The 72,089-nt window shown below is 41.4% G+C and overlaps 4 protein-coding genes across 9 annotated transcripts in view; 3 read left to right on the top strand and 1 right to left on the bottom strand.

The window, feature by feature from the left end:
* LOC110504320 (L-threonine 3-dehydrogenase, mitochondrial) overlaps positions 1-8,059 on the bottom strand; it is a 9,046-nt gene extending 987 nt beyond the window's left edge. Inside the window, exons 1-8 of one of the 3 annotated variants that reach the window (XM_036963028.1) lie at positions 7,311-8,059; positions 2,312-2,516; positions 1,743-1,785; positions 1,476-1,546; positions 1,160-1,309; positions 871-1,043; positions 451-541; positions 82-351 (exon numbers count right to left, since the gene is read on the bottom strand). In XM_036963028.1, the coding sequence (XP_036818923.1) occupies positions 82-351; positions 451-541; positions 871-1,043; positions 1,160-1,309; positions 1,476-1,546; positions 1,743-1,785; positions 2,312-2,501 (988 nt within the window). In that variant the 5' untranslated portion in view covers positions 2,502-2,516; positions 7,311-8,059. Of the gene's footprint in view, positions 1-81; positions 352-450; positions 542-870; positions 1,044-1,159; positions 1,310-1,475; positions 1,547-1,742; positions 1,786-2,311; positions 2,517-3,704; positions 4,222-7,310 lie in introns of those variants that run through there. The other 2 variants (XM_036963029.1, XM_021583102.2) reach the window with 2 other exon arrangements.
* A 10,541-nt stretch (positions 8,060-18,600) lies between these two features.
* Positions 18,601-57,924, top strand: LOC100136288 (LCK2). 3 transcript variants are annotated; one of them, XM_036962201.1, is made up of 12 exons: positions 18,601-18,781; positions 43,625-43,734; positions 46,696-46,756; positions 46,867-46,957; positions 47,127-47,228; positions 47,423-47,676; positions 47,897-48,049; positions 49,634-49,813; positions 54,608-54,684; positions 56,536-56,689; positions 56,869-57,000; positions 57,204-57,921. In XM_036962201.1, exons 2-12 carry the CDS (start codon positions 43,630-43,632, stop codon positions 57,404-57,406), a joined length of 1,512 nt encoding a protein of 503 aa, XP_036818096.1. In that variant the 5' UTR covers positions 18,601-18,781; positions 43,625-43,629; the 3' UTR covers positions 57,407-57,921.
* On the top strand, positions 20,645-24,509 carry LOC110505432 (protein FAM167A). Its single transcript, XM_021584636.2, has 2 exons — positions 20,645-22,355; positions 22,914-24,509. The coding sequence occupies exons 1-2, from the start codon at positions 21,987-21,989 to the stop codon at positions 23,175-23,177; spliced, it is 633 nt and encodes a 210-aa protein (XP_021440311.1). The 5' UTR covers positions 20,645-21,986; the 3' UTR covers positions 23,178-24,509.
* Positions 57,925-58,002: 78 nt separating the features above from the next.
* On the top strand, positions 58,003-69,464 carry LOC110505430 (histone deacetylase 1). Of its 2 annotated transcripts, none has more exons than XM_021584634.2 (13): positions 58,003-58,157; positions 58,848-58,960; positions 59,087-59,204; positions 59,367-59,441; positions 62,096-62,234; positions 62,385-62,526; positions 65,134-65,226; positions 65,350-65,599; positions 65,772-65,880; positions 67,016-67,146; positions 68,131-68,319; positions 68,409-68,463; positions 68,568-69,464. In XM_021584634.2, exons 1-13 carry the CDS (start codon positions 58,106-58,108, stop codon positions 68,593-68,595), a joined length of 1,494 nt encoding a protein of 497 aa, XP_021440309.1. In that variant the 5' UTR covers positions 58,003-58,105; the 3' UTR covers positions 68,596-69,464. The 2 variants fall into 2 exon arrangements, with proteins under 2 accessions (XP_021440309.1, XP_036818249.1); XM_036962354.1 differs by having other exon boundaries at positions 68,544-69,464.
* Positions 69,465-72,089: the final 2,625 nt, after the last annotated feature.

The raw sequence follows: 72,089 nt of genomic DNA, 5'->3' as shown, positions 1-72,089 counted from the left end.
ACACATCTTGAGGTTCAATAACAATTAAAAACACTCCACAGACAGTCAGACACACACCAATAAGGTGAACAATGAACATACCAATGGTCTGGCGGACAGAGTCAGGGTTATAGGTGACCTTGAGGTGGGGCAGGTGCTTGCGTATTTCCGTGGAAACTTCCTCGGGGGTGAAGCTCATGGCAGCGATGTTGTACGTGCGCAGCGACAGTTGGCATTCCGGGGCATGCATGAACTCCACAGTCGCACGGTGGCAGTCACCAATGTGCATCATGGGCAGACGTGTGTCAGCGCGTAAATAGCACTCGTGGTGACCTGTGCTGAGTGCATCGTGAAAAATCTGGACAGCATAGTCTATAGGAAACGAGAGCAAAAAAGTACACAGAATGTATTGGAATATATCCCTATGGCATTAATACCTTAATAAATGATTATATGATAAATATGGGTTACCTGTTGTTCCTCCCCCAGGCTGTGTGTTAGCTGAGATGATGCCAGGATAGCGTAGGCAGCGGAAGTCCAGTCCATACTTGTGATGAAGATACTAACATTGAGAGATTTAACACAATCAAAGCAAATAACCAGCAAAAGCATATTCCACTTAATCTGCACTATGTTAATTAATTGACTTACTTTCTCTGAAAAATCTACATGTGAAAACTCTCTCGCTTTAAGAGAGGACCGGCAGGTTGTGTGCTCTCGCTTTAAGAGAGGACCGGCAGGTTGTGTGCTCTCGCTTTAAGAGAGGACCGCCAGGTTGTGTGTGTGCAAGAGTGTGCATTTGACAGCAATGTGGTCGCATTATGACTGCATCTATGACTGTTTGTGTGTTGATGTGTGTATATTTGTATGTATGAACATAACAGGTCACACCTCCCCCATCAGTTCGGCGTGCACTTTGGACACCCCATAAATGGTGTGAGGCCTCTGGACACACAGGTCAGGTGCGGGGTCACGGGGAGAAGAAGGGCCAAAAGCTCCGATGGTGCTAGGGACAAAGAGACGTAAGCAGCTCTCCAGAGCCAGGTCCAGCACATTATGAAGGCCTAGAAAGAACAGCAAGGAGTGAAGCTTTAGACAAAAACATACAAACCTTGCAAAAAGGGATACAGTGATACTGCCCTGGATACTGCTGTAGCGTGTGTGTGAATTTGGAGCTGACCTGTGATATTAATCTTGCGTGCCAGGGCCACATTGGCCTCTCCTACAACACTGAGTAGAGCGCTGTAATGCACCAGCCAGGTGATGCGGTTATTCACCACCAACTCTCTGAGGTTCTTATAGTCCAACACGTCAGCATACACAAACGGGCCTGAGGGAGAGGAGAAGAGATTGACAAACTACGAATTGCCCCTTCAAGGCAGGGAACATGTTATTTTCTGCAGAAAAGAAGAGGATTTGAGAAGCGCAGTATGGAGATGTGCAGGGACATTGAGATCAATAGAGAATTGCTGATCGTGCCAAATAAGAAAACTTACCACTTCTGTACACTTCTGGTGGAGCCTTTTTAATATCCGATAGGATAACGTTTTCTGTTCCGTACTGTTTCCTACACATTGATATTCAATTAATGTATGACATTTCAGTTAATTCCTGGAATTTACGGAATTGAATTGGATAGGAGCCCAACCCCAGAAGGTAAACTAGATGTTAAGTGAGAATTCGACAACCTGGGGAATATTCAGGCTATCAACATCGAAGAAATCAGCATTGAAGAAAAGATTGCTCTTTAGTTTTTTTCTTACCTCAGGATTTCTGCAAGCCCCACACCTAACTGGCCAAGGCCTCCTTAACCACAAAGAGAAAAATAATGCACAATACAATGTAGAATTCATAAGCATTCATGAAACAACACCATCTCAATTGTTCTTGTTCATTTGTATTTGCTAAAAGGTCTCAGAGAATATATGGTGAAAATGTGTTTCTTATGTACAATTTCAGAAAAAAGTAGGGCTGGATGTTTTGTCATATTCTGCTTCAACCAGGCTGCAACCTTTTTTGTTTTCACCAAAGCTTTATGTACAGACAAAAACTGGCCTCAGGCCATTATTCTGCCCATGGTCACTTGCTGGGGCCTTTTTGTCCCCAGTCTACTCACAGCCTATTGTACTAAGGAAAAGAGGATGGCCACTTACTGAACAGTGAAAACAACTCGAAATGACAAAGAGAATGACAGCATGCCTATGCGTGTATAAAAAAAATGTGAACAGATTTGACTCAATTTCATAAACACATATACATCCTATAGGGCCTATCTATAGACTATGGGCCATAAAGTGTTATTTGCTACTTGAGATAATAAAAAATAGTTAACCTGTGATGAGAATTCGTGGGTTCTCTGCAGTAGATTGAATTGAATCCTGACTGTTCCGCCGGCTGTTCTGTCGAGGCGACCAACTACAGCCCCGGAATGACAAACTACGCGCCCGGCTGCGACAGCCATGGCACAACGATCCGAATAGAGCTGCCGCGGAGGGCATACAGAACCGCATACCCGGTAGCATGTGGAGCTGTTGACCCTGTGGAAAAAGATGGATCAAAGACAACAGGCTATGTTATCTATTTCATCCGGAAAATCAATCTCACTCAGTAGGAATGACACCATTTAGGCCACAGGCACGGTTCATTCTATGGATTAATTCAAAAATTACAATTTGAACAGTGCAATGGAAAAATCCAATCAAATTTTATTGGTCGAATACACATATGTAACGTTAGCAGATGTTATTGCGGTTTTAGCGAAATGCTTGTGTTCCTTGCTCCAACAGTGCAGTACTATCTAACAATACACAACAATACACATGAATCTAAAAGTAAAAGAATGGAATTAAGAAATATAGAAATATTAGGACGAGCAATGTAGGAGTCCAGAGTGTGTATAAATATCAAATCAAACTGTATTTGTCACATGTGCCAAATACAACACGTGTAGACTTTACTGTGAATTGCTTAACCCAACAGTGCAGTTTAAGAAGAGTTAAGAAAATATTTACCAAGTAGACAAAAATAAAACGTAATGATAAAAAGTAATAGTAAAATGTAACACATTAATAATAACAATAACAAGGTTATATACATGGGGAACAGGTACCGAGTCAGTGTGTGGGGGTACATATTATTTGAGCTAATTTGTACATGTAGGTGAAGTCACTATGCAGATATAATATACAGCGAGTAGCATATATGTATGTATACATGTATATATATGTGTGTGTCTGTGTTTGTGTGTGATGGGCTGTAATATACATTATGGACCGTGTGTGGATAGAATATGTAGTATATCTGAAGAATACGTGGATAGAATAGTAAATGTACAGCATTAGTTGAATAGGATGGCCTTGACTAGAGTACAGTATATACATTTGAAAATGGTTAAACCGTATGTAAACATTATTAAAATGACGAGTTTTCCATGTCTATGTACATATGGCAGCAGCCTCGAAAGTGCAGGGGTGAGTAACCGGGTGGTACCCTGCCTGTAAATTCAGGGCAGGGTACTGGATGGAGGCCAGCTAGTGATGCCTATTTAACAGTCAGCCTTGAGATAGAAGCTGTTTTTCAGTTACACATCCGTACAACAATGAGTAGGTTAGTTATGTAACATTGTTGTTTAGCCCATTTAAAACATCAATTTTATACAGTTCATATTGACTGAAACACCACGCGTTATCTTTCAGAAGTAGAATGGATACAAAACAACATGTTACCTGTGTGCTGACAAAAACCTGCAATCAGTCTCTGTTCGTGCCAACCACTTGTTGCCCAAACTGAAGACTTTACAGATCGCACAATCGCGTTTCACGATATGTTACAAAACGAATTTATGAAAATTGCGCTGGTAAAACGGGTTTCATGGTAGTTAACTCTTGGAATTAAAAGATTACCCTCCGATTGGTCACGGATTAAGCGCACCAAGCATCCATTGGGTAAAACTAGATAAACGGCTGATGAAAGTCATGCTGGGATATGTGGTTTTCCTTGTTGTGATGTAAGAGCGCAAGAGGGCGTGACTCAATTGTAAAGGACTACAATATCCAGCCTGCAAGGCAATACATGTGGGCAAACATGCTGACTAGCTGCTCACAGTGGATTTGTATTGTGTAGAAATGTTTAGCTGAGTTTGGCTTGAGCAGGACTGGAGCGTAGAAGCTTACTCCAGTCAGAGAAGGGATCAAAAATATATTTGACAAGTGACAACAAGCATTATGCTACTTACTACAGTTTAGTGTAATGTATGTCACCTCAGGTGTAGTGTGTTGTCTATGAGTCAAATGCTGTGAAGAGGACTTCTGATTCCTGTCTTTAAAACCCAACAGAAACACACATCAACCAACCAAATCAGAATACAGAAACAATTTATTAACAAAAACAATATGATACAATACCTGTCAAATGTTTTAGAAAAACTACTCATTATTTTGACTATTTTCTACATTGTAGAATAATAGTGAAGACATCAAAACTATGAAATAACACATATGGAATCATGTAGTAACCAGAAAAGTGTTAAACAAATCCAAATATATTTTACATTTGAGATTCTTCAAAGTAGCCACCCTTTGCCTTGATGACAGCTTTGCACACTCTTGGCATTCTCTCAACCAGCTTCATGAGGGAGTCACCTGGAATGCATTTCAATTAACATGTGTGCCTTCTTAAAAGTTAATTTGTGGAATTTCTTTCCTTCTTAATGCGTTTGAGCCAATCAGTTGTGTTGTGACAAAGTAAGGGGGTTGTGCAGAAGATCGCCCTATTTGGTAAAATACCATATTATGGCAAGAACAGCTCAAAAAAGCAAAGAGAAATGACAGTCCATCATTACTTTAAGACATGAAGGTCGGTCTATACAGAACATTTCAAGAACTTTGATAGTTTCTTCAAGTGCAGTCGCAAAAACCATCAAGCGCTATGATGAAACTGGCTCTCACGAGGACCGCCACAGGAATGGCAGACCCAGAGTTACCTCTGCTGCAGAGGATAAGTTCATTACAGTTACCAGCCTAAGAAATTGCAGCCCAAATAAATGCTTCACAGAGTTCAAGTAACAGACACATCTCAACATCAACTGTTCAGAGGAGACTGTGTGAATCAGGCTTTCATGGTCGAATTGCTGCAAAGAAACCATTGCGATAACAACACCCACCCGTAGCACGCGCTCCAGCAGGTATATCTCACTGGTCATCCCCAAAGCCAACACCTTTTTGTCCGCCTTTCCTTCCAGTTCTCTGCTGCCAATGACTGGAACGAATTGCAAAAATCGCTGAAGCTGGAGACTTATATTTCCCTCAATAACTTTAAACATCAGCTATCCGAGCAGCTAACCGATCGCTGCAGCTTTACATAGCCCATCTGTAAATAGCCCACCCAATCTACCTACCTCATCCCCATATTGTTTTTATTTACTGTTCTGCTCTTTTGCACACCAGTATTTCTACTTGCACATCGCCATCTGGTCATCTATAACTCCAGTGTTAATTTTTTAAATTTTAATTAATTTGCTACTATGGCCTATTTATTGCCTTACCTCATGCCATTTGCACACACTGTATATAGACTTTCTTTTTTTTCTATTGTGTTATTGACTGTACGCTTGTGTACCTCTGTGTTGTTGTTTGTGTCTCACTGCTTTGCTTTATCTTGGCCAGGTCGCAGTTGCAAATGAGAACTTGTTCTTAACTGGCCTACCTGGTTAAATAAAGGTGAAATACATCTTTAAAAATACTAAAGGACACCATAAGAGGAAGAGACTTGCTTGGGCCAAGAAACACGAGCAATGGACATTAGACCGGTGGAAAAGTATCCTTTGGTCTGGAGTCCAAATGGGAGATGTTTGGTTCCAACCACCGTGTCTTTGTGAGACGCAGTGTGGATGAACTGATGATCTCCGCATGTGTATTTCCCACCAAAAAGCATGGAGGAGGAGGTGTTATGGTGTGGGGGTGCTTTGCTGGTGACAATGTCTGTGATTTATTTAGAATACAAGGCACACTTAACCAGCATGGCTACCAGAACATTCTGCAGCGATACGCCATCCCATCTGGTTTGGGCTAAGTGGGACTATCGTTTGTTTTTCAACAGGACAAATGACCCAACACACCTCCAGGTTGTGTAAGGGATATTTTACCAAGAAGGAGAGTGATGGAGTTCTGCATCAGATCACCTGGCCTCCACAATCCCCCTACCACAACCAAATCGAGATGGTTTGGGATGAGTTGTACCACAGAGTGAAGGAAAGCAGCCAACAAGTGCTAAGCATATGTGGGAGCTCCTTCAAGACTGTTGAAAAGCATTCCAGGTGAAGCTGGTTGAGAGAATGCCAAGCGTGTGCAAGCTGTCCTCAAGGCAAAGAGTGGCTATTTGAAGAATCTCAAATATAAGATTTGTTTAAAACTTTTTTTAACACTTTTTGGTTACTACATAATTCCATGTGTTATTTCATAGTTTGATGTCTTCACTATTATTCTACAATGTAGAAAATAGTCAAAATAAATAAAAAACCCTTGAATGAGTAGGTGTGTCCACACATTTGACTGGTACTGTATGTGTTGTAGGTAGCCTGATACTGTAAGCAACATGACTAGGTGTTCCAAAACTTTTGAACGGTTGTGTACATGTGTTTTGTCCTGAAATGCATCATAGTACTAGGCTAAGGTTAAAAGGACATCACATTCGTCCTGCACGAAATAAGCTATGAAATCGTTTGAATTCATCTTGTGAAATGTTTGATTGTCAACAATAATATACATTACATTTTCCCTGATCTCTTAATTCTAGAAAACAAAATCTGGACTTGCAGTGAAAACAGTGTTAAAATGGTAGTTTGAGTAGATATGTGTCATAGAGAAACATTTTTAACAATGAGGAACTTTCACAGTATGCGATGCAATTTGATGTCCATAGGAGCAGCAATCTCTTGCAATAAAAGTAGATTTGTTCTCTCCCTCAACAGTCAATCAACCAGGATGAGCCTCCAGTGTCTCTGTGTGTCACTGTATTGTTGTCCTCTCTTCATCAATGTTTTCAACTTTCCTCACGGCACTCAATGACAAGGTTCCGTATCTCCCCCTGTGTTCCCTCAGGTGAAGAGCATGTTGGGTCCCCCGCAGGAGCAGATCTTATACACATCCAGAAAAAGACATGTTCTTCGGAAATAATGCAATATTTTTCGGTGCGTATTACTCAGCGATTAACTGTTTTAGTAAATACTCTTCATGTAATAGCTATTTCGATTCACCCATCCAACATTCAGCGTATGTCAGAGGGCTGCTGAAGGGGAGAGCAGCCCCAGATCTGCCTGTAGTACTGTAACTCACCTCTCCAGAGCTGCAGGGACTGTGGCTGGACGGAGGGCCAGATTACCAGCTCAGTAGGCTCAAACAGGGGGTAGAGTAGTGCTCCTCTCACAGGGCCTCAGGAGGGACTGGAACAGACAGTGCGTACTCTCCTTTGCCCCTGCAGCACACCTAACAATAGAGAGAGACAGATGAAGAGCAAGTGGAAAGGTACAGACAGATGCGGATTTAGTGTGGATAGACTATATTCTTGGACAAGGACTGTGGATATAAGGAGTCTGGACAACGGATTAATCCAGGTGTCACACGTCTCAACTCTCCTGATCGCTGTTGCAGAGGAAGGTGCCATAGTCTGAAGCGTAGACCTCATTGGCCAGCCGCAGCAGCAGAGGCTCAGAGAACTGCCGGGCCAGCTGCAACACACAGTCCAGCAGCATCATCAACATATGAGCTCCATCACTTGATCTAAAGAAATGATGAATTACCAGACACTGACAATGATTTACTGATGATGAGAAGCACATTTCTTTATTGATAATAATGTGGGGTAGAGATGTCCTCTTGATTGTTGCTGATCACCTGCAAACGAGAGTAGACATGAGAGTTTATGGTCGCACGCTGTCAATAGGTTTGTGCGCTCAAAACCCATTGTTGTGCATTGCTCAGTGTCACGTTCTGACCCTAGTTATTGTGTTCATTGTTTGTTTTAGTTGGTCAGGACGTGAGTTGGGTGGGCATTCTATGTTTTGTGTTTCTAGGTTGTTTTTCTGTGTCCGGCCTAGTTTGGTTCTCAATCAGAGGCAGGTGTCGTTAGTTGTCTCTGATTGAGAATCATACTTAGGTAGCCTGGATTTCACTGTTGTTTTGTGGGTGATTGTTTCCGTGTCTGTTTCACCACACAGGATTGTTTCGGTTTTCACATTTATTGTTTTGTAATTTGAAGTGTTCAGTTTGGATTTATATATTAAATAAGATGAACACTCACCACGCTGCGCTTTGGTCCTCTCCTTCCCAGGAAGAAAGCCGTTACACCCAGTATGTAACTCATGTATTTATGATCAGGAAGTACAACTGATGTATTCATGTTTGACTATTAAATCATGAGGGTTAAGCTTAAGAAATGGAGCTGCTTACCTTGTTTTCCTCATTAATTGAAGAGGGTTATCTGTTAATTTCCTGGTCTGAGAATTGACGGAGAAATGGGGCGTGTTTGAGCGCATAGTTTCTTACGTACAGTACATGTTTATATCCCTGGTTGTATTTATGCTTAAAGCATTGTGTAAAATCTTTATTGAACTGTGTGCACTATGGAAATACATTTTATGTTTATAATATGAACAGGTGTATATTGTAATGGTTGCCCTTGATTCTGAGTATGCATCCTGGTAATCTGTCTGGACCTGCGGCCTTGCGAATGTTAACCTGTTTAAAGGTCTTACTCACATCGGCTATAGAGAGTGTGATCACATAGTCGTTCGTAACAGCTGGTGCTCTCATGCATGGTTCAGTGTTTGCCTCGAAGTGAACATATTTGGTATTTAGCTCGACTGGTAGGCTAGCATCACTGGGCAGCTGGCATTGTATTGTGTGACAAAACTGCACATTTTAGTGGCCTTTTATTGTCTCCAGCACAAGGTGCACCTGTGTAATGACCATGCTGTTTAATCACCTTCTTGATGTGACACACCTGTCAGGTGTATGGATTATCTTGGCAAAAAGAGAAATGCTCACTAACAGGAATGTAAACAAATGTGTGCAATTTGTTGTTGAGAAATAATATTTTTGTGCATAGGGAACATTTCTGGGATCTTTTATTTCAGCTCATGAAATATGGCACTGACATTTTTGTTCAGTATAGTTTTCAAGCCCTGCCACGTCTGATGAGTGTCAGAGCCGGTGTAGTAGGATTCGATCTTAATCGTGTATTGACGCTCTGCCTGTTTGCTGGGGCTGAGCTCCCTGCCATACATGACCTCTACACCAGGCGGTGTCAGAGGAAGGCCCTAAAAATTGTCAAAGATTCCAGCCACCAAGTCATAGACTGTTCTCTCTGCTACCGCACGGAAAGCGGTACCAATGCATCAAGTCTGCCCCCAATCCATAAGACTGCTAAATAGTTTGGTTGAATAGTTGTTCACGATGCATGTAACGAATACAATTTGATTTGATTGTTAATTAATCATTGTGTGAAACATATTCCCATTGGCGGATGCATTGTGGGTATAAGAACCCTGCTATTTCATTGTTTGAGAGAGGCAGGGATCAGGTCAGCATGCCTCCAGTTTTAAAGCTATACTTGACACCTGGGTTTTTCTTTGATAGAGTTCCACATATTTTGATTCAGATTGTCTTTGATCATCAACCACTTTTGTTGTAAATACAGTTTTCGCCAGTCTATTTTCTCCATCTACATATAACAAGGCAAGTCAGTTAAGAACAACTTCTTATTTACAATGACGGCCTACGCCAGCCAAACCCTCCCCTAACCCAGACGACGCTGGATCAATTGTGCGCCGCTCCATAGAACTCCCGATCACGGCCGGGTGCGATACAGCCCGGGATCGAACCAGTGACGCCTCTAGCACTGAGATGTAGTGCCTTAGACCGCTGCGCCACTCGGGAGCCCACACATGAACACGCACATAAATGGAGTTGCAGTCACACACAGATACATTCATGTCACTACAATGCCATACTTTTGTCTGTAGATGGCATCTACGGTATCAAATAGCAAAATTGTGTTTCCCAGGTCATCATGTGCAGTAGCCGGACCCTGACGGAAGCCAATAGGAAGCGCTGTAGGGAGGATGCGCTCCTCCTCCAGTCGGTAATTGACAGCTCTGGGCTAGGTTACATCGTTGACATAGGTTCCAAGCAATATGTTCAGCAGACCAGGATGACAGAGGACAGGTTGGAGTCCAGATCTAGCTACAGCTGTTGGAAGAGACTGCACTGCCAACTGGAAAGGTGTCTGTGTGTTTGCCTGTTGTGTGTGAGTTCTTTCATGTGTTTGTGGCTACGTATGTCTAACGTAGTTGCCAGGCTGTTTCTGCTTTAGCCAACCCCTTTTTTTGTCATGCCAAACAATGACACATTTGTTTGGCTGAATAGCTCTATGCCTATTGACTGAATAGTTGTATGTGTGTATCCCCAGGAGAGTCTGATAAAGCTGGTGGAGGCCTGTGGGGATCACTCCCACAGTGTGGACTGCTTACTGAGCAAGCTGGAGAACTCCCAGTTCTTCCATGGCCTGCATACTCACCCATTGAGCATGTTTGGGATCCTCTGAAAACGATGTGTATGACAGCGCGTTCCAGTTCCCACCAATATCCAGCAACTTCCCACAGCCATTGATGAGGAGTTGGACAACATTCCACAGGCCACAATCAACAGCCTGATCAACTCTATGCGAAGGAGATGTGGTGTGATGCATGAGGCAAATGGTGGTCACACCACATACTGACTGGTTTTCTGTATTCCCAGTCATGTGAAATCGATAGATTAGGGCCTGATTAATATATTTCAATTGACTGATTTCCTTACATGAACTGTAACTCAGTAAAATATTTGTAATTGTTGTGTTTATATTTTTGTTCAGTGTATGTTATGTAATACCTCTATGGTGCTCTGTGGCTGTGTCCAGGGATGGCCACACTGTTCTAGTCCATGGTTCAAAGGTCACAGACACCACCCTTCTGGTGAGCTCTTTGGCCCAACTCATCCTGGACCCAAATACACGCACACTGGCCGGCTTCCTGTGTGTGTATGTGTGTAAAGTTGGCCATGCCGTTGGATTATAACAGTGAGGAGGCAACAGCAGATATTGACTTCTCTTTCCCAGAGTGAGCCTTTTTAAATAAAGGTTAAGACACACAGTGTAGTCTCTGTTCACATGACTCAGTCTCTACCTATCCTGCTGCAGGGGGAGATGAAAGTTGGAAGACACAACAACACAGATACATATACAGTGCCTTGCGAAAGTATTCGGCTCCCTTGAACTTTGCGACCTTTTGCCACATTTCAGGCTTCAAACATAAAGATATAAAACTGTATTTTTTTGTGAAGAATCAACAACAAGTGGGACACAATCATGAAGTGGAACGACATTTATTGGATATTTCAAACTTTTTTAACAAATCAAAAACTGAAAAATTGGGCGTGCAAAATTATTCAGCCCCCTTAAGTTAATACTTTGTAGCGCCACCTTTTGCTGCGATTACAGCTGTAAGTCGCTTGGGGTATGTCTCTATCAGTTTTGCACATCGAGAGACTGACATTTTTTCCCATTCCTCCTTGCAAAACAGCTCGAGCTCAGTGAGGTTGGATGGAGAGCATTTGTGAACAGCAGTTTTCAGTTCTTTCCACAGATTCTCAATTGGATTCAGGTCTGGACTTTGACTTGGCCATTCTAACACCTGGATATGTTTATTTTTGAACCATTCCATTGTAGATTTTGCTTTATGTTTTGGATCACTGTCTTGTTAGAAGACAAATCTCCGTACCAGTCTCAGGTCTTTTGCAGACTCCATCAGGTTTTCTTCCAGAATGGTCCTGTATTTGGCTCTATCCATCTTCCCATCAATTTTAACCATCTTCCCTGTCCCTGCTGAAGAAAAGCAGGCCCAAACCATGATGCTGCCACCACCATGTTTGACAGTGGGGATGGTGTGTTCAGCTGTGTTGCTTTTACGCCAAACATAACGTTTTGCATTGTTGCCAAAAAGTTCAATTTTGGTTTCATCTGACCAGAGCACCTTCTTCCACATGTTTGGTCTGTCTCCCAGGTGGCTTGTGGCAAACTTTAAACAACACTTTTTATGGATATCTTTAAGAAATGGCTTTCTTCTTGCCACTCTTCCATAAAGGCCAGATTTGTGCAATATACGACGATTGTTGTCCTATGGACAGAGTCTCCCACCTCAGCTGTAGATCTCTGCAGTTCATCCAGAGTGATCATGGGCCTCTTGGCTGCATCTCTGATCAGTCTTCTCCTTGTATGAGCTGAAAGTTTAGAGGGACGGCCAGGTCTTGGTAGATTTGCAGTGGTCTGATACTCCTTCCATTTCAATATTATCGCTTGCACAGTGCTTCTTGGGATGTTTAAAGCTTGGGAAATCTTTTTGTATCCAAATCCGGCTTTAAACTTCTTCACAGCAGTATCTCAGACCTGCCTGGTGTGTTCCTTGTTCTTCATGATGCTCTCTGCGCTTTTAACGGACCTCTGAGACTATCACAGTGCAGGTGCATTTATACAGAGACTTGATTACACACAGGTGGATTGTATTTATCATCATTAGTCATTTAGGTCAACATTGGATCATTCAGAGATCCTCCCTGAACTTCTGGAGAGAGTTTGCTGCACTGAAAGTAAAGGGGCTGAATAATTTTGCACGCCCAATTTTTCAGTTTTTGATATGTTAAAAAAGTTTGAAATATCCAATAAATGTCATTCCACTTCATGATTGTGTCCCACTTGTTGTTGATTCTTCACAAAAAAATACAGTTTTATATCTTTATGTTTGAAGCCTGAAATGTGGCAAAAGGTCGCAAAGTTCAAGGGGGCCGAATACTTTCGCAAGGCACTGTAGTTCACTGTTAAACAATGAGGGTGATTTGTGGTTCTATATGTACACAACCTTTTGAGGGCCATATATGGAGCGAGCCATTGAACCCTTTTTGGTTTGAAATAATATGATTTCTTCTAACAGGGCCTACACTGGGTCTATTAGGTTGTCTTGACATAGCGATCCCCAGGTTATCATATATTTTAGAACTACAGTAGCCTAAATGTACCATGTCAAGGGTTTCACAGGAAGCTGACTATATAGCTTAGCAGGGATTCATGTTGTTTCCCACATGTACTGTACACACTACACAGTCATAATGTAGTAAGTGAAACCACATGCAGAGCTGGTATTGTGGGCTCAGCAGGATGAATTGATCTGAATCTTGACCCTTCCATTGTGTCTGCCCAGTGACCCATAGGCATGTTGCTCTGTTCCCAACCCCCTCTGTGGACTTCCTGATCCCAGCGCTCTGTTTTCCTGTCACATGTGAAGACCTGGATTATAGTCTGTGATGATTGTCTCTGATTTTAGATTTAATGCAACAACGACGGGACATCTATGTGTGTGTGTGTGTGGCACTTACTAGCTCCTCCATTTGAGCGTAGGCCTGTGGAGGCGATGAGATACCCCACTGGTCCTGGAGACTGAGTTTAAACGGTCTGTAGAAAAATGGATACATATCGGACACACTTACCAGAGAAGAGAGAGACCACAGAGAGCGAGAGCAAGAGAGGGGGGGGGGGGGGACCAGATTCATCACTGCTGCAAATGAATGCAGAAAGTCCTCAATTCTTTGCAGTTCATGACAAAAAGCATGTGGAGGAAAACAATAAGAATCCTCTATTCCTTTCGCACAGTAATTGTCGTGGCAGAATCAGAATTATTTAGGTAACATTTCTAAATAAAATGTTTTATTTATTTTATTTCATGCTTATGTGAGATACACTGCTCAAAAAAATAAAGGGAACACTTAAACAACACAATGTAACTCCAAGTCAATCACACTTCTGTGAAATCAAACTGTCCACTTAGGAAGCAACACTGGTTGACAATAAATTTCACATGCTGTTGTGCAAATGGAATAGACAACAGGTGGAAATTATAGGCAATTAGCAAGACACCCCAAATAAAGGAGTGGTTCTGCAGGTGGGGACCACAGACCACTTCTCAGTTCCTATGCTTCCTGGCTGATGTTTTGGTCACTTTTGAATGCTGGCGGTGCTTTCACTCTAGTGGTAGCATGAGACGGAGTCTACAACCCACACAAGTGGCTCAGGTAGTGCAGCTCAGCCATGATGGAAAATCAATGCGAGCTGTGGCAAGAAGGTTTGCTGTGTCTGTCAGCGTAGTGTCCAGAGCATGGATGTGCTACCAGGAGACAGGCCAGTACATCAGGAGATGTGGAGGAGGGCAACAACCCAGCAGCAGGACCGCTACCACCGCCTTTGTGCAAGCAGGAGCACTGCCAGAGCCCTGCAAAATAACCTCCAGCAGGCCACAAATGTGCATGTGTCTGCTCAAACGGTCAGAAACAGACTCCATGAGGGTGGTATGAGGGCCCGATGTCCACAGGTGGGGGTTGTGCTTACAGCCCTACACCGTGCAGGACGTTTGGCATTTGCCAGAGAACACCAAGATTGGCAAATTCACCACTGGCGCCCTGTGCTCTTCACAGATGAAAGCAGGTTCACACTGAGCACGTGACAGACGTGACAGAGTTTGGAGACGCCGTGGAGAACGTTCTGCTGCCTGCAACATCCTCCAGCATGACCGGTTTGGTGGTGGGTCAGTCATGGTTTGGGGTGGCATTTCTTTGGGGGGGGGGGGCGCACAGCCCTCCATGTGCTCGCCAGAGGTAGCCTGACTGCCATTAGGTACCGAGATGAGATCCTCAGACCCCTTGTGAGACCATATGCTGGTGCGCTTGGCCCTGTGTTCCTCCTAATGCAAGACAATGCTAGACCTCATGTGGCTGGAGTGTGTCAGCAGTTCCTGCAAGAGGAAGGCATTGATGCTATGGATTGGCCCGCCCGTTCCCCAGACCTGAATCCAATTGAGCACATCTGGGACATCATGCCTCGCTCCATCCACCAATGCCACGTTGCACCACAGACTGTCCAGGAGTTGGCAAATGCTTTAGTCCAGGTCTGGAAGGAGATCCCTCAGGAGACCATCCGCCACCTCATCAGGAGCATGCCCAGGTGTTGTAGGGAAGTCATACAGGCACGTGGAGGCCACACACACTACGGAGCCTCATTTTGACTTGTTTTAAGGACATTACATCAAAGTTGGATCAGCCTGTAGTGTGGTTTTCCACTTTAATTTTGAGTGTGACTCCAAATCCAGACCTCCATGGGTTGATAAATTTGATTTCCATTGATAATATTTGTGTGATTTTGTCAGCACAATCAACTATGTAAAGAAAAAAGTATTTAATAAGAATATTTCATTCATTCAAATCTAGGATGTGTTATTTTAGTGTTCCCTTTCTTTTTTTGAGCAGTGTATGTCATTAGAATGTCTATTCTTGGATAATACTGTTGGCCGGTTGCAGTTATCTGTTCTCTGTCAGGGTTCAGTTACTTGGGCCGCAGAGAGGGGAGAGGTCAAGCTTGTCTTCATGTGTAAACATATCTTTTAAACCATGTGAATGGATCGATTGAGGGGGAACCAATTATCTCTTGGCTTCACAATGTCTGTGTGCCAGTCACTGTGTCTCCGTGAGCTTGTCCAGAATGGGAGTGTCTAAAACGACAATTGATATATATCCTAATGTCCTGTTGTACCAAGAACGAGAAGTAGAACCTCGTTTTAGGAGAGCAAACTGAACGATAATTTATAGCTAATGCTGTCTGGCTATGGGATACTCCTCTCTCAAGTAAAGTCTTCCTTTGTAATGTTCCTAAGATCTGTGATTCGTCATGTGAGTTGAGAGGGGTGTGTCTTGGCTATAAATGATACTAAGAACTGTTTTGTAAGGACTCTCAGAGAATTCATTTATAGACACTGAATTGATCTGAGAGTCAAAGGGTTGTGATGGAGCTCATATAATTAAAGATAGACTTTATGATAACTCTGACTCTGTGTGTGGTTTGCTCTCATGATTTGGTAAATACAGGAAATTTCCACTACATACTACGGACATGGAAAGCAGCATAGTGCAAAACACAAAAAACACATCCAGACTCACACACAAGGTATCTCACAATTATGTAAATCCTTTGTCTCTGGCCTGTACTAGAGAAGAGGCCAATAGGTTTTCCATAATCGGCAGGGAGGGAGAGAGAGTTAGGAGGGGGCTTTGGTTAGTGAGACATCCTTATCAACAGCAAACTTAATAATAATAATAATAACAACAACAGTAATAATAATATATTCCGTTTAGCAGACGCTTTTATCCAAAGCGACTTACAGTCATGCATGCATAACCAGAAACCCTGACCCAACATTCACTGAGTGATTGTAGGCAGGGCCAGATTACAGAACAGACAGGCAGGGCACGTTCCCTGGAGCCCCCAACCTCCAGGGGGCCGCCAACCCCCTCCAATTTATTTATTTTTTATAAATATGAAGAATTGCGGGAAATTAGGTTGGAAACTGCTAAATGTTCTCTCAGCCTAATGGCAAAATGTGTCGAATTGCAGGACATTTGCTTTAAAACTGCAACATTTTATCTAAGCCTCATGAAAGAATGTGTAGAAATAGCATTATATAACTGCATATATTTCTCTCTGCACCATGGCAAAAACTTTTTTCCCAAAAAAATATTGTTTTCTTCTATTTTTTTTTATAGAATGGCCCCGGAGTCAGTGCCCCAGGGCCCCAAATGTGGTAATCCGGCCCTGTGTATAGGATGGGAAAATGTTAACAGGTTAAACTTTATTAGTAACTATTAGTAGACCTATGCGCAATATGTAAATTGGCTGTCAACACGTTGAAATATGGGGTTTAAGCAATATGGCAGCAGTTCTGTATTCTAGGCTATATGGTCCATCAATCCGACTTTGAATGTTAGTGACATTGGTAGGCTATACTCAGTGGTGTAAAGTACTTAAGTAAAAACTACTACTTCAGTAGTTTTTGCGGGTATCTGTACTTTACTAGTCATATGTTTGACAACTTTTACTTTTACTACGCTACATTCCTAAAGAAAATAATGTACTTTTTCCTCCATACATTTTCCCTGGACACCTAGAACATTTTGACAGGAAAATGGTCCAGTTCAAGAGAACATCCCTGGTCATCCCTACTGCCTCTGATCTGGCGGACTCACTCAACACAAATGCTTTGTTTGTAAATTATGTCTGAGTGTTGGAATGTGCCCCTGGCTATCCGTCAATAAAAAATAAAATAAATAAAACAAATCTGTCTTTCTGCCCCTGAACAAGGCAGTTAACCCACTGTTCCTAGGCCGTCATTGAAAATAAGAATTTGTTCTTAACTGACTTGCCTAGTTAAATAAAGGTTAAAAAAATTATAAAAAAATAAACATGTGTGTTATTTCATAGTGTTGATGTCTTCACTATTATTCTACAATGTAGAAAATAGTAAAAATAAAGAAAAACCCTTGAATGACTAGGTGTGTCCAAACTTTTAACTGGTACTGTATATTTACTAAAACCTCCTGTGTTGTGTGCTTGTTCATTTACCAGGTACTGTATGAATGTCTACCAATGGCATGCCTGGTGTGTGACTGGTGAGAAATTGAACCAGTAACTCAAAACATTTATAAACTATTTAAAAAGTATAAATAGTACTCACTTTAGATTAAGGACTGCAAAACGACTTCACTAATGATTTGTCATAGAACGATGCCGGGACTAGTTTATGTGGGTGAGGATAGATTTCCAGCGTTGTGCTTCATTTGACAGTGCAGTGCGCAAAGGTTATGTGTAACCTTCTGCCAAGAAGTGACAAGCCTTTCAGCGAGTGAAATAAGCAGGAGATAGGTGGGACTTTCCACCCTTCAGTGGCTGTAGCAATGTAATGTAATCCGACACCACAGTCACTCATTACTACAGCATATAAACACAATTCCTGGGCTGAAGAGACGGATTTAGAAGCTTCTAAATATTTATAAAACAATTCAAATACACAGACAGTCCCCGAATTGACCTTTACTGTAATCAAATAAAATAAAATGTTATTTGTCACATGCACCAAATATCAACAGGTTTAGTAGACCTTAACATGAAATGCTTATTTACAAGCCCTTAACCAACAATGCAGTTAAGAAAAATATGTTTATATAGCACTGTATAAATGTCTATTAGACGGCTATTGCCTTATTGTTATAAAAGCCAATTTAGCGACTTGTTAGGCTAAATTGCAAGTAGTAGCCTATTGTATAAATGTTCTCCCAAATCCCCCATTTCCCTAATTAGCCTATAGTAGGTATGAAATATATTTCATACAATACACAGCTAAAATATGAGGCCTAGCTGGCAGCAGTAGGCTACATGATCTGTGTCAGTGTGCATGAGTGTGTCTTCTCTGTTTTCTTCCTATACCTCGACTGCACCACAGCAGCTGATCTGTCATTTCTGCACCACAGCAGCTGATCTGCCGTTTCTGCACCACAGCAGCTGATCTGCCGTTTCTGCACCACAGCAGCTGATCTGCCGTTTCTGCACCACAGCAGCTGATCTGCCGTTTCTGCACCACAGCAGCTGATCTGCCGTTTCTGCACCACAGCAGCTGATCTGCCGTTTCTGCACCACAGCAGCTGATCTGCCGTTTCTGCACCACAGCAGCTGATCTGCCGTTTCTGCACCACAGCAGCTGATCTGCCATTTCTGCACCACAGTAGCTGATCTGTCATTTCTGCGCCACAGCAGCTGATCTGCCATTTCTGCACCACAGTAGCTGATCTGTCATTTCTCACAGACACAGCATTAGGACCTGCTGAACCAGAACTTTCAGCAAGTAAGTCGGTTCATTTCACAAATGTAGCAGCTTCGGCCTCAAAAGCCCTTTTTTCGTCTAACTTTTTCGGTACTATACCTTTCTGTTTTTCTGTTCTGACTTAGTGACTGACGGAGAGTCAGAGCAGGTCTCGCTCTCTTTGATTATGTGTTCTTTACTTTGAATGTTAATTCGCACCACCTCAGCTCAGCTAATCAGAAAACTGGGCTGACCCATCTTCGTAGGTGCCCAGCCTTTGCCCACTGGTCAGCCAAATGCTTAATATAAATTATTATGGAAATCTGAAGACATAACAACTAGGATAGGTTGCTAATAAGACTAGGATTATGCCTTTGGCTTCTGGACAAAGAAAAAAAGTTGATATGAAACCAATAGAACAGGAGAGAAATGACATGAGGAAGTGTTTAGGCCTATAAAGTAAGTCCCTAAATGTTTCTATGGTCAGATTTTGGCTAGGCTACTTTGAAGCAAGGTAAGAGTACCAATTATACCGTGACATTTGGGGGACTCTTTTTCACAGGGCCAATTTTTATAAAGACATGTACAGTGCCTTGCGAAAGTATTCACCCCCCTTGGCATTTTTCCTATTTTGTTGCCTTACAACCTGGTATTAAAATATTTTTTTGTGTGTTTTTTTATCATTTAATGTACACAACACGCCTACCACTTTAAAGATTCAGAATATTTTTTATTGCGAAACAAACAAGAAATAAGACAAAAAAAAACAGAAAACTTGAGCGTGCATAACTATTCACCCACTACTTTGTAGAGGCACCTTTTGCAGCAATTACAGCTGCAAGTCTCTTGGGATATGTCTCTATAAGCTTGGCCCATCTAGCCACTGGGATTTGTTGCCTATTCTTCAAGGCAAAACTACTCCAGCTCCTTCAAGTTGGATGGGTTCCTGCTGGTGTACAGCAATATATAAGTCATACCACAGATTCTCAATTGGATTGAGGTCTGGGTTTCGACTAGGCCATTCCAAGACTTTTAAATGTTTCCTCTTAAACCACTCGAGTGTTGCTTTAGCAGTATGCTTAGGGTCATTGTCCTGCTGGAAGGTGAACCTCTGTCCCAGTCTAAAATATCTGGGATGGTATTCTCAGGGGGGTGAGAGGTGTTGGGTTTGTGCCAACGTTTTCCTTGATGGCCAAAAATGCTACATTTTTGTATCATCTGAGCATAATACCTTCTTCCATATGTTTGGGAAGTCTCCCACATGCCTTTTGGCAAACACGTTTGCTTATTCTTTTCTTTAAGCAATGACTTTTTTTCTGGCCACTCTTCAGCAAAGCCCAGCTCTGTGGAGTGTACGGCTTAAAGGGGTACTATGGATAGATACTCCAATCTCCGCTGTTGAGCTTTGCTGCTCCTTCAGGCTAATTCCTTGGTCACTTTGATGCCTCTCTGATTAATGCCCTCTTTCCTGGTACGTGAGTTTTGGTGGGCGGACCTCTCTTGTCAGGTTTGTTGTGGTGCCATATTCTTTAAATTTTTTAATAATGGATTTAATGGTGCTCTGTGGGATGTTCAAAGTTTCGGATATTTTTGTATAACCCAACCATGATCTGTACTTCTCCACAACTTTGTCCTTAACCTGTTTGGATAGCTCCTTGGTCTTCATGGTGACGCTTGCTTGGTGGTGCCCCTTGCTTAGTGGTGTTGCAGACTCTCGGGCCTTTCAGAAAAGGTGTATATACAGTTGAAGTCGGAAGTTTACATACACTTAGGTTGGAGTCATTAAAACTTGTTTTTTTAACCACTCCACAAATGTCTTGTTAACAAACTATAGTTTTGGCAAGTCGGTTAGGACATCTACTTCTACTTCAACTGTATCTCCCAGGCATATTACATAATTTATGCAGCAGCATACAATACATTTTTGTACTCACCTTGGTGTGCTCACTTGAATAGGAAGGTGGCGCAGCGGTCCTTCGTGGGCCAATTTTGTCATCAAAGTCAGGCATTATCTGGATTAATGGTGCTTTCAACACAACTGCAAACTCTGAAAAAAACAAGGTTGAATCATGACGTCAGTGATCTTCAAGTTGTTGCTCTAGAAAGAGCTGTGCCTAAGAACAGCTCTTAGCCCTGGTATATTGGCCATGTACCACACCCCCTTGGGCCTTATTGCTTAATTCGATCATTGGAGTTGAGTATGTATAAAAATCATATTAGAATTTATGAGTGAAATCTGCTGTCTCTTTCAAGCTGTTGTTGAACCATCCCAGACTAGTTAGTTTACATTACTCATCTAGTAACTTCAGGTCACCAATCCAAAGCAAGCCACTGTATTGGTCAACATTTGTGAATACCATTCTCATTCCCAGTGTCTGAAGGTCTGAAGGTCAAACAGTAGGTGGCAGAGAGTAGAAACTCACATATAGTGTAAAACGTGCAGCACGCTGCTTGCTAGCCCATCCATATTTCCATCCGATAATTGAGCAAGTCGAATTGATTCCCCGTGTGTTAGACCATCACCACTAGATGGAGGCATTGCCCTAAATGAAAACATTCCAATCCTATTTCTGAGGAGTTAACGTTTGCATTTAGCAGACACTTATCCAGAGCGACACACAAGCGAGGTAAGACAACCACATATCACAGTACGTGAAACCTTCTTTCAGTTTGTCAGCTGTTCCAGTACTGTTCCATCATGCACTGATACATAATTTGTATGAATAGCTACTGTACCTGTCCTAATAAAAATGAATTGGTAACACCAAAATAATTCACATTTTAATTACAAACATTGCATATAAATACAAAATATATCTAGGTGTCATCTTAACTTCACAAGTTTCAGAGATATGGATAAATCAATGTCACTTTTATCCCATTGCCATTTTCGAGTAGGATTTGTTAAAGCCTTTGATCCATTGACATGTCAAATCAAATCCTTGCGTTCCAATGTTAAAAGTTGCACCTGAGTGCTGCCATAAGTAGACACCGCTAACTCTTTATTTCACCAACGTGTGGTCACATGAATACTTGAGGGAGGCTGCACACTTGCATGGCCTACACCTCTTCTCCCTCGCAGCCTCGCTCAATAAGGGGCGGTAACTTTTGTTTATCCTTATCACTCTATAAATAAAGTAAGGAACACCAGTGCACTCCAATCCAGAACTGGCAAGCCCACTGACTGAACACTCAAGGGACATATCCTGCGCTGTGAATAACTCATTCAAAAGTTTTTGCAGCCTCTATGATGACTTTTTACGCAGATCCATTTAAAACGTCTAGTGCACTTGCAATGGACTTCAAGGAGCTGGGAGGCGAGGACAACTGCGAAGGAGATACAGAGGGAAACGCTGAGGATTTGAACAATGTGAAAGTCCTTACCGAAAAACTAAAGTTACAAACCCGCAGACCATCCTACTTTGAATGGCAGGAGCGCTTGCAGAGCCGACCGTGGAAGGACAACCCAAATGGTTTAGATAATAGTCAAGAGACTGCAGAGAAATATGTGTTTTTGCCTGAAATTATGCGGGATGAGAACTCAGATCTAACCATCCGCAACATCTGTGGCTTCGATACCATTGATGACGCGTTGGATTTCCTTAGAAAAGAGCTGGTGAGTGCACTTATTTTAATGCAGATATTGTCTCTTTTTCTCCAACTCAGACTCAGTTATGTTTACTTGGACATGTTAGAAATTAATAAGGCTGCAATATTTCTGCATAACGTCCTTTAGAATCAAATATACAATGAAAACACTCAAGTCGATTTAAATAGGACACAATGAGACTATTTGGCAAACATAATTACCAGGTAGGTAGTTTCATTGGTTTGGTTTGCCTGGTTTGTGCATCCTCATGATGCAAGTGTGCCATAGTGCAGAGTCTATGTGCCAGCTACCAGTGTCATGTGATGGAGACATCTATGGAAAATAAACCTGTTTTCAGGTTGAGCTCTGAGCACAAAGTCATGCTGTAATATCTTTCCATCCAAAACAATGCAAACACACTAAAACCACAGGGACCTTGTTAATTTCAGAGCTGAAAAATCCTAAAATAGAAATGCACTTTTTTTTTGTTGCACAGATCATGTGTTGGTGTCTTTACACACAGCGCTTGAATTGATATTTGATTGCTAATCTCTTCCCTCTCTCTTTCCCTTCCTTGTCATACAGAGGGAGATGCGGTTCCAGGATAACCGTCTGGCGCGCCAGCTGATCCGTCTGCGTGTGGAGATCCACCGGCTGAAGGTGGAGCAGGTGTGTCACCGCCACAAGGAGATGCTGGACGACGCCACCTACGAGCTGGAGGAGTGTGGCGAGGAGTCCGACCTGCTCTGTGATATCCCCATGAAGGCTGCCTTTGCTCTGTCCACCCCCCTCAAACACCTTGGCCTCACCAAGATGAACATCAACTCCCGACGCTTCTCCCTCTGTTGAAACATATACCACCCTGCGAGGCTTGATTTACTGTATTAAAGCCTCTATCTAATCTATGCAGGGTAATCAGGGGTTTTCCACTGCACAGGTTTCTGTTATGACATGAGAGGGAAGAAGAATGGCTGGCAGAGCGTGCAGACTGTAATTAGCCAAGTGGGAGGAAATGGAAATGACTCCTCTGATCCGTGCCCTAGTCCTGACGTGAGAGAGACACAGGCCTCCATAGTAGAGCCCTGTAGGCGCACGGCATACACCCATAGCAAAGCAGCACCTTTCCAATGAACCTCAGGGAAGGTGCAGACTGATAGGTCAGAGTAGATGGACAGGGAAGCTAGTGATGAGGTGTGGCTCTGGAATGGATATGGTTTGAGTTTGGATTGCCATGGTGTCAGATCAATTGCACTGTATTCAGATAATTAGTTATGATGACCCCCTGACATACAGAATAGGCCTGACTGCCATGGTGGTACTGTAACTAGAGATGTCTCTTGAGCGTTGCACAGGGGAATTGTCTTTCTTCAGACAAAGAAAAAATGGTCACAGCAATAACACTCATTAACACGAGTCCCGTACTTTAATCACAACCCAGGAGGAAGTATGTATCTCTTCATACAGACACCTTAACACTAGTCACACCCCCAGGGACATTTGACAGCCCAATGGGAAGCATTTCTCTCCCCTCTGCATTGGCAGAGTCCCAGTCCACACTCCCCAGGAAGCTGTAGGTCACATTCCAGCATTCTGTCACCTCTTCTTCTGAGACCAAAAATAGCAAGGACCTCCATGGGGTCATGGCTTCCGTGATAGGACATTATTGGAGGCGATGCCTTATGGAGTAGTACTCCATGCGTTTTATTGTCCTTTAGATGATCCAGATGTTGTAGACAGCCCACAGCCCAATGTGCTGCCATTGTGTTTTACAGTAGATTAAAGGCTTGGCCTACTGCAATGTTGTCCAAGTAAAAAACTGTATCAAAGTTTTATATGTATTTAAAGATATTGTTCTCAGGAAGAGAGAGGAGAAACTGAAAGTATTTTGGGGGGAAATTTGAGGGAGTGAATGTTGAACAGGATTTAGTGGGTGTTAATCAATGTTACAAAATGTTTGCTGAATATACACAAAGCAAAATGTAGATTTGTAAGTGCTTTTTAATGATTACGTACTGAGTTCTACTCTGCTAATGCAGGAATATCTCAAGGCCATCCATTTAATGTATGAGGGAAATGACTAGAGGCAGACTAGAGCGGTTTTCAAGATGTTTGTTTTTCAATGTATTTGTTTAAATGCACAAAAAATTGCAACAAACTTGAAAATACACTTGAGAAAGAAAATTGTTGTCTTGTCTGTCCATTAAGGTAGGCCGTCGTTGTAAATAAGAATTTGTTCTTAACTGACTTACCTAGTTAAAGGTTAAAGTTAGAACAGGTTAAATGACCGGAGTCATTACGCAAGACCTCAATGAGTGCTCAGTCAGCTATAACCTTTCACATCCTGAAATACCTTCAATGCACAGTTTCCTCTTTCAACTACATCAGGCGTTTGTCTCTTAAACATTCCGTGGTGTAAGCTGATACTATCAGAACAACTCCTAAGGCAGAATTCCCCAACTGGTTGTTTTATTTGCGCCCCCAAGTTTTCTGAGCCATTAAAAAAAAATACTTTTTTTTCCCATTGCACATAAACTGTAAAAAAAAAACAGGAAATCAGCTCCAAGTGATTTTAATTTGGGAAATCTGTTCCCAAGTATTTCCACCCATAATAGACAGACACGTGATCATATGCAAAGGTTTGAAATTATTACGTTTTAGTCAAATATTATATCTGTTTGTGCTTCTTGCGTTCAATTTGCAGGCTACAAATTATTTGTAATTATATTCCGGCCCCCCTACCTTCCTCTCAAGAAAATATCTGCTCGCGGTTGAATCTAGTTGATGATCCCTGCCCTAAGGGGTACAGCATAAATGGATGAACTCGTCAAGATGTCATCAATTATTCTACAAAATGGGTAGACATGACATACTAGTTTACACTGAGATTACCTCATGAATGACGTGAGAGCGAGAGATAACTAATAACTAGGCCAAATGGAACCATTGTAATTAATTATAGGATATACAGTGCATTTGGAAAGTATTCAGACCCCTTCCCTTTTACACATTTTTGTTACATTACAGCCTTTATTCTAAAATGGATTCAATAAAATAAAAAATCGTCATCAATCTACACACAATACCCATAATGACAAAGCAAAAAGAGGTTTTTAGAAATGTTTGCAAAGGTATTCAAAATTTAAAAAACAGATACCTAATTTACACAGGTATTCAGGTGCATCCTGTTTCCATTGATCATCATTGAGGTATTTCAAGAACTTGATTGGAGTCCACCTGTGCTAAATTCAATTGATTGGACATTATTTGGAAAGGCACAAACCTGTCTATATAATGTCACACAGTTGAAGGTGCTTGTCAGGGCAAAAACCAAGCCACGAGGTCGAAGAAATTGTCCGTAGAGCTCAGAGACAGGATTGTGTCGAGGCACAGATCTGGGGAAGTTTAGCAAAACTTTTCTGAAGTATTGAAGGTCCCCAAGACCACAGTGGCTTCCATTCTTAAATGGAAGAAGTTTGGAACCACCAAGACTCTTCCCAGAGCTGACTGCCAGCAAAATTGAGCAATCGGGGGAGAAGGGCCTTGATCGTGGAGGTGACCAAGAACCCAATGATCACTCTGACAGAGCTCCAGTTCCTCTGTGGAGATGGGAGAACCTTCCAGTAAGACAATCATTTTTGCAGCACTCCACCAATCAGGCCTTTATGATAGAGTGGCCAGACAGAAGCCACTCAGTAAAAGCACTTGACAGCCCGCTTGGAGTTATCCACTCTCAGACAATGAGAAACAAGATTCTCTGGTCTGATGAAATCAAGATGGAACTCTTTGGCCTGAATTCCAAGTGTAACATCTGGAGAAAACCTGGCTATATGATCACACCGGTAATAGATCTGTTGTTGTATTACTTGTGAAGCACAGCTGAGTAAGCATACAAATAATTCCCTTTTTATTTTTATTTAGCACGGAGTGGAAATAGGAAGAACGCACATTTTATGGCTTATACAAATGTTGAATACAAAGTGTTGACAGTACTGAGTAAGAACTTTAAACATGAACTAACTCATAAAAACAGCATCTCTTTGTTATATTCAATGACAGTCTCTCTTGTCATGGTTTTAAACTAGGGCTGTCAAAGTTAACGCATTAATAACGTGTTTAATGCTTACATTTTTAATGTCATAAAAAAAAAAAATCACACCATCAGCGCATTTTCGTAGTTTGACCCCGTGAACCATCCATACAGTGGCAATTTTAGCATGCAAATCTTTGTGGGGCAAACTGCAAAACATGGTTTTAGATGCTTTCCAGCAAAGCCACAGCACAACACTAAACAATACATGAATTGCACTATAACGGTGACAAACGGTGCTCACAAAGTGTTAGGGCCTTCTTTTCAGCCACTGCTACACCTGGCTTTCACCAAAACAGTTCATTTACTGCAGTTTAAAAAAGAACATAACTGATATGGCTGACTTGGTTAAACAAATGTGGTTTCTACTGACAATTGAGATGTACAAACTATGGAATAAGGGGAGGACGAGCGGATAAGAGGAAACCAGTCAGTTTGATTAAGACATTAATGAGCGAGTTAGGACGGACGTAGTCAATATAACTATTTGCTCAGAGCTTTTGAAATGTACAGCGACAGAATTCAGAACGTGGGCCGTTCTTTCGGTATTCTCCCCGTACAACAACTCTGAACCGTAGGATAAATAAAGGGGGCATATAAGCAGACAATGTTCGATGATGACATTTCTCTAAAACAGCCTATAGGCTACATGTGCACCAGCAAGTCAGAACAGTAGGCGAAGTTAGGAGTGTGAAAGGGACCATATTATTAGGGTGAGGCACATCTGGCTACGAACAGCTTACTACACAACATGCACTTAGTATTAATTTCTTAGCCACAGTATACATATCTCCCTAGCATATTACATAATTTATGCAGCAGCATACAAGACATTTTTGGACTCACCTTGTTGTGCTGTACTCACTTGAACAGGAAGTTGGTGCGGCGGTCCTTCATGGGCAAATTTTGTCATCAAACTTTGTCATTAAAGTCTGGCATTCTCTGGATTTATGGTGCTTTCAAGACAACTGGGAACTCTGGGGGGAAAAACCAGGGTTGAATCATGAAAACAGTGATCTTCAGGATCGGAGCTCGAGTTCCCGACTTGGAATTCCGAGTTGGATGACCATTCAAAACGGATTTTCCCAGTTGGAGCCAGTTTTTTTTTTTTTTTGTTCCCAGTTGTCTTGAACTCATTGTCTAATAAGTCTAGTATTTCCCAGTTCCGAGGTTCCAGTTGTTTTGAACAAGCAAATGTATTCAACCTTTTCTGGCCCATCATGCTGAATGTTTAACAAATCAAATCAAATCAAATGTATTTATATAGCCCTTCGTACATCAGCTGATATCTCAAAGTGCTGTACAGAAACCCAGCCTAAAACCCCAAACAGCAAGCAATGCAGGTGTAGAAGCACGGTGGCTAGGAAAAACGGTGGAAAGGCCAAAACCTAGGAAGAAACCTAGAGAGGAACCAGGCTATGTGGGGTGGCCAGTCCTCTTCTGGCTGTGCCGGGTGGAGATTATAACAGAACATGGCCAAGATGTTCAAATGTTCATAAATGACCAGCATGGTCAAATAATAATAAGGCAGAACAGTTGAAACTGGAGCAGCAGCACGGTCAGGTGGACTGGGGACAGCAAGGAGTCATCATGTCAGGTAGTCCTGGGGCATGGTCCTAGGTCTCAGGTCAGTTGAAACTGGAGCAGCAGCACGGCCAGGTGGACTGAGGACAGCAAGGAGTCATCATGTCAGGTAGTCCTGGGGCATGGTCCTAGGGCTCAGGTCCTCCGAGAGAGAGAAAGAAAGAGAGAAGGAGAGAATTAGAGAACGCACACTTCGATTCACACAGGACACCGAATAGGACAGGAGAAGTACTCCAGATATAACAAACTGACCCTAGCCCCCCGACACATAAACTACTGCAGCATAAATACTGGAGGCTGAGACAGGAGGGGTCAGGAGACACTGTGGCCCCATCCGAGGACACCCCCGGACAGGGCCAAACAGGAAGGATATAACCCCACCCACTTTGCCAAAGCACAGCCCCCACACCACTTATCCTTTAAGTCTGGAAAAGAGACCCTTAAACCCCTACTTGGACCACACACCCACTCTACTGAATAGCAGTCTAGTGATTGCTTTACAATGCTTGCAGTTTTTATTTATTTTATTTTTTATTTCACCTTCATTTTTCCAGGTAGGCTAGTTGAGAATAAGTTCTCATTTACAACTGCAACCTGGCCAAGATAAAGCAAAGCAGCACGGCACAACACACAGTTACACATGGGATAAACAAAACATACAGTCAATAACACAATAGGAAGACAAAAAAGTATATATACAGTGTGTGCAAATGAGGTAATAAAGGCAATAAATAGGCCATAGTGGCAAAATAATGACAATTTAGCAATAAAGTTAGTGAGGGAGATATGAGTCTCCAGCTTCAGTGATTTTTGCAATTCGTTCCAGTCATTGGCAGCAGAGAACTGGAAGGAAATGCGGCCAAAGCAGGAATTGGCTTTGGGGGTGACCAGTGAAATATACCTGCTGCAACGCGTGTTACGGGTGGGTGCTGCTATCGTGACCAGTGAGCTGAGATAAGGCGGGGCTTTACCTAGCAAAGACTTATAGATGACTTGGAGCCAGTGGGTTTGGCGACGAATATGAAGCAAGAGCCAACCAACGAGAGCATACAGGTCGTAGTGGTGGGTAGTATAAGGGGCTTTGGTGACAAAACGGATGGCACTGTGATAGACTGCATCCAATTTGCTGAGTAGAGTGTTGGAGGCTATTTTGTAAATGACATCGCCGAAGTCAAGGATCGGTAGGATAGTCAGTTTTACAAGGGTATGTTTGGCTGCATGAGTGAAGGATGCTTTGTTGCAAAATAGGAAGCCGATTCTAGATTTAATTTTGGATTGGAGATGCTTAAAGTGAGTCTGGAAGGAGAGTTTACAGTCTAACCAGACACCTAGGTATTAGTAGATGTCCACATATTCTAAGTCAGAACCGTCCAGAGTAGTGATGCTGGATGGGCGGGCAGATGCTGGTAGCGATCGGTTGAAGAGCATGCATTTAGTTTTACTTGCATTTAAGAGCAGTAGGAGGCCATGGAAGGAGTGTTGTATAGCACTGTAGCTCGTTTGGAGGTTTGTTAACACAGTGTCCAAAGAAAGGCCAGAAGTATACAGAATGGTATCGTCTGCGTAGAGGTGGATCAGAGAATCACCAGCAGCAAGAGCGACATCATTGATGTATACAGAGAAAAGAGTCGACCTGAGAATTGATCCCTGTGGCACCCTCATAGCGACTGCCAGAGGTCCGGACAACAGGCCCTCCGATTTGACACACTGAACTCTGTCTGAGAAGTAGTTGGTGAACCAGGCGAGGCAGTCATTTGAGAAATGAAGGCTGTTGAGTCTGTCAATAAGAATGTGGTGATTGACAGAGTCGAAAGCTTTGGCCAGGTCTATGAATACAGCTGCACAGTATTGTTTCTTATTGATGGAGGTTATGATATCGTTTAGGACCTTGAGCGTGGCTGAGGTGCACCCATGACCAGCTCGGAAACCAGATTGCATAGTTGAGAAGGTACGTGGGATTCTAAATGGTCGGTGATCTGTTTGTGAACTTGGCTTTCGAAGACCTTAGAAAGGCAGGGTAGGATAGATATAGGTTTGTAGCAGTTTGGGTTTAGAGTGTCTCCCCCTTTGAAGAGGGGGATGACCGCGGCAGCTTTCCAATCTTTGGGAATCTGAGACGATACGAAAGAGAGGTTAGAATGAGAGGGTCCAGATGGTCTAGTCCTGCTGATTTGCAGGGGTCCAGATTTTGCAGCTCTTTCAAAACATCCGCTATCTGGATTTGGGTGAAGGAGAAATGGGGGATGCTTGTGAAAGTTGCTGTGGGGGTGCAGGGCTGTTGACCAGGGTAGGGGTGGCCTGGTGGAAAGCATGGCCAGCCGTAGAAAAATGTTCATTGAAATTCTCAATTATCATTGATTTATCGGTGGTGACAGTGTTTCCTAGCCTCAGTGCAGTGGGCAGCTGGGAGGAGGTGCTCTTACTCTCCATGGACTTTAGTGTCCCAGAACTTTTTGGAGTTTGTGCTGCAGGATGGAAATTTATGTTTGAAAAAGCTAGCCTTTGCTTTTCTAACTGCTTGCAAATATTGGTTCCAGTTAGCCACTGATTCCTTCAAAACCACTCATTGTTGAATTTGCGATTTCCAACATGTTGTGTAATGTTATTGTCCAATGGCCGATGAGCACTGATACGTTTTATCTATAATTTCTCTTCATATGACAAGGATGGAAAAGGATTTGCCAGTAGATTGTCGTCTTGATTCATGATGAAGACCTTAACATTTTGAAAGTATGACGTTGACATGATCAGTTCAATCAAACTCACCAGCAGCTCTTGCTGCTGGTGATTCTCTGATCCACCTCTACGCAGACGATACCATTCTGTATACTTCTGGCCCTTCTTTGGACACTGTGTTAACAAACCTCCAAACGAGCTACAGTGCTATACAACACTCCTTCCATGGCCTCCAACTGCTCTTAAATGCAAGTAAAACTAAATGGTAGATATAACGTGACTTGACGTAATTTTATCTGTGGCCAATGACCTTGAGCCTTCATGGATGGGCACTTCTAATGTAACTCTATGGCAGCACCCAATGGACTACCTGTAGATTTTGCGTTGACGTAGTGTTCCCATGACAGAACACTGAGCCAATCATGGTGCAACTAGAGAACAATACCAACCCCTATTTTCTGCTGGCTGTCCCACTACCACGGAAAGCACTGAGCTAGGCCGAAACACCTGCATTTTGGAGCTGCCTTATTCAAGAAAGCAAAAAAGAGACCATGTTTGTATGTGGCTTTATTAACTCAATGATATATTTTTTAACATTGTTTGCAAACTGATAAGTGCAGGGTTGGGTAGGTTACTTTCTAAATGTAATCTGTTATAGTTCCTAGTTACCTGTCCAAAATTGTAATCAGTAACGTAACTTTTGGATTACCCAAACTCGGTAATGTAATCTGATTACATTCCGTTACTTTTAGATTACTTTCCCCTTAAGAGGCATTAGACAACAACAATTGAACAACATCTATAACATCTACATCTATTACAGGATAAATCAATGTTAAAGTTGACATAGCTGGCCATATATGGATGTTAAATTTTACTTTATGGGTTGGTTATGTCGGCTTCTTCTAACACATTGCTTTTTAATTTTTGTATTTTTTAATTTCACCTTTATTTAACCAGGTAGGCCAGTTGAGAACATTCACAACTGCGACCTGGCCAAGATAAAGCAAAGCCGTGTGACAAAAACCACAACACAGAGTTACACATGGGATAAACAAACGTACAGTCGATAACACAATACAAACATCTATATACAGTGTGTGCAAATGCTTTCTACTACATATAATACGATTAAATGATATCTTTACATTAAAAACCAAAGTCTATCAGAATTCCAGTCATTCCAATAAATGTTATGCACCTTGATCTTCAAGAATAGGACTTAGTATAGATTAGCCACATTTTTTTACCTGAGCACAAACCCAGAACTAAGGCCTTTGATGTCTTGATAACATGCAGCTGTTTAAATGGCAAATCCACAGATGAAACAATAACAAAACGGTTGCCCAGCCTCTGTTTTGGTAAAAAGCTGTGGGCCTGGAGAAATGTAACTACTCTCACATAAATAGACAGAGCTATGAATGCAAGGACTGACCATCCATGATATTAAAATTACAGTTTTAACCATGTTATGAGGCTATACAGTGGTTGTTTACATTTACAATGTTTACAAACATTGGAGAAAAACACACTTATATTTTGGGTTCTCATGGAGTATGACAGTTGAACTAAGCTCATGAGGCATTTATAAGTTATTTTCTTCAAGAATCAATGGATATACAGTACCAGTCAAAGGTTTGGACACACCCACTCATTCAAGGGTTTTTCTTTATTTTTACTATTTTCTACATTGTAGAATAATAGTGAAGACATCAAAACTATGAAATAACACATATGGAATCATGTTGTAAAAAAAAGTGCTAAACAAATCAATTTGAGATGCTTCAAAATAGCAATGACAGCTTTGCACACGCTTGGCATTCTCTCAACCAGCTTCATGAGGTAGTCACCTGGAATGCATTTCAATTAGCAGGAGGTGTGCCTTGTTAAAAGTTAATTTGTGGAATTTCTTTCCTTAATGCTTTTGAGCCAATCAGTTGTGTTGTGACATGGTAGGGGTGGTATGCAGAAGATAGCCCTATTTGGTAAAAGACCAAGTCCATACTAAGCAAACGACAGTCCATCATTACTTTAAGACGCAAAGGTCAGTCAATCTGGAACATTTCAAGAACTTTGAAAGTTTCTTCAAGTGCAGCCGCAAAAAACATAAAGAGCTATGATGAAACTGGCTCTCATGAGGACCACCACAGGAAAGGAAGACCCAGAGTTAGCTCTGCAGAGGATGAGTTCATTAGAGTTTCTAGCCTGCAGTCCAAATAAATGCTTCACAGAGTTCAAGTAACAGACACATCTCAACATCAACTGTTCAGAGGAGACTGCATGAATAAGGCTGGTAATGGTTGAACCGCTGCAAAGAATAATGGTTGAACCGCTGCAATGAAACCACTACTTTGAGAGATGCAGAATTGGTGAACGGATGATCTTTGCATGTGTGGTTCCCACCATGAAGCATGGAGGAGGTGGTGTGATAGTGTGAGGGTGCTTTGCTGGTGACAATGTCAGTGATTTATTTAGAATTCAAGGCACACTTAACCAGCATGGCTACCACAGCATTCTGTAGCGATACGCCATCCCATCTGGTTTGCGCTTAGTGGGACTATCATTTGTTTTTCAACAGGACAATGACCCAACACACCTCCAGGCTGTTTAAGGGTTATTTGACCAAGAAGGAGAGTGTTGGAACGCTGCATCAGATGACCTAGCCTCCCCAATCACCTGACCTCAACCCAATTGAGATGGTTTGGATGAGTTGGACCGCAGAGTGAAGGAAAAGCAGCCAACAAGTGCTCAGCATGTGGGAACTCCTTCAAGACTGTTGGAAAAGCATTGCAGGTCAAGCTGGTTGAGAGAATGCCAAGAGTGTGCAAAGCTGTCATCAATAGAAAGAGTGGCTACTTTAAAGAATCTAAAATAGATTTTAATTTGTTTAATACTTTTTTGGTTACTACATTTTTCCTTATGTGTTATTTCATAGTTGTGATGTCTTCACTATTATTCTACAATGTAGAAAATAGTAAAAAATAAAGAAAAATCATTGAATGAGTAGGTGTGTCCAAACTTTTGACTGGTACTGTATATATAATTTATAAGTCCACAAATGGATGTAGCAACTACAGAGTTCCCCTTTAAGTCTATCAAAAGTGTGCAAGTTTGAGTATGTGTCCATTAGGCCTATGGATTGTTCTTGTATCAGTATAAATTAGATTGAGCAATAAAAGCCCCACTTTTATTCCATAGGCTTGGAACCGCACCGTGCAGCTTTTGCAAGAGCACATTTTTCGCTGGCTGTCCACTGGTTTCAAAAACAATGATGGGTAGGCAGCTTAAACTTCTTGAATTCAACCATTATTGTGTTCAAATACACATTTAGATTTGTGAACAGCCATCCACAACAACCACAATCCGTAAAGCGCAAATAGCTAAATGAGAGAGCAGCAGTGTGATTCACATCAATGCGCTATGTAAATATCAATAATAAGTTATATCCGCATCGCTGTATGTTACACCAGTGCTGTCATCCTTACCTACAAGCGTTTATTCAAGTCAGATAATCTTTGGATGCCGACAGCAGTCGCACCATTGGAAGACATTGCTTGGACTGTAGCCTACAAAAGCCTATTCCTGCTCTTTTCATGCGATCCATCAAACACATTTGTGGTCACTCACTCAGGTTGGAACACATTTAAATGTGCGCCTCTTTTCAATGCTGAGTTGAATGTCATTGAGAAAACAGAGAAGTGTCAAAGATTTGTTTTCACAAACATCCTTTTAAAAGTAATCCTCAAAGTAATCATCGAGTTTTTCGAAAGTATCTGTAATCTGCTGACAATATTTTTTCTGGTAATGTAACGGATTACAGTTACCGGTTTTTGGTTATCCCTTACATGTAACAGATTGCATGTCATCCGTTACTCCCCAACCCTGGATATGTGACAGGTATTTATGCCAAAATAACATGCAAAAAGAGCCCTACCTGCTCTGAATGACGGGTCGCCACTGCATCATCCATAGTTCAAATTCAAGCCCTGGCAGCCAACGGGCTAGTTTGACAATCACTTTACTAGCTAACGTTGGCTAATTATATGCATTAATGATGGAGAATGCTAGTAAATGGCTAATTACATTTCAAATCCGTCCCAGATGGCTCTCTGGATAAAACCAAAGTAATTTGCGTCTACTGCAGGCTGAATTGATTTATCACAAAGTACATTGAGTCTTTGTTAACATTTACAAGCGAAACATACTGTTGACGCCAGCAATACAAGTAACGTTACAAGTAGCAATGGAGGAATATTGGCAGGTTAAGCTAGAAGAGTGTGCGCGCGAGAGGCCTATGGACAAGTCAATGAGTAGCAAGCTAACACAAGCGATAGCTTCGTCTTGCTGGTCAGTTCACATTGTGGGGAACGAATGCTTGGGGGATATCATTCGGATAGCATCAAACGACTCAACGTATGAGTTGCCCTCGAGAGCCACCGTCGTTACAAGAATACACCAGCTGTATGAAAGCGGAGGAGTTGAAACATGCAACAGCTGTTGCTCTCATGGGAGAGCACTGGACTTCGGCCAGTAACCACAACAACCTTGGGGTTCTGTGCACCACATTGATGAAAACTGGAAACTGCATTCACATGCTCTGGCCGTAATGAAGACAAGAGAGGCACTATGCTGAAACGTGCACCGGGCATTTCATGGATCTAGCAAAGCAGTGGAACATTGAAAACAAAGTTACCACCGTTTGCACAGACAGTGAACACAGAGATGCTCTGGCCCAGCAGAATACTAACATCACCATGCCAACTACGGCTGAATTGGAGAAACTGTAGAGGTTGGAGGCACTGCAGGTAATATTTTACCTCTCTTAGTGTTACAATACAATTTGTTGTGTGAAAAAGTGTGTGTGTGTGAGAGAGAGGGAGCGAGGGAGTCTGTGTATAACAAGTTTCTCACAATTAACTGAAGTGATTTTGAATGATCTTTCACTGCAGGTACTTGCCTGAACTTCTGGGAGGAGAGAAGTAAATTTCCTGCTCTGTGGTGTTGCCTGCTTTCTGCCATCTCCTTCAGGTGATGGAGAGCTCCGATGATGACCTTGTCTAAATGGTAAGATTCAAGCTGACATTCACAACAGACCTGGAGAAACGCAACACCAACCTCACATGGCTGAAGAACGCCACAGCACTCGACCCAAGGTTTAAGGACCTGAAGTGCCTTCCCAGACCTGAGAGGGGTGAGGTGTGGGCTTTGGTCAGCAACTTGCTGAAGGAAGAGAGGCCTGCACAGCAACCTGATGAAGCAACAGAGACAGAGCAACTAAAGAAGCAAGCTGCCAAAAAGCTACAGAATATGTTTAGTGTTTCAGTCCTTACATTCCTATAACTCAATAAACTGCTTTTTTAAAATGGAAATATCTTAATTTAGCACCAAATTTGAGCAAAAAAAAGTGTGATTAATCGCAATTAACTACAGAATTTAATGCGATTAATTATTTGAATCATTTGACAGCCCTATATTAAATGTTTTGAAATCTCACAGTATCAACTTCGCTGTAGCTTTCTTTTATGCCTGCTACAGTACATTACTGCAGACACGGTCCTCTGAGCCACCCGATTGGCCAGCGGTAGGCCTATAGTCTACAGTGCACTTGATTTGCTCTCTGGACCGGCCGGGAAGGCAGAGTTTGTGCCTTCAGACAAATCAAATGGTTCAAAATTGCAACAGTTGACTACCCGGCGAGCAGGGCAGCTGAATCAGGTGCAACTACCCCCAACAGCCCTATAAAATGAAATAAAAATGGGAACATAAGGCTTTATTGTTGTTTTTTTTACAGAAATGTTTGGCGATCAACTAGGAATGCCTTGGGAGATCAGTGAACACTGCTCTTGAAAGTTGAGTGAAGTTCAATCTCTGTTGGCTGATATTTCTGCTTCTCGGGGCTACTGCACACATGTTACTTGTCTCCACATAAACCTGATTAAACATGTTTACACTGAATCAATGACTCCTACTCTTCTGAAAACTGCTACTCATAACTGAAAATGTACATGATGTGTCTGTATGAGGGTCTTTCTAAACGAGGGTACCAGTGAGGATTTCCTACACTGGACAACTTGTTCCAGCTGCTGATAAGTCATTGATAATAATCTGGCTATTTTTTTTCATGTCATTACATATTGGGGGGGGGGGGGGGGGGGGGGTCGGATCATAGCTATATTAAATCTTGTTCACGAGTTGATTTAAAACCTATATGTTTAACCCTTTATCATGTCTTGAAGGATTTGTCAAAAAAAGCATGTGACATAACCCATTACTTGTCTGTCCTTGCAATTAATGGCAGTGTAAATTGTCATTTATATAATATATTAAGCAGTAATCAGTTAAATTACATTGAACTTGAACCCTGTAAGAATCCTGGATCTAGCTGTTGAAGTTTTTTGTATAGAGATCTCAGAAATGTTTTGGCCTGGCTACAGGTCCTGCTTATACACGACTAGTAAAGGCCCAGTGCACTACTTTTGTGATTATTTTATTAAATATATATATAGAGAGATTTTTTAAATATTCTAATTTTTCAGGGGGTGCTGCAGCACCCTCAGCACCCCTACTTCCCGTGGCTAGGTATGCTTAATACCTTTTGAATGCGCATTTGGTATCCATCTGATTAGTTAAGGTGTGATATTTTCACACATCATCTGATTGAGGATGGAATTTTCCAAATGACAGTGAAGTGATGAACAAGCTGTAAAGTGCTGTAAAAAATATGTTCACGAGGAAATGTCAAGGACATTTTGGTGTCTCACTCATTACACTGGTGAAGACAGTTGTGCCTGGATCCAGGTTGGATCTAATATCCCCAGCAAATTGATGTTGATCATATGTTGTTGTCTGCTTGATTTAGAACAGGGCCTCATTAGATTTAACAGAGAAAGCATTATTAAGGAAATCAGTTCATGTTTCTGTGCCTAGGACTGGACACCGAGTCTAGTGTGCACAATCGTGTAGGATAGACTGTTGCGCAACACCCAATTCTATTCCTATGAATTATTCTAGATATGACAACAACACATTAGGCTACTGGATTAGGCATATCTTGAAAATCAAATCCTCAATTTGGTGCTCGAGAAGTCCTTGTAATTATTGTAGACAATTTACAGTGGGGCAAAAAAGTATTTAGTCAGCCACCAATTGTGCAAGTTCTCCCACTTAAAAAGATGAGAGGCCTGTAATTTTCATCATAGGTACACTTCAACTATGACAGACAAAATGAGAAAAAAAATCCAGAAAATCACATTGTAGGATTTTTTATGAATTTATTTGCAAATTATGGTGGAAAATAAGTATTTGGTCAATAACAAAAGTTGATCTCTATACTTTGTTAAATACCCTTTGTTTGCAACGACAGAGATCAAATCTTCACAAGGTTTTCACACACTGTTGCTGGTATTTTGGCCCATTCCTCCATGCAGATCTCCTCTAGAGCAGTAATGTTTTGGGGCTGTTGCTGGGCAACACAGACTTTCAACTCCCTCCAAAGATTTTCTATGGGGCTGAGATCTGGAGACTGGCTAGGCCACTCCAGGACCTTGAAATGCTTCTTACGAAGCCACTCCTTCGTTGCCCGGGCGGTGTGTTTGGGATCATTGTCATGCTGAAAGACCCAGCCACGTTTCATCTTCAATGCTCTTGCTGATGGAAGGAGTTTTTCACTCAAAATCTCACGATACATGGCCCCATTCATTCTATCCTTTACACGGATCAGTCGTCCTGGTCCCTTTGCAGAAAAACAGCCCCAAAGCATGATGTTTCCACCCCCATGCTTCACAGTAGGTATGGTGTTCTTTGGATGCAACTCAGCATTCTTTGTCCACCAAACACGACGAGTTGAGTTTTTACCAAAAAGTTATATTTTGGTTTCATCTGACCATATGACATTCTCCCAATCTTCTTCTGGATCATCCAAATGCTCTCTAGCAAACTTCAGACGGGCCTGGACATGTACTGGCTTAAGCAGGGGGACACGTCTGGCACTGTAGGATTTGAGTCCGAGGCGGCGTAGTGTGTTACTGATGGTAGGCTTTGTTACTTTGGTCCCAGCTCTCTGCAGGTCATTCACTAGGTCCCCCCGTGTGGTTCTGGGATTTTTGCTCCCCGTTCTTGTGATAATTTTGACCCCACGGGGTGAGATCTTGCATGGAGCCCCAGATCGAAGGAGATTATCAGTGGTCTTGTATTGTCTTCCATTTCCTAATAATTGCTCCCACAGTTGATTATTTCAAACCAAACTGCTTACCTATTGCAGATTCAGTCTTCCCAGCCTGGTGCAGGTCTACAATTTTGTTTCTGGTGTCCTTGACAGCTCTTTGGTCTTGGCCATAGTGGAGTTTGGAGTGTGACTGTTTGAGGTTGTGGACAGGTGTCTTTTATACTGATAACAAGTTCAAACAGGTGCCATTAATACAGGTAACGAGTGGAGGACAGAGGAGCCTCTTAAAGAAGAAGTTACAGGTCTGTGAGAGCCAGAAATCTTGCTTGTTTGTAGGTGACCAAATACTTATTTTCCACCATAATTTGCAAATAAATTCATAAAAAATCCTACAATGTGATTTTCTGGATGTTCTTTTTCTCATTTTGTCTGTCGTAGTTGTAGTGTACCTATGATGATAACTACAGGCCTCTCTCATCTTTTTAAGTGGGAGAACTTGCACAATTGGTGGCTGACTAAATACTTTTTTGCCCCACTGTATACGTCTCCTACTCCCTTATAATTAACCGTGATTTAATTTGTGATATGTTTTTGTGAGAGATGGTGATACTTTGGTTTGTTTCCCACTGCTTCAGTTGAAGGGTATTGCGCTACTCTGTTGCGGTAAAATTATGTGTGGTTATTATGAGGAAGAAGACAGCATCTGTTGGCTTCAACATGGCGTTACATACAAACACTTCCATTAAAAATATTACCTGTTTTTTGATCACTTTCTCATTATAAAAACAGCGATGGTGAGATGAATGCTAATGTGTCCCTGCGTCAGCCACATAGGCAACAGGAAAATCGGCATGTATGCATCCAATATATTTAGTCAGGCAATGTCCACATTATTCTCACATATATTAGAATGTACTAATAATTTGAATATCAATATATTGACAAGGCCTACATTAAAAAAAATATTCTTATTGTGTTAAAGGCCTACTTTCTTGAAACTTTTTGCATGCTTCTTTGGGGGGGGGTTCTATATTAGGCCCTATGTGTACAATTATATAAATAATACAATTGTATTACATTGAGATCCTTGAAAATTACAATGAAGTGCTTTATAAAGTTCCTGAAAGTCCTTGAATTTGACTTGCCAATGTCTTAAAGAACCCTGCTTAAAGGATGTATAGTCCTAGTACTATGTTGTTGTCTAGGTGGAGGTATGTTCCAATCTGCATACATTCACTTTTATTCCTCTGAGCACAAATGTGGAGCTGCATGAAAATCATTTTATTTTTTGTTTCAAACCATTTTGAAATGTTGATCCCAATGTCGCACATCTTTATAGAAAGCCCTATGAGCACAAATCTGCTTCTCTCTTTGATAACCTGGCACACAGAGAAGACGCCAGCCACATAGGTCACCTTAGAACTTGAAAGTAAAACTACAAAACGATGTTTCCTTAATTTGAGTGGTTTAATGTGTGTATTAATCTCTCCTGTAGCAGTCACACTTGCACCTACTTCAGTGCACTTCCTGCACATGTATGGGCTGACTTCCTGTCAGTACATGCTATAGAGTCTAGAGCTGCAGCCTGCCACATCAACAAAGATCTATGTGGTCCGCAACACTCCCTACAAGAGAGGGGGATGTGACTGGAGCTTCATATTCATCACATGCTTCTACACCTTTGTCATTTGACAGTGGAACAGGGCCGTGCTGTGGTCACAGACGTGCACATCACAGAGATGGTGTGTAAATAATTATTTATGGGAGATCATCTGAGGGTTTGTGTAGGTGTGTGGATGTTTGTAAGCATACCAACCAAGAAATGAATGGTGAAAATCAAAGCCGTTTTCAGATTGTTTTGTGACCAAGTAAACTAATCAAAACTGACTGTCTGTGGATCAGTGATAAACCACACCATTGACCAAAATAACTTGAAATAACATCTGTCATCCCAGACCAGAGCACAGAAAATATGATGTGACTAGAAAATAAACAAAATGACCTTGAGTGTGAGTCATTGTTGATTTCCTAAGACTAAACAAACCAAACAATTAATGGGTTTAATAACTCCCAGGGAATCACTCTCCATTTGAAAATGAACATGACAGCACTTTTCTGCATAGTCAATTGGGGGGGGGGGGGGATGACTAATTTGGTAATTACAACTTAATGTTGATGACACAGATTTCCCCGTAATCAGTCTCATTGCGATACACAGACTCAAAGATCTGAATCAAAATGGAGTCTTATCAGCTGCCTGAGACTACATCACCAATACTACCCAATTGTGACTGATGGAACATTCACACGTATTCACGAACTAGGAGAGAGGTACTGTCCTGACCCATTTACAGAGGAGGCCAACGTTCCCTGTGAAACACACAGCTGCATGGGTAGCACCTGTCAGAGCCACTGCAGAACAACCCTCAACCTTTCAACGACAGGAAGCCCTTTGGGTGGCTTTCTCTCCACTGAGGTGTGTGTACGTGCGTGCATGTGTATGTGTGTGCGTGTGTGTGGTGTGCGTGTTCTGAAGGTACTGCATGAGTAAGTGATGAGATCTTCACATACAAAACTCCCGGCCTGAAAACCTCACTCAACATCCTATTGTTTCTTATTTTCTCTCCAAAAGTAACGTTATATTTCTAGTTGCTGTTTTTGATAAGATTTATATTTGATGAAGACTAGGTCTCTTAGTCATGGATAAAGCTGCTCTGGCTGCAGACCAGTGACATTGCTGACACCCTGTTGAAGAGCATTATATTAGGCTTAAGGTTTAATGAGGTAGGTCTTAAACTTTCTACATAATGCATCTATATTGACGTGGTCTCCCTTTGAGAGCGTCATTTGAATCAGGATGTACAACAATGTATACAATTGTGTTTTACAATACATGAGCAGTCAACAAATGTTTAGGCTATAGTCAATATTGAGAAGAAGTTGAATGTACTGAAAAAATTACATTTAGCTTAAAAGACAATACAAAATACAGGGGGTAACAGGTAAATTTGGTAAAGATTGATGAAAATGAACATCTGGTTTGGTAATTGCAATTCTTGTGGTTATTATGCTTTTATTACAGTTTGACGGACAACTGTTTAAGGTTTAAGTTTGTCAGGAAGGGATCTGGTGAGCACGAAGGTCCTTGTGATTTAGTATCCATCTGTATAGCACATAATTGAGTATGCATAATATGCATTTGGAAAATGTGATGATTTCATGAAAGCAGAAACGCTCAAGAGGGCTACTATTTTCAGAGCAGTTTGACAGATGGAAGGACATCATGTTGATGTAATGCATTAATACAGGTTCGTCATACCACTAAAAGGTAGCCTAAAGAGCAGTGTTTAGTGTCTACCTCTGTGTAACCCTTCTCCAGCCTTCATTATAATGACCTTCAGGGTGGATCACACCACACATAGCATTTCATGTGAAAGAAACATAAATGCCTCAACAAATGCAGCACAATGTAATGATAATAAAGCCAACCAACCAAAGCCACACACTGGGCCTTGTGAGGAGGGTAGCCCCTCAGCAGCTTAATATGATTAAGAGATTAAATCAAGAGGGCATTCACTCAATGGAAAATATTGACTTTGTTTAGATGACTTTCTCTGAGAGCCTGTCAGACAAAGGCAGGAGAGATGTCACCCAAAAGCGACCCTTCTCGTCCCCCTCCATTCCGTCCCAGTGTAGGGGTGGACTGTTGCTAACGGGGTCAGGCTTTTCCGGGCCCGTCAGATTTTCTCACGGATTTGTGCCCTCGGGACATGCGGCGACTCCAACTAGCCCACTGACCCTGTTACGTGAGCCAACCAATGGGATTGGAGCATGGAGCGGGCCTGAGAACACAGGGTCATACTGTACTGCTGAGGGGTAGAGTGCTCCATCCGCACTGAGAGCATGGTTTAACACTGGATTAGTTTTATTTGAAATATAATCAAATTTTCTCAAAACAAATCTGGACTATGATTCATTCCCAAATGAAGACAAATAATTATAACACGAAATGTAGATCACTTTGTGAAAAGTCTAGCAATTTGGTTTCTCAACAAAAAAGGTCACATTGAATTATATCAAAAGCATTTCTCTTCACTCTATCTGTCACCAATGTAAGTCGGTCATATCCCAGCAAGCTGCACAGTCTATGAATTAGTTCTTAGTCCCATGCAGATCCTCATCACACTACTATGAGACGAGGCGTACATGCCAATGTGTTGGAGTATTTGAATTTGCGGTGGGGGATTTTTGACATCCTGCTAAACTCCGCTGGTTGTTGTGTATTGATGTGAAGCTACACAGAAACAATAATGTAGGTTAACATCCTGACACAATTTCATATTTTTGTCTGGCCAAGATTATTACTTTATTTTCTCACTTCAAAGATTTAGTCATCTCAGGACATCCTGAGTTGTTTTTCCAGGGCTGGGGATTTAAGGGATATTAGATGTTTACAGGATGTTAACATAAAATACATGTTCTGGGCAAAAAAGTTCTGCTTATTAATGTTAATTCATTTGTTTATGTACACTCTTCATTTGATTGATTTGAGTTTACATTTCCAAGTGATTTGAGGTTGAACAGCTTTTCACTTTTAAAGAAGGTAATATAATAAGCTACAGCTATCTAGTGCACGAACTCTCTTGGGAGCCAAATCTAAGTATGGGGCAATAAGCAACTATTTTGTTTCAATCAAACACATAAAAAAAAAAAAATCATACTTTGTCAATCAATCTCTTCTATTATGTAGTGATGTAAACTGACAAACTCTTGACTATGTTTCAGGTAAAATGGGATGCAACTGTAGTTCAGATTATGATGATGACTGGGTAGAGAACCTAGATGAAGTGTGTGACAACTGCAACTGCCCGATTCCCACCCAGTCGGCTAAACCGGTGAGTGTGTGTGTGTTTGTGTGTGTAGACAGCGGCATAGCGTCGACGTGGCTGGGGAAGTAGTGTGGAATGCGAGGAAGAGGGTGTGATATTTTTACGTGGTCTCACAAAAAAGAAAACAACACACAAACATCTCCGATATGCATTTAATTGACATATCAATGAATATAAGTTATGCAACCACGGTCTACCTAAAAGTGCAAGTCAATGCTTGGGAATTGTTGCCTGTTGACTCACACTGATCACAGGATCATATCGTAATATTGTTTTTGGACGATATTATATCGATAGTTGACTCTGAGAATACATTTTTTAGGTAGTGTTAGCTAGCGCTAGTTGGCTGTACCTGCTCCAAAAAAGTCATTTTCATTCAATAGCTTGTTCTCCATCTGCTTTTTAAATAGGGAGCCAACGTGTTCTCAGCACTTTTATTTCCCTGACTGATCAAAACTCGTTTTTACATTTTAGTCATTTAGCAGACTTATCCAGGGCGACACAGAAGAACAATTAGGGTCTTGCTCAAGGACATAGACAGATTTTTCACCTAGTCATCTCGGGGATTTGAACCAGCGACCTTTTGGTTACTGGCCCAACACCCTTAACTGCTAGGCTACCTGCCGCATGCTGTCTCTTGTCTCTCTGCATCAGACATATACAGTGCCTTGTGAAAGTATTTACACCCCTTGACTTTTTACCAAAACAATTGCGTTACAAAGTAGGATTAAAATTAATTTTTGCCAATGATTTACACAAAATACTCTGTAATGTCAAAGTGAAAGAAAAATTCAAACATTTGTAAAAAAAAATATATACAGTATATATAAAAATAAAACACTTATATAATTTAATATTACATAAGTATTCAACCCCCTGAATCAATACGTTAGAATAACCTTTGGCAGTGATTACTCCTGTGAGTCTTTCTGGGTAAGTCCCTAAGAGCTTTGCACACCTGGAATGAACAATACTTGCACATTATTATTTTCTTCAAGCTCTGTCAAGTTGCTAGACAACCATTTTCAAGTCTTGCCATAGATTTTCAAGACGATTTAAGTCAAAACTGTAACTAGGCCACTCAGGAATATTCAGTGTCGTCTTGGTAAGCAACTCCAGTGCATATTTGGCCTCGTGTTTTAGGTTATTGTCCTGCTAAAGGGTGTATTTGTCTCCCAATGTCTGAGACAGGTTTTCCTCTAGGATTTCACTATGCTTAGCTCTATTCCGTTTCTTTTCATCCTAAAAAAAACTCCCTAGTCCTTGCCGATGGCAAACATCCCCATAACATGATGCAGCCACCAGCATGCTTGAAAATATGAAGAGTGGTACTCAGTTATGTGGATTTGCCCCAAACATAACGCTTTGTATTAAGGACATAAAGTACATTTCTTTGCCACATTTTTTTCAGTTTTACTTTAGTAACTTATTGCAAACAGGATTAATATTCTTTATTATTTTCACTCTGTCATTTAGGTTAGTATTTGCGTTAGGAAGTACCACTGCATTTTTGCACTGACTGGGTGTATTGATACACCATCCAAAGTGTAATTGAATAACTTCCCCCAAGACAGTACCAATACAGGCGCCCTTATTTGCAAGGCATTGGAAAACCTCCCTGGTCTTTCTGGTTGAATCTGTGTTTGAAATGCACTGCTAGACTGACAGAAAATGCATGGGGTACAGATATAAGGTAGTCATTAAAAAATCATGTAAAACACTATTATTGCACACAGAGTAAGTCCTGCAACTTATTATGTGACTTGTTAAGCAAATGTTTACTCCTGAACTTATTTAGGTTTGCCATAACAAAGAGGTTGAATACTTATTGACTCAAGACATTTCAGCTTTTCCTTTTTAATTCATTTGTACAAATTTCTAAAAACATAATTCCACTTTGACATTGTGAGATATCGTGTGTAGATCAGTGACACAAAATCTCAATTGAATCCATTTTAAATTCAGGCTGTATCACAACAAAATGTGGAAAAAGTCAAGGGGTGTGAATACTTTCTGAAGGCACTGTAGTGAGCAATATGTTTGGAAAATGAAAATCGCAATAATAACGCCGTATCGGCACCTAAGTATCATGTTAATATCATATTCTGAGGTCCCTGGCAATTCCCAGCCCTACTGGAACCAAGCTGCTTCTATGGCGTGAGCTAGGTGCCCCGTTTTAGATGACGGCGAAGTCGGCTTAAAACAAATGTCATGTAGGTTAAGCATGTGGAGTAACAAGTAGGATTCTGTGTTTTCACATACAGAAGTAATTGATTTTGATTAAAAAACGGCTTTATCTGTCGACCCAATGAAAACTAGTTTGAGAATTCAAACATATATTTATGGAAACGAGATGTTGTATGTTTCTGAACGATGCTGCCTTGTTGACAACATGACCGAGCGGTGCAGATTACTGTTAGATTTGAGAAGGGCACTCCTCCCTCACTGCTTTTGCATGTTTACATCACGGGCCATAGCCCGCTGTACTTAATCAAACTCTCTCAATGATTCTGGGTAGCTAGCAATGGGAATTGGCAATTTACATAATTTGGGGGAAGTTGGCTTTTGTGTGTGCAATTAATTGGGACTGTAACCATTCACTAAATGTTCTGTTTCACTTCCTCCCTCTGAATTACAGGAGATATACTAGTAGATTTGAAGTAGAGAATAGCACATGTCAATGCTATGTTGTTGTTGGCCAGTGTGTCAGCACAAAGTAAACATGAAGTAAAACCTAGGGTGTTTTTAAAAATATTCTCTTAATATCGTTCCTCACTTTAAGGAATGTATGGTTTTTACCTCAAGTCAAATTTCCCATCATGACAGTGTAAACCCCCAGACTTTTCTCTTTACTGTTTTCATGCAAGTAACAACTTGAACTTCTATAGTTTGTACTCTGAATGAGAATCTTTGAATTCAGGAGTGGAAACCCAGGTTATTTTACTGACCCTGCTTTGGTCTCATCAGTACACAGATCAACTGATCCCCTACCCCTCTCATCTCACGCCTCCCTCTTCCCCTCTACCAGGTATGTTCTTATACATAAATACGTGGATAATTATGTGCCTTCTTCTGGTGGATCAAATCTAATCATTATTGTTTCTGTTTTCCTCACCCATGCTGGTTATGGTTGTACAGATAGCCTGGTGATTGCCATATACAGCTATGAACCAAACCACAATGATGACCTGGGCTTTGAGAAGGGAGACAAGCTGAAAATCCTCAATAAGTAAGAATAGGGATGGGAGGGTTGTGTGATGCAATTGACTTTTTAGAGGATGTGATATATTTGTGTAGTTGTGCAAAAGTGTGTAGTTGTTTGATGGAGTATGACACATTGCCACTGCTTGAAAAGTATGAGATAGTGAGTAAGTGTTGCTGTTATGTCTGCTGTCCAGGGATGACCCGGAGTGGTTCATGGCAGAGTCTCTCATCACAGGCCAGAAGGGCTTCATCCCATACAACTTTGTTGCCCCCCTGAACTCAATGGAGATGGAGACGTAAGTAAATACAGTTGAATTCAATTCAAACTCAAATAACTGCATTTCATTTCACTTTAACTCATGCAGGAAGCACACACATACATTACCCAACATCGTCTCACTCAACCAAAACCATCTCCCCATACTCAACCACCTTCAAGGGAAAGGGATGTGGTTATGTTTGAAGCTCTATGCCTGTTTTTGTGCTTCAGATGGTTTTTCAAGAACCTCTCCAGAAACGATGCCATGAGGCTCCTGCTAGCTCCGGGGAATACACAGGGCTCCTTCATGGTCAGAGAGAGTGAGACAGCCCAAGGCTCCTTCTCCTTATCTGTCAGGGACTTGGATCCCAACACTGGAGACACAGTCAAGCACTACAGAATCCGGAACTTGGATACTGGTGGTTTCTACATCACCGCAAAGATATCCTTCAACTCCCTGAAAGAGCTGGTCCAGCATCACTCACGTACGTGCTATGACTCACATCCTGTCTGAACTCCTGGAGCGATGCCTCCAGTCAGAACACAATACATCAGCCAAACAATACAGAAAGCCTTGGTACCAAATACCATTATCATACCATCCATAGTGCACATACACCTTAGCACAGTCTTTCTCAAAAATGTGAACTGTATAACTTGACGTTATTCAACCTTTAACCCTGCCTGTGTTGTATGTGTCTGCAGGTGAGGCGGACGGTCTGTGCACCCGGCTGATGAAGCCGTGCCAGTCCCGCATGCCCCAGAAACCCTGGTGGCAGGACGAATGGGAGATCCCCCGAGAGTCCCTCAAGATGGAGCGCAGGCTCGGGGCCGGGCAGTTTGGAGAAGTCTGGATGGGTGAGCACCTTCACAAAGTATTCATACCCCTTGACTTATTCAACATTGTGTTGTGTTGCAGCCTGAATTCCAAATTAATTAAATATATTTGTTTTCTCACCCATCTACACACAATACCCTATATTGACTAAGTGAAAACATTTTTTTCAGAAATGTTTGCTAATTTATTTGAAAATTAAATACAGCACTATATAATTTACATAAGTATTCCCACACATGAGTCAATACTTTGGAGAAACATTTTTAGTGGCGATTACACCTGTGAGAATTTTGGGGTATATCTCTAAGAGCTTTCCACACCTGGATTGTACAATATTTTCTCTCTATTAAATCTTCAAGCGCTGTCAACTTGATTGTTGATCATGGCTAGACAGCCATTTTCATGTCTTGCCATAGATTTTCAAGCCGATTTAAATCCAAAAATGTAACTAACCCATTCAGGAACATTCAATGTCGTCTTGGTAAGCAACTCAGGTGAAGATTTGGCATTGTGTTTTATTTAGGTTATTGTCTTGTTGACAATTTCAATAAATGTGCAAAAATGTCTAAAAACATGTTTTCACTTTGTCGTTATGGGGTATTGTGTGTAGATGGGTGAGAAAAAAACCTATTTAAAGTCAGGCTGTAATACTACAAAATGTGTGAATACATTCTGAAGGCAATGCACAGCCACAGTGGTTGATATTTTCAGATTACCAATGCGTGTGTTGGTTTGCATAGATGCACCTGATATAAAGCAACCAGTTGCTCAATTGGTCCGGTCTCTCTCTGTGTCTGCCAGAACAGCTTTAGTTTAGGCTTTAGTTCTGCAATGTGTGTAATTTCCTAAATACTGCCATCACTGCAGTGCTTGTTTGAGCTGGTAGGGCCCGTTTGGGATTGATGTCAGGTATTAGCTGCATTACGCAAGAGAGCCAGTGAGCATGCTGGGCTGAAGTTCTAGCCACACCAGAGGCTCTCTCTATATTAGTTCATATTACAATATTTGCTATCACCTCCCACTGTGACCCTAAAATCAACCATTAAAAAATAAACTCCAGTGTTTTGATTGTGATAATATCTGCTGATGTAATCTGATCACTTCACACTAGTTTTCCAGTGGAGGGGGAGATTTCCCTATTGTCCAGCTCCATGTGTGTGAACACAAAGCGACATTCAAAACTATCCTGCTGTGGGACTTTTTTATTTTCCAAATCACTCCTTCATGCGGTCTTGGCAACATACAGTATTTGTTTCTCTCAGCGAATGAATACACCAACATCATAGGGGTGATTGTTGTTTGACAACAACAAAAAGTATCCATGCATGTCAGATTGGAAAAAACAAACCCCCATTCCTTTTCTCTAAATTATTTCAGTTATAGATAAAAGTAGGGAAGAATGCTTTCAATAACAAATAAAGTTCATTCTCACCATTACAGCATATGCTATAACTCGGCAAATTGTGACCTATTGCAAACTTGAGTGTCCTCAAATCACTCCATCTTACACATTGTATACTACACTACTGAGTAAAACCACTGTGATATTACTGCAGTAAACTGTATATTTACTGTATCACCAATGACCTTCCTCCATGATGCAGGTCTGTACAACAACCATAGGCGGGTTGCCATTAAGAACCTGAAGGTGGGCACCATGTCCATGGCTGCCTTCCTGGCCGAGGCCAACCTGATGAAGGAGCTGCAGCACCCGCGCCTGGTCCGCCTCTTCGCCGTGGTTACCCAGGAGCCCATCTACATCATCACAGAGTTCATGGAGAACGGTGGGTGTCACTGTCTAGGATTACATTGGTATTAGGCTAATGGTCAATGCTCGTCTTTCAGGGTAAGACCAACTCCTTATACAAAAGGTCAATAACCCTGATCCTATTCTATTCAGTTGTTCTTCTATTCTATTGTACTCTATTCCATGACAGCTGCTCGGCAAGCCTATGCCTATGTCTGTGCCTGTCAACATAGATGACTCTCAATCCCGGCGCTGAAAGAGTGAACAGCTAAAACAGAGTCATCAAGGGAGATTCTAGAGAAACACCTGGAGCAGACAAAAGAGTGTTTTCAGCCAGGATATCGTCATCGGCTTTCGTGATCAAACATGTTAAACTGTTATTGGGTTTGCATGTTGATAAGAGTGAGAATAACAAAAGAGTGGCTTGGGTGTTTACCAGAATGCGTTTCATGAGTCAGAGCCTTTTCCCAGGCATACTGCAGTCCACTGACAATGTTAAATGGTCCAAAAAAGCATTTTATTATAGATGCAAGATTAAAATGTAATGTTTTCTCATTCAATTATTAGATGAACACTCCTAGTTCTGGCTTAACGGTTATTTACTGAAATGCTCATTCTGCAGAAACGCAGTACAAATTTAACCTTTGTTTTTCCATACATCTCCTACTTCAGATCTTCTTAGAGGCTATTTTCAGCCTATTTTGGTGACCCTGCTGCACTTTCCTCAACTTAAATAATCAAATCAGCTAACGTGAACTTTAACTCTCGTTTCCCGTACTAGCCGGTGCCTCTTATGTCAACACACCAAAGGGAAGTCCGTTCTGACTGGAAAAGAGAGACGTCAAATAGGGGAGTGGTGATTCACTGTCTCATTGTTCAGTGATGGGACCTGTGTCCACCCCCATGGGCACGTGGCTCCATTCCAGTGTCAGCACAGACAGACCGCAACACAGCCCCCCCTATTCCCCCAGTCAGACTAGGCTATTCAGCCACTGTCCAGTGACTACTCTCTTTCTCTCTTCACACAAGAAAGAGAGAGGCTGTCTGTAAAAGGGTAGCAAAGCAAAGCCAGACCAATAAAATGGCACCATGGTTACAGGTGCACTGCCCTGTACACAGACTAGCTGACATTGAAAACACAAGTCTTAATACCAGTGGCGTAGCTAGAAATTTGTTGGTGGGTGAGCCTGCAAAAATGTTGATGGGCAACTAACTTCCTGCAATTGTACACATTTTGCCTTGGGGCAGAGAGGAAAATGTTTTATAGCTCATCTAATTCTATTCTACACATTTTGCCATGAGGCTGAAAGACAATTTTACATTCATACATAATTTTTTATTTGACCTTTATTTAACTAGCATATAGCTATAGAAGCACAGTGACATATCCTCAATGCGGTCACATTTGTGGCTTATTGGGGGTGTGGATTTAAGTTAGTTATTTTTGGCAACCCATCCCATGATAGTGAATGTCATTAGAGGTCATCGGTTCTGTTCAATAATTTATATAAAGACGAGATGACTGATATAGGGCACTGTGTTGAAGCCACCGTGCCTCCATCTTGGCACTCGCCCACTATTGTAAATATATTTTTGGGAAGCTATAGAAATGCATTTATTAATGTCTACATTTGTTTGCCACATTTATTCTATTACAGACACCTTTAATGCACTTCTTCGGGATCGGTGTCCCATCCACAGGACGGTTGAGCTAATGTAGGCTAATGCGATTAACATGAGGTTGTAAGTAACAAGAAAATCACCCAGGACGTAGACATATCTGATATTGGCAGAAAGCTTACATTCTTGTTAATCTAACTGCATTGTCCAATTTACAGTAGCTATTACAGTGAAAGAATACCATACTATTGTTTGAGGAGAGTGCACAATTTTGAACATGAAAATTATTATTATTTTTTTTATTAGGCACATTTGGGCAGTCTTGATACAATATTTTGAACAGAAATGCAATGGTTCACTGGATCAGTCTAAAACTTTTCATATACACTGCTGTCATCTAATGGTCAAAATCTAAATTGCACCTGGGCTGGAATAATACATTATAGACTTTCTCTTGCATTTCAAAGATGATGGTACAAAAAAAATACAAAAGAATGGTTAGTTTTTTCTTTGTATTGTCGTTTACCAGATCTATTGTGTTATATTCTCCTACATTCCTTTCACATTTCCACAAACTTCAAAGTGTTTCCTTCAAATGGTACCAAGAATATGCATAGCCTTGCTTCAGGGCCTTCAGTTAGATTTGGGTATGTCATTTTAGGCAAAAACTACTATAAAATTCCATTCATTCCTATGGAGGACTGCTTGTACTGGGGAGTGCCAATATGGCCGGTGGCTTCAAAGCCTCTCAATGGCCAAAACATAGCATCAGCAATCCACATTGTCTTCCATCAGATAGCGCGTCGATTCTGCACGCACTGTTCTGTCGTATATCTTGCAAAGGCTAATGGGATAGATCAAAAGTATTACAGCTACAATGGGCTGCCATAACATTAGAAAATATTACCTAGGTGACATCGTCTGCTGTGAACCTAATTTCTGCCTCAAAATGGTCTGAATTAATCTAAGCTAAAACAATAAATATGTCAATAATGTTTATGTTTTGTTGGTGAGGAAGTCTTAGTCGCCCCATTTTAAATCTAGCTAAGGATTATTTTGCTTCAATGAGCAGTATTTCTGAAGTTTGACTATGAAAACACAAGTCTTAATACCAGTGGCGTAGCTAGAAATTTGTTGGTGGGTGAGCCTGCAAAAATGTTGATGGGCAACTAACTTCCTGCAATTGTACACATTTTGCCTTGGGGCAGAGAGGAAAATGTGCAGTTTTATAGCTCATCTAATTCTATTCTACACATTTTGCCACGAGGCAAGAAAGCTATCATAAATTTGTCCAACATTAACGTTAGTTTGCTAGCTTGCTGAACAAGTCACTGAAATCATCTTTGACTGAAACGATGCTGCTAACCTACCAGCAACCTACTTCGTGCTCCACATACAATGTTTTTCTTACAACAACAGCTAGCCTGCAAGCTACTGTAGCTAGTAGTGCTAATGCTTACATTATTATGAGTTTTCATGAAGCAACTGTTCTTGCCACGAGTCATTGCAGTAGCCTCCCAAGTCAACTGCTGTGTACAGCAGACCCAACGATAAGATCGTGGAGAAACATGCTGATCTATCTACGGACTGATTTCTGATAACATTCAGTTCCTCTTAATTGTGGGGCTGCATTTCTACAACTTCAGGGCATTTTAAACAGGCCAAGCAAGTTTTTTTATGTGCGTGAAGGAAGTAAGCTAGCTAGCTACAACAGTTAGCTACACAGCTGATCAAGCCACTGCACAGACGACCAACGTCCTTGCACAGAATTTGTGCAGGCAAAAGCCACCGGTTTAATTTTTATTTTATCACAATTGCAAACTATTAAATCACTGTCACAACATTTGTAATAATTTAACTAGCTAGTTATTATTTCTATTCGATGGAGAGTCATACGAGAGCACAGTGATTAGGAATTAGGAACTGTTTTCATTTTTAGAATGTTCAATATTCAAATTTGAAAATGAGTTCCACGTCCAACAATAAAGATTGGTTTAGGGACGAGCGTTGTGGATGAGTGACGCCATCTGACGTGAAACAATGCAGCAATCCAGGGTTTATATACATCATTGGTTCTGTTATATTTATTAATCAAATCTAACTAAACCAGTGCACGGCTTGCTATGAATTATATCCAATGGTGTTTGGGCCTGGCTCCCCAGTGGGTGGGCCTGGTCCCAACCGTGCCTATGCCCCTGCTTAATAAAACAACTTATTTTGATACCAGTATGCTCTCTCCAAAAGCCTTTGTCATAATCTCTGACTACAGTTACTATGTCACCTGCATGTTTTTTAATGTGACCCCACATTCCCATCAAAGTTTGTTGTTGCCTTTTTCAAGACCTGACATTAGGAGGGACAGTAACAAAGCACATTGAAAAGGCTCTGTCACTGGTGCAACAACAGCTTCAGTATGTAAGTGCTCTGAGCCAGTGAATGGAGAGCCTTTGTATTGTCCTCTATGAGAGGCCTGTAGAGCACCAACAGTGCCTTAACATGAACTGTTTCTTTGTTTGTGATTCACATGCACAGACACAATTGTTGCCTCTGTTGTCACTAGAAAGGAAGGCTTGATGTTCCCATCCTCTCAATTTGTCCCTCGTTTTTTATCATTGAAGACAATACAACTGGAAAATAACAGGTGTGGCATGCTTAACTTTCTTCGCAACCTTGGCTTATACCGTTCCTTTGGCGCACAGACATCAAAGGAGTCCTTCTTTACTAAAGCACAGGAGCCTGTTGCCCTTCTTTCCTGGAAGAGTCAATCTTCTTTTCTAAACGCATTTCCTGCTGCTTGCCTTGGCTGGCTGAGGTATTGTTCGGTTTTAATCAAACACAATGTCGAGACGGAGGAGCCATGGCCTGTCAAATAGAGGCCATGCATCACGTTGACTGAAGGTGAACGCACTTCCTGAGAATGTTATTTTCCTAATTTAAACATCTATTCTGGGTCTAAGGCCAGCTATTTATGTCTGAGACATATCTAAATGTAGTTTTAATGGCAGTGTCATTAATCTTTCTCACAAAACCTTTCACTGAACATAGAGTTTTCTGACTTAAAAGTATTTGTATCTTAAAATAATTCCACCTCCATCAATATTGCATTAAGTGCTGGTGACTGGTAACATCTGTTTATAATTAAACAAATGAGATCTGATGTAATGCCGCTCAAAACATGTCATTTTAATAACTTGATCACATTTTGTTACAGGCGCTCTGGTAGATTTTCTCAAGTCGTCTGAGGGATCCAACATACCCATCAACACCCTCATAGATATGGCCTCTCAGGCAAGTTCCCTGCTCTTTACGTCAATCCCAATAGCTCTCTACACTTTTAAGTGTAGAGTGTCTGTCTCCAAAATTCTCTCTCACTCTTTCCCCTTCATTCGCTCTTTCAGTTTCTATTCTCTGTATGGCCCCTCATCTACAGGAAACAGCTCTTGCTATTATGAGGCTAACTATAATCTCCCGGTAACAATGGAGACCACTGTGTGAGGTTTACGAACAACCATAAGTCTATACACCTTGTCACAAATCAACACCACTGAGGTGCTCACCCCTATCACAGTGCAATGCTATAGGTGTAACACAAATCAAAGTGACAGATATCCCGATACCTGAGAGACATAATGCATATTCCATTATAAAACAAACCTACAGCCTACTCTAAATCACACTTGCACCAAACTTCATAAGATCAAGAAAGCAGTTGTATTGCTGTTTGAGCCTCTCGTTCTAGAAGAACAACTTACTTAGAAGTAGTTTACGGCCAAAGATGGGGCCAAATATCGGGCCAAAGATGGGAGAACATCTAATTACACCAACATCCTATCTAATTGGGTTCCACTAACGTAATGTTGTGGTTAAATTATATAACTCTCATTTAGTAATGAGACATTGAACCACATGGATGTGTAATGGGGTTACAGGGATTTAAACTAACAAAGCTGGCAAAGGAACAGCCGACTCTATGGAGGCACTGTGAACGTATTACGGCAAAAGTATGTTCCTGAGTAATGGCTAGAACACTGAACGACATTCAGCACCATACATTGCGGTAAGCATGTAGATAGTAAGAACACTGAAACAACATTGACCCCAAGAGCTAATGAGTGAAAATTGAGATTTGTTTTACTTCCAGAGTGATGCGTAATGATGATATGAAGTTCATATCACATACGCACCTCTCGGTTTTCTTCCAAGGGATTCAGGGCCACATGACACATATCTGTGAGATTCTTACATCTGAAATATGCACTAATGTCTGCCTAAACACACACACACACACACGCACACACACACACACACATTGACACACACAAAAGCGATGTAGATAGCACAGCTGGGGCATTAGGGTGGGCCGGAAAGAGAGCTGGTTGTTAGGGGTTCATAACCTGCCGGTGAAAACTGGGTGGAGCACTGAGGTGAGAAGCAGAGATCTGACCTGGGGAAGTGGGAACCTCCTTGTCACAGGAATCTACTGCTGCCCTGTCTGTCTCTTATACACACACGAACACACACAGTATGTATCCTTCATAAATTGTGCCTTCCTGTATTATACTTGTGCCAAAATGTGTATTCTATTCTACTGAGCCAGTTACGTTATGTTCCTATTCTTATCTTTATTATTTCTTATTGTTGTAACATTGTCGAGAAGGAAGTAAGCATTTCATTGGACAGTGTATACCATGTGTACCCTATACGACTAATACAGCTGTACACAGCCCATCTGTAAATAGCCCATCCAATCTATCTACCTCATCACCATATTGTTTTTATTTACTTTTTTGCACACCAGTATTTCTACTTGCACATCATCATCTGCACATCTATCACTCCAGTGTTAATTTGCTAAATTGTAATTACTTCGCTACTATGGCCTATTTATTGCCTTCCCTCTTCACTCCATTACCACACACTGTATATGGACTTAATTTTTTTTCTATTGTGTTATTGACTGTACGTTTGCTTATTCCATGTGTAACTCTGTGTTGTTGTTTGTTGTCTTGTCCAGGTCGCAGTTGTAAATGAGAACTTGTTCTCAACTGGCCTACCTGGTTAAATTAAGGTGAAATTATATATATATATATTTTTTTTAACAAGTATGATTAATTCTTTATGATGTACTGCCTCCTGAAGGTGGCTGAGGGAATGGCCTACATTGAAGCGAAGAACTACATCCATCGGGACCTGCGAGCAGCAAACATCCTGGTGTCTGATGAGCTCATCTGTAAAATCGCTGACTTTGGACTCGCAAGACTCATTGAGGACAACGAGTACACAGCCAGAGAGGGTAGCATGACTTTCCTTTAAACTAGAAAAAAATGGATGTGCTTGAATGTTCTAAGCACTTTCTGCAAAGCCATGACCTCTATATACTATAGCCCCACCAAGTGTTCATGTAGAATCCATTGGGTGCTGTTGAAATGAACATGAACCCAAAATTAAACGCATTTCACTTTTCCTTATCAGGTGCTAAATTCCCCATAAAATGGACAGCACCTGAAGCTATAAACTATGGAACCTTTTCCATCAAGTCAGATGTGTGGTCGTTTGGGATCCTCTTGACAGAGATAGTGACGTATGGCCGTATCCCATATCCAGGTATTTCACTGATGCACCTCCACAATAATCCAATATTATACATGTCTATTTCATATGCAATGCATGTAGACTTCACATACAGCACCTGTATAATCCACAAACATCACATACTCTCTACAAAGGTGTTGCCCACAAAACCCCAACACATCGGCCACATTATTAACAAGGCTGCATCCCCATCTCTTGTTTCTTCCCACTGTCAGGAATGAGTAACCCAGAAGTGATCCAAAACCTGGAGAAAGGCTACCGGATGCCCCGACCTGAGAACTGCCCTGAGGATCTGTACAACATCATGGACCTGTGCTGGAAGGAGAGCCCAGAGAACCGGCCAACCTTTGAGTACCTGAGAAGCGTTCTGGAGGACTTCTTCACAGCCACAGAGCGGCAGTACCAGGAACAGCCATAAGACAGACAGACATGGGGAATGGAGAGGAGAGGTCATTAAGGACATTAACTCCAACTGTTAAGACACAGAGAGATATGGTCCCAGCATATATGCTTTTGATACTGTCTATCGGAGAGCCATACCTGATCTACTTTCAATACACACCTAAACATTTGTAGGATTTAATTAAAGCATTTAGAGTGTGACATTTTTTTAAGCTCAAGGGAGATACCACTGTACTTTTATATACTTTGCATTCCTTTGTCATTTCATGTTTTTTGTTCGATTTGTACTGTTTCGATTTTTCTATTTGTATATTTTTTCTATGCGTTTGAAGACTATAAATCCATGGATGATGATGCCCTTACAAAAAACACAAATGTAAGACCTACTCTGTTCATGTATCTATGGTGCCATTGATACATCTTCTTACCCGAAATGCATATGAGATGTCGATGATGATCATGCAATAAAAAGTGATGTAAAACATAGAAAAGACTGTAAACAAATAAATGGCAAAAGTAAAAAATGTTTCCCAACCTGGAATCCAAAACAGTGCTTATTGTGGCGGGATCTGTTTGCAACGCCCCTCGACATTGTAAACTACTACTTGATTGGTTCAAGTGACGTTCTACAAATTATCCGATTGTATCCATCCGTTTTCCGAAGTACAGCTGCCGCTTTTCGCTAATTGTAGTCTGTGCTGTAAAATAAGGTAAAATGGCGCTGAGTTCTCAAGGAACAAAGAAAAAAGTTTGCTACTATTATGATGGTAAGTACTGATTTGCCTACACATTGACTAGTTGTACAATGTGCTTTGTTAGACTGGTGCAAATGGTTCAATTTGTGGTTAGATTAGCCAGCTAACATTAGCTAACGTTATCTAGCTCAGATGTGCAAACGTGCAGATTCCCTTTGTGCAAGAGCGAGGCATTTTCAAAATCTTTAGGTTAAATTGATCGTTCAGAAAATGTTCACTAATGCCACATTATCATCCAATGTGTAGTAACGTCAAGTTACTTGTCCACGTCGTCGATTAGCTTGCTAGCTTGGACAAAGGGAGAACACATTGGCAGGACCCATTAGCTAGCTATGCAAGCATTGGAATCCACAAACCACGAAGATGGCTAGCAACGTTAGCTACTATTAGTTAACGTTAACCTATTTCACTTCCTGGGCGTATTAAGCTTGCTACCATCATTGCTAGTCTCTATTAAAAAAAATGCACCCAGTTCCGTTGCATTGGCCAGATTGTTTGCACGTTAGTGGCCGTACATTGTCTGCGGCTGTGCATATGTCGTGGTCCGAATTGTTACTATTAATCAACGCAAAAGTTTTATTGCAATGTTGCCTTTAAAGGTTTGCAACGTTAGCCATACTATGCTGTACTGAACAACAAGCTAGGATGATGCATTCATTGGACGTCTGCTTATGTTCACTATTTTCCTCTCTTCATTCAAAGGTGATGTTGGGAATTACTACTATGGCCAGGGCCACCCCATGAAGCCACACCGTATCCGCATGACACACAACCTCTTGCTGAACTATGGTCTCTACAGAAAGATGGAGATATACGTATGTTGAAAACCTTGAAACGATTTGTAAGCGCAGCAGAAAGCCTGCATGCGCAATAGTTCCCAATTGGAAATGTAGTGCCTGGTTAAGGTGTCATTAATTGGTCTTCTCCATGTCTCTGTACAGCGACCTCACAAAGCCAATGGCGAGGAGATGACCAAGTACCACAGTGACGACTACATCAAGTTTCTGCGTTCCATTCGGCCAGACAACATGTCAGAGTACAGCAAACAGATGCAGAGATGTGAGTTTGGGGCAGAGATGTCATGTCTCAATATACCTATACATTTTAGATGTAGCCCATAAAGTCACACATTTCTTTGGGAAAACATCTAGTAAAGCTTTGTCATTGTTTTTGCTGCTGTCATGGATTGTAATTAACACATTTTCTGTAATTGCCACACAGTTAACGTTGGAGAGGATTGCCCTGTGTTTGATGGCCTGTTTGAGTTCTGCCAGCTCTCAACGGGAGGCTCTGTTGGTAAGTTAATCTGTCATGTTCATGTGTAGCAAGGTTTCTGTTAACCGCAAATACCGGCTTTTGGCCCAATTTTTTAAACTTTAAAAAAAAATAATAATACTGTTGCTGGCCAAAAAATATCCAATTGCAAAATAATGCTTTCAATCATTGATGGAAATGCATATGACCATTTTCTAATTGGTCTATAGGTTAATATGCATACTTAAGTGGAATTAAATTGGCGTGTTTATTTTTGTTTGTCGTCATGTGTCTTTATTTCTCTATCACAGGCGCACGGCATACAGTCTTTCTGATGCAGCTCCTCAGCCACTTACTGCTGGACTTGCACATGCTTTTTATAAACTCAGTAATTGCACAATTATAAATGCAATCACATGTTAAAAGTTTTGCCGCATGACTTAAAAGGGCTATTTAAAAAAAAAAAATAATAATCTCACCTGGTAATTGAAGCAGGCCTCCCATTCAAGTGCAGCCAACAGGATATCACCAAGTCACCCACCACTTTACAATGTGAGCTGGAGGCAGTATGCATTTTAAAAACTTACTTAATTGTTTGAAACCTAAATGTTTTATTTCATATGAGGCATGTCTCACCTTACTTCAAAGTAGCCAGAATCTGACCATGACGAGATGGAGGCAATTATTTTATAAAGACATCATAGATGGTGTGTGGGTTTCAAGTCGGGAAGCTTCCAGTTTATCCTACCACTCCTACTGATCTGTGTGCCAGTTATGATTTTCATATGCACATTTTCGTGGAACTGTTTCATTTCAATAACCAAGTTTGTTTCTCAAAAGCATTGTCCCGTGGTTAATCAAAAAAGTCTGAATTAAAATGCATTTTTTAAAAGTTTCAATTAAACTAATGCGAGATCACCAGCCTCTGCCATATGGACACATTGATACACTGTGATCCATTGGTGGCTAAAGAAAGGAGCGTGTTGAACTAATGATGCACCGATATGACATTTTTGACCGATATCCAATATTTTCTTTGCCAAAAAAAACCTGATACCGATAACCAGTATTTACAATTTAAGGCCTTTTAAGCATTCTCATACAGTTAAATAGTTAAACACATGGGCGCAGCGATCTAAGGCACTGCAACTCAGTGCAAGAGCCGTCACTACAGTCCCTGGTTCGAATCCAGGCAGTATCACATCCGGCCGTGATTGGGATTTCCATAGGGTAGCGCACAATTGGCCCAGCGTCGTCCGGGGTAGGCCGTTATTGTAAATAAGAATTTGTTCTTAACTGACTTGCCAAGTTTAAGGTTACACACGCACCACACTGACCAAAAATATATTTAGTTGGCTTTTACGTATGTCCCCATTACCAGTAAAAAATAATCAAAACTAATTTATTTCACTTACTTGCTGTGCTGTTTCATTCTCAACCAGGATTCCTATGGAACACCGCTTGGGTCTTTGCGTGTCAAAAGATGGCATTTGGCCAATCAGGACCTGATTTGGACTGCACGTCACATAATAATTTTACGCATTCATAATTTTTTTACATGGCTATTACACTATCGCATGTCAAAACGATTCATCGACGCGTACCTACCGTGCTGGTCATAAAACAAAAGCTAGCTAGCTCATGGATGCAAACAATGTTCTTCCCCAAAAACATAGCAAAACAACAATCCGTTTCACTACTAATGTGTTGAAGGAAACACCGTACACCTAGTGACCTGGTCAGCATGCACTGTGCCCTGCCCGCCGCTGGAGTCACTAGTGCGCGATGAGACAAGGATATCCTTGCTGGCCTAACCCACCTTACGACGCTAGGCCAATTTTGCGCCGCCCCATGGGCCTCCCGGTCGCGGCTGGCTGCGACAGAGCCTGGGGTCGAACCCAGAGTCTCTGGTGGCACAGCTAGCACTGCAATGTGCCTTAGACCACTGCGCCACCCAGGAGGCCTCATTCTTTTTTTTTAAGGCAAACAGCAAATTCCGCTATTGTGGCAAATCCTTATTGTGGCTATTTTCACAACACATAGTCCGGTCGAGCCTCACTAGCCAGATGAAGCTAGCTGGCTGCTTATAACGTTAGCTTTGGGCAACAGGGTTAAGTAGCTGGCTAGCTATTTATTTTCATGAACTGAAGTTCAATTTCAATAAGCCGACAACAACAATACTTACTCAAGAATTCCTAAGTCATTGTTAAGAATAATGAAAATGACTGCAGTTTCTACTGGTCATTGTTTTCAAACTGGTTGTATTGGTGCTAGCTAGGTATCAAGCTAAAGCTAGCCACCTCAGAAGTTGAGGTCGAACAAATTATGCTTTATTACCTACCCGGTTTTGTAAACACATCGTTTGTGGCCGGTGTCTTTCAAATGACTGCTTGACTTGTTGACTGCTTGATCCAAACAGCAGACATTTTGGGCTAGATTAGGAATGCTATGTTGCGCATGTAGATCAATTTTACGTGGCGTCATTACACCATGTACCTTCATTATATAGGTATGCACGTCAGCTTTGACATCGGTTTTGCACATTGGGCGTTGGATGACACATTTTGCCTGGATAGTTGGAATATTTTTCTGGCTTACTTGTCCTCTTCCTGTAATTGACAAAACACAGAATATAGCTAGCTATAGGTTCATGTGCTCTGATTCTCCGATTGGCTTCTCTTGTCCTGTGTTTTTAGCTGGAGCTGTGAAGCTGAACAAACAGCAGACAGACATTGCCATTAACTGGGCCGGAGGCCTCCATCACGCCAAGAAGTCTGAGGCGTCAGGTTTCTGCTATGTGAATGACATTGTGCTCGCCATTCTGGAGTTACTGAAGTGAGTCAAACAGGCCCACAGCACTTGATCAAGTTTACATAGGAAATATTGTAGGCTACTGAATTAAATAGTAACTTCACATTGGGACCCCATAGGTACACCACATTTAGAAGTATCATTCATTCTGTTGCTGAATCTTTTCTCACCCAGATACCACCAGAGAGTCCTGTACATAGACATTGATATCCACCATGGAGATGGAGTGGAGGAGGCGTTTTACACCACAGACAGGGTCATGACCGTGTCCTTCCACAAGTATGGAGAGTACTTCCCCGGCACCGGAGACCTGAGGGTGAGTTAGATATTTGATTTGATTTGGATCTCTTTTAGTCACCATACTCTTCCAAGAGTCACACATTAAAATACAACTTATAATACGAACACATTTTCACATATAACACACTATTACAAACATACATAATATACTAGTATAATGACCCAATAAATACTCAATCTAAAAAATATTGATTCTTCATCTACTATAGTCCCTCAACATTTCTATATTATATTTAAATGGTTTTAAAATGTTAATTTATATATTGAAAGGTTTCTGGTTTGCGCAGGTAATTTATTCAATTTCTTTATTGCTCTATATTGAAGTGTTATTTTGCCTTTCTCTTTTCTGTCTGGGTAACGCATAGATGGTGGACAATCTATTCCTAATATTTATGGAATGTCTGTCTCTTACCAACTGAATACCGTTGTGAATAGAACTTGGCTGTTAAATTATGTATTATGAAATAAAATAAGCATGTTTTTTCCAATTTCTTGTCGATTGATGACCAACCAAGAACATTGTGCATGGCCGCAACAGAAGAACCATATCTGTACCTTAAAACAATCCTTGCTGCTTTGTTCTGTGCATTCTGCAGCCAACTAACTTCACTTGATGATGCATTTCCCCAGACCATCGAACAGTAGTTCACCTGACTCTCAATTAATGCCTGTTATTTGCTTACTGTCCTTCTGATTTTACATGCTGTCTTAATACATTTTGTTCTATAGATTAGTTATTTGAGACGACCATGATAAGCAGCTGTCTAGCTGCATGCCCAATAGTTTGGTTTCTGACACTTCAATTTGTACTCCTCCCGAACTTAATTGTATCCCATGCTGTTTTGGCCTTTTCCTAGTGGAACAGACCAGCATAACTTTGGTTTTCTTGGTGTTTAAAACAAGTTTGTTCTGGCAAACCCACTCCCTGATATTCTCCAAAGCTTGCTGTACCTGTTGAACCGATTGTCTTGCTGCATACATTGTAGTGTCATCTGCAAATATAGTTGCTTGAGTTTCAGCTAAGGCATAGGGAAGGTCGTTGGTATATATTAAATAAAGAAGTGGCCCAAGGCAGCTGTCCTGCGGTATTCCACAGTTTAACATGAGGGGTAGAAAATGAACCATTGATATAGGTGGACTGTTTTCTGTCAGTTAGATATGACTGTACCCAATTCAATGCTACCTCCTTAAAACCATAATGTATTAATTTAGTCACTTATTTCATGATCCACTAAATCAAATGCTGCACTGAAATCTAAAAATAGTACACCCACAAACTTGCCATTATCCATCGCATTGAGCCACTGGTCAATCATGTCAACCAATGTAGTGGAATGGTTTTTGAGAGAACCATGCTGGTTGGCTGTAATCAGATCATTCTTTTACATGTACTCCCATATTTGTCTACTCACAATACCCTCCAATATCTTACTGAGTGTAGGGAGTAGACTTGGTCGACTATTGGCAGGAGTAATGGGTTCTTTGCTGTCTTTAGGAATAGGACACCGTTTTGCATGCTTCCATACATTTGCAAACAATCCCTTTTCCAGTGACCAATTAAATATGTATCTCAGTGGAACTGCAATCTGGGGAGCACCACAGCGACGCAAAAAATTGTCCATAAGACCATAACCTGTAGATTTACCATCAGGTAATGACTTCAATAGGTTTAACACCTCCTCCCACTGATACTGTTTGCAGACTAAAAGAGAAGATCTTGTTGCTCATAATATGATCATCAATCCATTGGACAATACATTCTTCCAAACAAGCTATGTTTACATTGTTTCTCAGTAAATCAATTATTTGTAAAAAATAAAATAAAAGTAAAATCTGCAAAATGATTGGCAATATCAACTGGTTTTGTTGTTATTCTCCCGTCAACCTCCACACTAGATAAGCCCTTAACTGTGTTCCATACCTTTTTTTTTGTTGCATTTTTACAATCAATAAAAGCATTGTTGTAAAATAACTTTTGATTCAATTTAACTGCATAATTACTTACTGTTCTATAATTCTGTTCATCAATTTCTAATTTTGACTTGGCTGCTAAGACTTTCGCTATATTTCTTTGAGAAAAAGCCTCACCAGTTCATCAATCCATGGAGATGGGCAAGCACCAACTGTACTCTTTCTTATATGATGGTCCATTACCTCAGTGAACAAATCAATAAAACATTCTGTAGCGTGATTTAGTTCATCCTCTAGATAATTCAGCTCCCAGGGTACAGCAGCCAAATCATTTAGAAAAAGCTCACGATTACATGTTTGAGAATTTCTCAACCTCAATCCTAGGGGGTTTCTTTGGAACCTTGGTGTTCATGGTTATGGTCACAATATTCTGGTCTGTCCAGCCCACTGGCACTGATCTGGCTTTTAAGCATTGCAATATTATATTACCAATATTGGCAGGCATTGTTTATTAAATGGCATCCAAAGGATACTTTGAATTCCAATTTCATGGCCTGTTGCTTGTAGTTTCCTGTATGCTTTATTGGTTGATGTTGGTCTCCTCCCCCTGTAACTCTTCCGCAGGTTGTTGCTGTGAAATATATGTTCTCATTCATCTTAATGGTCAATTAACTGTCCACATTTGTAGTTGACTGACTTGTTTCTCCTCAAGGATATTGGCGCCGGGAAGGGCAAGTACTATGCTGTGAATTACCCTCTGAGAGATGGTATAGACGACGAGTCTTACGAAGCCATATTCAAACCTGTAAGTCTTTAAAAAAAAATCTTTAGTGTTTAATCTTTCCTCCCTGTAACTCAAATAGACCATGTAGATAGACCCTGTTTCCATTTAGCCAACCATATTGTGTAATTTTATATCTGTGTGTAGATCATGGCTAAGGTGATGGAGATGTACCAGCCTAGTGCAGTGGTTCTTCAGTGTGGAGCCGACTCCCTCTCAGGAGACAGGCTTGGCTGCTTTAACCTCACCATCAAAGGCCATGCTAAGTGTGTGGAGTACATGAAGAGCTTCAACCTGCCCCTGCTGATGCTGGGTGGTGGAGGCTACACCATCCGGAACGTGGCCCGCTGCTGGACCTATGAGACCGCCGTGGCCCTGGACAGCGCCATACCCAATGGTGAGCTCTCCTGCTGCACCATTTGATTTGTGTACTTTTTACTTTCTAGTGTGACCATCTTTGACAGTTGCTTTTGACAGGTCAGAGGAGCATGAGTGTTTAAGGATAGGTTCTGCTGAAGCAGACATGTCACTGCCCACCGTGTTGATAACACATTGATGTTTCTCCACAGAGCTTCCATACAATGATTACTTTGAGTACTTTGGGCCGGACTTCAAACTGCACATCAGCCCCTCTAACATGACCAACCAGAACACCAACGACTACCTGGAGAAGATCAAGTGAGTCCTTGACCACACCTTTTACTGTGCTCTTTAGTCCTACTGTACATCGTTATAATTTTTTTTTTCTTCCTGTCATGATGAAGTAACATCTCTAGTTTGGTTCTTAGTATAGATTATATACATAGATATAACCGTTATATAAGCTACACTACATGGCCAATCTCGACAAACCGTTTCTTTGTGTACCTCGCTTTGTGCACGGGGGCATTGTCATGCTGAAACAGGAAAGGGCCTTCCTCAAACTGTTGCCACAAAGTTGGAAGCACAGAATCTAGAATGTCATTGTATACTGTAGCGTTAAGATTTCCCTTGACTGGAACTAAGGGGCCTATCCCAGACCATTATTCCTCCGCCACCAAACTTTACAGTTGGCACTATGAATTGGGGCAGGTAGCGTTCTCCTGGCATCTACCAAACCCAGATGAAGCGTGATTCATCACTCTAGAGAACACGTTTCCACTGATCCAGAGTTCAATGGCAGTGAGCTTTCCACCACTCCAGACGACGCTTGGCATTGTGCTTGTGGGCAGCTGCTCGGCCATAGAAACCCATTTCACGAAGCTCCCGACTAACTGTTCTTGTGCTGATGCTTCCAGAAGTGGTTTGGTCCTTGGTAGTGAGTGTTGCAACTAAGGGCAGATTTTTACACGCTTCAGAACTCTGGTCCGGTTCTGTGAGCTTGTGGCCTACCACTTCGCGACTGAGCTGTTTCAAGATATTTCCACTTCACAATAATGGCACTTACAGTTGCCCAGGGCAGAAATTTGACAAACTGACTTGTTGGGGACGTGGAATCCTATGATGGTGCCACGTTGAATGTCACTAAGCTCTTCAGGAAGGCCATTCTTCTGCCAATGTTTGTCTATGGAGATTACATGGCTGTGTTGATTTTATACACCCGTCAGCAACGGGTGTGGCTGAAATTGCCGAATCCACTAATTTGAAGAGATGTCCACATACTTTTGGTCGTGTAGTTATTTATGTTAATCAGGTAATTTCACTTACCAAAAAGGTCATATTACTGCACTTATGTTATACATTTGATCCTTGATGTGTCATGAGTATTTTTGGCATTATTATAGTTGTTGAGATGTCATTTAGGTTAATGTCACCTGTATGTGTGTCCCTTCAGGCAGCGTCTGTTTGAGAACCTGCGCATGCTGCCCCATGCCCCGGGTGTTCAGATGCAGGCCATCCCAGAAGATGCTGTGCAGGAGGACAGTGGAGACGAGGAGGAGGAAGACCCTAACAAACGCATCTCCAGTAAGTTTTGTATTGGGATATGATTCATAGCAAAAACATCTTGCGTAAGTTCTTTGCCCAGTTTGCAAATACACCAACTAAAAATTGTAAACGCATGCAACAATTTCAAAGATTTTACAGTTCATAGAAGGAAATCCTTCAATTGAAATAAATGCATTCGTGACTGGGAATACGGGCACAGATCCTGTTTTTTTTTTTTAAAGGTAGAGGCGTGGATCACAGAACCAGTCAGTATCTGGTGTGACCACTATTTGCCTCATGCGGTGTGAAAAATCTCCTTCACATAGTTGATCAGGCTGCTGATTGTGGCCTATCGAATGTTGTCCCACACCTCTTTAATGGCTGTGTGAATTTGCTGAACATTGTTAGGAATGGAACAGGCTGTTGTACCTGTTGACCCAAAGCATCCCAAACATGCTCAATGGGTGACATTACATTTTCAGCTTCCAGGAATTGTGTACAGATCCTTGTGACATGGGGCTGTGTATTATCATGCTGAAACATGAGTTGATGAAGGGGGATTGGACGTACTACCAATTTCTCTAAAACTACATTAGAGGCGGCTTAGTAGAGAAATGTGGACATTCCTGCAGTCAGCATGCCAATTGCATGCACCCTCAACTTGACATGTGTCATTGTGTTGACTCAATTGCTTGTTTTGGTGCACCAGTGTAATGGTGCACCAGTGTAATGATCATGCTGTTTAATCAGCTTGTTGATATGTCACACCTGTCAAGTGGAGGCATTATCTTGGCAAAGGAGAAATGCTCACTAACAGGGAAGGGAGAAACACATTTGTGCACAAAATCTGTGCGTATAGACAATGTGATTTATATTTCTTCTCATGAAACATGGGACCAACACTTTACATGTTTATATTTTTGGTGAGTATCATACGTAATCTGCCCGGCGTATGCAGTTGGTGTGTGAGTTAATGTCACACACACGGAGATGCTTATACTCCTGCCTTCTGCTTTTGTGCAGTCCGTGCCCACGATAAGAGGATAGCATGTGACGAGGAGTTCTCCGACTCTGAGGACGAGGCTGAGGGTCAAGGGGGCGGACGCAGAAATGCAGCCAGCTTCAAGAAGGCCAAGAGGACCAAGACTGAGGAAGACAAAGAGGGCGAGGAGAAGAAAGCAGGTGACGAAAAGAAAGCTGATGAGAAGAAAGGTATCAAAATCATTACTTCGTTCTATATCAGACATAACATGGTCCAATTGAACATGTGAGGCTGATTATTTGTTGCTTTGTTATTATAGAAGTTAAAGAAGAAAAGGTGCCAGATGAGGAGAAAATGGACACCTCCACAAAGGGGTGAGCAAACATTTCAAACCTCCATTTTAAACTTGTCGTCTCAAATAGTCATCATTAAATACGTTTGTAAAAAATCTAAGTCATTTTCCCTGTTTATCCAACAGGCCAAAAGAGGAGTCCAAGACACCGTGAGGAGCTCCTAGCTCTCTTTAAAGCGATCCTACCGGTTTTATTTTTCAGAGCAGTTACCTTTCCTGGCTGCTACAAAGAATATCCCTGAAGGACTATACATTTTAATGACAGATCCTGCTCCTTCAAATTGGAATGGGCTAAATGTCTTTTCTAGAACATATAAATGTTTCTGTTCAAGGACTGAAATTCAAATGGAGTGATTTATTTGTAAGTACTGTTTTCTGTATGCTTAGGCTCATTTTGTTTAGAATCTTTTTATCCTATGAAATCCTATCCCTCTTCTCCTTACTCAAACATCTCTGTAGTCTATATTAAAGGCCTAGCACGAAGTATTACGCTTTTTATATCTTTTGGATTTAATTTATTTAATCCACTCGTGTATTTAGTCCCACTGTTATGTGCGTTCAGAAATGTAGTTGAAGCATGACAATTAGGTCCACTTCTCAAAGATGTATTCATTCTGTATTACCCAGATTAACAATATAGAATGCTGCTCCTACAGTATGTGATAAAACAAAACAATCGTGAAGGACTTCCATCCATGTATTGTAGTTTGGTATTTTCAGAGGTTATTGTTTAGTACCAGTGACTGTTTAGGACCCATGTCATCCCCACATTTCAATGAAAACAGCGTTCCTAGATTTTTCACTTGGAACGGGAGGTTCAAAGGTATTTTGGTAATGCCACAACACTTTTAGTAAAGTTGGCCAAGCAAAAATGGACACATTCAGTGTTGTGGATGTGATTTTATTCTGCAAAATTGAAATGGATTTTTTTTCCTGGAGTTCTTGTAAACTTCATACAAATATGAAGGACCACACAATCTTTGACTACTTTTAGAAACCAATAAAAACAATGCTATGAAAATCTACTGGTCTTATTCATCTACAGAAATATACTTTAATGTCATGTTGTTAATTCAAAACATCTTCAGGTGCAGTTTGCTAGTTACCAGCATGGCTGTTGCTCATTTTACATGGCAGAGAAGTTCAAGTTAACATTCACTATATATACAAAAGTACAGCGCGTTTGGAAAGTATTCAGGCCCGTTCACTTTGATACATTAAAGCCTTATTCTAAAATTAAATAGTTTTCCTCAAACACAATACCGCATAATGACAGAACTGATTTTCAGAATTTGATTGTGTTTTGTATTTAGACCCTTTGCTATGAGACTTGAAATTGAGCTCCGGTGCATCCTGTTTCCATTCATCCTTGAGATGTTTCTACAACTTGATTGGAGTCCACCTGTGGTAAATTCAATTGATTGGACATGATTTGGAAAGGCACACACCTGTCCATATAAGGTCCCACAGTTGACAGTACATGTCAGAACAAAAACCAAACAATGATGTCGAAGGAATTGTCCGTAGAGCTCCGAGACTGGATTGTGTCGAAGCACAGATCTGGGGGAAGGGTACCAAAAAATGTGCAGCATTGAAGGTCCCCAAGAACACAGTGGCCTCGATCATTCTTAAATAGAAGTTTAGAACCACCAAGACACCTAGAGCTGGCCAAACTGAGCACTCGGGGGAGAAGGGCCTTGTTCAGGGAGATGAACAATAACCCGATGGTCATTCTGACAGAGCTCTAGAGTTCCTCTGTGGAGAAGGGAGAACCTTCCAGAAGGACAACCGCCTCTGCAGCACTCTACCAATTAGGCCTTCATGGTAGAGTGACCAGACGGAAGCCACTCCTCAGTAAAAGGCACGTGACAGCCAGTTTGGAGTTTGCCTAAAGGACTCTCGGACCATGAGAAAAAAGATTCTCTGGCCTGATGAAACCAAGGTTGAACTCTTTGGCCTGAATGCCAAGAGTCATGTCTGGAGGAAAACAGGCACCGCTCATCACCTGGGCAATACCATCTTTACGGTGAAGCATGGTGGGGGCAGCAGCATGCTGTGGGGATGTTTTTCAGGGACTGGGAGACTAGAAAGGATTGAGGGGGAAGATGAATGGAACAAAGTAAAGAGAGCCTTGATGGAAACCTGCTCAGGACCTCCGACTGGGGGCAAAGTTACACCTTCCAACAGGACAACGACCCTAAGCACACAGCAAAAACACAGGAGTGGCTTCAGGACAACTCTCAATGTCTTTGAGTGGCCCGGACTTGATCCCGATCGAACATCTCTGGAGAGACCTGAAAATAGCTGTGGAGCTCCGTTCCCCATCAAACTGCAGAGACGAATGGGAGAAACTCCCCAAATACAGGTGAGCCAAGCTTGTTGCGTCATACACAAGAAGACTTGAAGCTGTAATCACTGCCAAAGGTGCTTCAAGTCGTCTCTTTTAAAGAGACAAGAAGTTGGAAGGAACTATGTGGACTTTAGAGCATGGAAGAACCGATCATTTGTAGATGTATAGCTTGTGCCAAACACTTCGGACTATCGGATTGGAATAGCAACACGTGGAAACCATCAAATTAAAATGAATGGAATCCGACTAATGAATACACCTCTGATCAGCAGCGTCCGTGAAACGTTTAGCATTGTAGTTTGTAAGTGAAGGCAGGACTTTGTGACCGACCTGGATACAAACCAATAATACACACGCCTCAAGGCCGCATTAGCCCACACCAGAGACCCACACCTAGGCTTCAGCTCTCTAGTTCTGTGAGCTGTTGCAAGTCTTCAGGTCAGATAACTCCTCATTCACGTGAGGGTAGTTAGTCAATGCCAGGAGGGTAGGCCATCTTCCTGGGTCTCCTGCATGTGTGGAGGAAGGAGGTGCAGGTAATGAAACAGCTGGCCTGAGAGAAGCACTTCCACCACAGACATAAGGATGAGAGGCACCCGCAGAATAATAGTAGTTCCCTAGTGAGGAACAAAGGCGTGAGTATGGTATTTTAGTCAAATAGTGTAAAAGCCTGTCACATGCTTCCCAGTCGAAACAGTTTGCGCATATATTATGACAATTTTGTGACGTTTTTGTATGTTTTGGTGTTCACCAGGGTTTTCTTTTGGCTCTTCAGGCACATAATTTTTTATTCAGGCAAGTCAAAGTTCAGTAGCCAAAGTTTACGCCCATTCATCGGTGATTGGTCAACAGTACTACTAGTAGGAGTGGGAACTATGGACGGGATTCTTTAATTAATTGTTTGTTGTCATTCAACGAGAGAGGACTCATTTTTATGCAAAAAAAAAACGTATTTAGATGTAAAATTGCGCGATCGCAGACGTTCACTCATTTTGCCAAGCCAAGTTATTCTAGGTGCAAACTGAACCTATGTATGCAGACACCTTTTTCGTCTCTGCATGTAAACAAATAACCTCACTACTTACAGAATCTGTTCAATCAGTTCAACTCTTCCATTTTTGAAACTTCAATATATTCACACAAGTGTATCTCGTCTACTAGCTTTTTATTAAAGGACTTAATTATATCCTTATGGGATCAAAGGGGCACTTGTTGGTAATGCTAGAGTAGCCAATGGCATCAGGGACCTTGTAATGCTTCAGCAGGCCCTGACCTCCACTCATAATGGCCTTAACCAT

This window comes from Oncorhynchus mykiss, chromosome 25 (genome assembly GCF_013265735.2).
Source record: "Oncorhynchus mykiss isolate Arlee chromosome 25, USDA_OmykA_1.1, whole genome shotgun sequence".
NCBI classification, from domain to species: Eukaryota; Metazoa; Chordata; class Actinopteri; order Salmoniformes; family Salmonidae; genus Oncorhynchus; species Oncorhynchus mykiss.
Note: the sequence above shows the minus strand (reverse complement) of the source record. Positions and strands in the feature narration are given on the sequence as shown.

What these genes read in the sequence shown, in the direction of transcription:
- LOC110505432 (XM_021584636.2), top strand. Translation starts at nt 21,987, where the DNA reads ATGATGACTTTTTACGCAGATCCATTTAAAACGTCTAGTGCACTTGCA. An exon ending in ATTTCCTTAGAAAAGAGCTG is followed by an intron (nt 22,356 to 22,913) that starts GTGAGTGCACTT and finishes CTTGTCATACAG; the next exon opens with AGGGAGATGCGGTTCCAGGA.
- LOC100136288 (XM_036962201.1), top strand. Translation starts at nt 43,630, where the DNA reads ATGGGATGCAACTGTAGTTCAGATTATGATGATGACTGGGTAGAGAAC. An exon ending in CGAGTACACAGCCAGAGAGG is followed by an intron (nt 56,690 to 56,868) that starts GTAGCATGACTT and finishes TTTCCTTATCAG; the next exon opens with GTGCTAAATTCCCCATAAAA. An exon ending in TGGCCGTATCCCATATCCAG is followed by an intron (nt 57,001 to 57,203) that starts GTATTTCACTGA and finishes TCCCACTGTCAG; the next exon opens with GAATGAGTAACCCAGAAGTG.
- LOC110505430 (XM_036962354.1), top strand. Translation starts at nt 58,106, where the DNA reads ATGGCGCTGAGTTCTCAAGGAACAAAGAAAAAAGTTTGCTACTATTAT. An exon ending in ACGAAGCCATATTCAAACCT is followed by an intron (nt 65,227 to 65,349) that starts GTAAGTCTTTAA and finishes ATCTGTGTGTAG; the next exon opens with ATCATGGCTAAGGTGATGGA. An exon ending in ATGGACACCTCCACAAAGGG is followed by an intron (nt 68,464 to 68,543) that starts GTGAGCAAACAT and finishes AAAAAATCTAAG; the next exon opens with TCATTTTCCCTGTTTATCCA.